Genomic DNA, 70971 nt, shown 5'->3' with positions numbered 1-70971 from the left:
TGGTGTCACCAAGAAAGACATGATTCAGACACAAGCTGGATGGAACAATGCTCTACTTACATAGAGAAGAGACAGAGCAATATCAGCTGCAATTGTGGCCCTTGGTTCCCCATGGCTTGCAGCCAACACAGGGAGATGGTCTGCATGCGCCCTTCTTGTACTGCAGAAGGACCCCACTCTCCATTCTTGTGAAAAGGAAAAGTCCCGGAGGCAGACAGACCCAGGCTTGAGCCCTGAGTGGGTAGCTGAAGAAACACGTGAGCACGGATAAGTCCTTTAACCCCTCTGAGCCTTGGTTTCTTCATTTGTAAAAGAAGTCCCTTTGGAGTCCTATTAGATTCGAATAGGACAATCAGTGTCTGACCTAAAATAGATGCTAAATAGATGGTAACACCTGTTCTCATCCTAGAGGCCTCTGAACACCTGAGAAAGAACAGTTGGAGGACACAGGCAGGGACAAATTCCTCCAGGAGTCAGGCAGCTCTTCTCTTTCCCACTGATAGGTTTTTTTCTTAGCCTTGTTTCCCCAGAGTGATCAGCAGGAACACCCTTAAAAGGAAAGGGTCCTTTTTATTTGCAAAGAAAACAATTAGGAGAGGTTTTTTTTTTTTTTTTAAGCAGGGGAGAAAATAAGGGACAGACTACAAAAAGATACTAAGAAATCAAGGCTATGGATGGCAGCTTTAAAAAGACAAGGAAGGGGGCGCTGAGACCCAGGTGCTGGGAGGCATGCAGGGAGGGGCTGCAGTCTGGGATGTGCCCTGGGGTCTAACCTGCAAGAAGGCCAAGGTCACCCCCAAATGAAGAGGACATTTTAAGGTCCTCCCAAATCAGGCCCCTCCCCCAATCTGCCCACCCTAGGCACAAACGGCTCAGTTCGGTAGCCAAAAGGGACCAGTTCAGTAGCCCAAAGAGACGGGATTGTAACGGGCTTTTTTAATTATTTTTTTTAACCCTTTTCTCTAAGGCCAGGAGGGTTTTTCTGTTTAGAGGGGATCCTTGTGTAGGGTAATGCTCTTCAGCTATATGCATCCCCTCCCTAATAGAATCAGCTTCGTTCTTCCCCGAAGCATGGTGGGGATGAATTTGGGGTGGACTTGGACTAAGGTACACGGTGGGAAGGGGCATGACTGGGCCAGTGGCCAAGGCCAAAGAATGCCTTACCAACAAAAAGGAAAACATCCGGGCCTGGACGTGAAGTCCCTGGGAACACTGACTGCCCAGGAGAAAACGATGAGCCTTGGGCCTGGCTGGAATGGTATATAAGTCTGGGTCCCTTGCTAGGTGGTTGCAGAAAATATTCCAGCCCGCCGCCCCTGGAGAGTAGCTGCTTGCCTGTGTCAGTAAGCTTCCCTGAACTTATGAATCTGGAAAGGGCTATGTGTCAGTTCTTCGGATTATTTGCCAGGACGCACAGTGAGGGTGTTTCCTTGCTGGGACTGTCCCCTGACACCTTGGAAGAAGGAAGATCTCTTCGGAGGATTACAGGCTCTGACATCCCCTGCTAGGAAGCAGAGCCTCCAGCCAGCCCTCACAAACCCTCCTTGCAACCTTGTCCCAGCTTCTGGAGATGAGTTTTTGTGCTGAGTCAGTTTGGCTGCCTTTCAGCCAAGTACAGACTCAGAAGCTGCAGTGCAGAGTCATGAAGGGAGCTATTTTTAGGCCCCATTTCGATCTTATTCAGCACAGGCAGTGAGATGAAAGGCCTGAAGGTGGCCAGACCCAGGGGTGCCAGCAGGGACAAAGTCCCAGGCAAACAGGTCAGGGAAAAGGCAAGATCTCCTTATGTGGAGACAGAAGCCCCCAGACTCTGCTTCTGCATTAGGTACAGAAGACGTGATGAAGGGGCACTGCAGGCAGAGAATCTGGCTCCTGCAGTGTCTGAGGAGTTACTGAGAAAAATGAGCCGAAAGGGAAGACAGTGCCTTCCAATTGTAGGACAAGCTGCACTTGGGGAGCTTGTTAAAACTATATCCTCGGTCCATCCCAGGTCAACTGAGAATCCTGGGAGTGGGGCTTGGGAACCTGTTTCTAATCACCTCCTAAGGTGGGTGACTCTCCCACTCAGCGAAGTCTGAATACCTCTGGGCTAGACTGTATCTGCCTCTGGAATTCAAAAGGATGGTGTAGCTGGAGGGAAGGACAGGCGCCGGCAGTGACGTCATCTAACAGCGACTGGAGAAGTCCTGGCCGGTCTAAGAGTCTCCCTTATTACTGGGAAGTTTTTTTTATCCCCGAGGTCCACGTTACTCCAGGATAATCAGCACGAGAAAACTCCACATAAAGTGAATACTCTTATAGTGGGGACCAAAGCTTCCAGGTATATCGGGGGTAAAAAATTAGTTTGGAGCTATCTTGAAAAATAAAAATTTATTTTCTCTTGTATTCAGGAGCTTTACATTATAATTGCAACTATGTAAATAACTCTTAAATCTTTTTATATCTTTATTCTTAAAATGGGAGCCCTCCTGGCCAGTGGTTACGAGCTGGGCTACTAACCAAAAAGAAGGCAATTTGAATCCACCAGCTGCTCCTTGGAAACCCTATGGGGCGGTTCTATTCTGTCCTGTAGGGTCGCTGTGAGTTGGAATTAACTCGATGGCAGTGGGCTTGGACTTCTGGCATTCTTAAGATGAGGAGTCTCCGGGTGGCGCAAATGGTTAAGCGCTTGACTGCCAGCAGAAGGGTTCGCAGTTTGAATCCACCCAAGGGAACTCAGAAGAAAGCGCTTGACTACCAGCAGAAGGGTTCGCAGTTTGAATCCACCCAAGGGAACTCAGAAGAAAGCCTGGCAATATTACTCCGAAAGATCACAATCATTGAAAACACTATGGAGCAAGTTCTACTTTGTCACTTGGGGTCCTCAATAGCAACTAACGACAACATTCTTAAGGTGTATATCTTCATATCTTAATTCTTAAAATGAACAAAGAATTGAGTACTAATTTTTTGGGAGAGTGGGGAAGACACAGTATAACTTTTCTGACAAAATTGCCCACGACCACTCTATGCCATCCTTCATTTTGTTTGACTTTTGCAGGAGGATCATCAAGGAGGTAACTGTGTAAAGATTTTAGATGGTGTCACCTATTTTCCCTAGGGCTTAAGTGAGGGAAGGCTGATCAAGGATTAATTTAATATGTGGAGAGTTCACTAGTGAGTATTTTTGTGCTAGGTTGACTTTGGCTTTGCTTGCAGCCTCTTAACAGCAGGGACTAGGGTACTAAATGCCCCAAAGCAGAAACAAATATGGTGTGTGGACAAGAGGACAGCACCCCGCTGCAGAGTCAGAGTCTTCATGCACTTGGCTTTCCCAGCCACCTAGAGAAAGCCCATCCACAAGTGCCTGTTCACACTGTGCTCTGGCTCCCACTTGCCGTTCTAGAGGGCAGAGCTGCCCCTCCTCACAAGGAGCCACAAGACAAAGGCCTTTTGGTCAGGTGACACTTTAATAGGCAGGAAACACAACACCTGTCTTCAGAGGCTATCAAGAGCCACATGTGGGCTAGAGCAGAACAGAGGTGCAGGCACCAGGGTGGGGCCTTGAGGGAACCGTGGGGTCAGCGATGGCTGAAGAATCCTTGAAGATTCTTTTAAAGAGCTTCATCCTACTGGGACCGGTAGAGAAACAGGAGAAGGGAAAGCAGTTAACAGCCCTGTTGACTGATAAAATAACTCATGATTCATCCAGACAAGGGACTATTACATGGCGGTTAAAAAAAAAAGAGGTGGAGTTACATGACACAGAACATGGTAAGAAAAGCAGGCTGTGGAACAACATGTCAGGTGTGATACCATTTTTGTAAAAACGTATTTCTGTGCTTGTAAATGCATTAACGCACATCTGGAAGGGCACTTGCTGACAGTGGGCACTTCTGGGAACAGGGCATGGACACCTTCACTTTTTACATTATTCATGCTGCTTAAATGTTTAAACATTTCTTATTTTTTGTAATAAAAACAAATACGTTTTTTTTTTTTTGTAATAAAAAAAATAAAGCCCATTTTAGAAACTCTCTCCCCGCGCCCCTGTGTAAGGAGATTCTCACACACAGAGTCTGGAAGTGAAAAGAATCTGCCCTAGGGCCTACCAGGAGCTGTGTGCTGGGTCCTTCCTACCTCCCAGGAGCTAGCTGTATCATTTTCCAGGTCTTACAGACGAAGAAACAGGCTCAGGGAGGTCACCTGACTGTCCAACATTGTGCAGCCAGGAAGTGGCAGAGCCAAAATCCAAGACCAGGTATGACGCCAAAGCCTGTCAGCCACAGACAGTTGAGGCGGCAGGGCAAGACCTGTGTCCAAAGCCTCCCCCCTGCGAAGATAAGGTTGTAATCCTGGGCCCCCAAGCAGAACTCCACAGAGGGACCTCTTCCCACAACTCCACGATGAATCCATGTCCAGCTAGAAGGGCCCCTTCCCCCCACTTTTGTCTGCCTGTGATGGTTGACAGTCCATAGCCAGAGGCAACTTCTTGGGTCTTGGTGCAAGGGGGTATGTGTGTGTGTGAGTGTGTTTCTGTGTATGTATGCATGTTTGTGTATGTGTGTATATGGTATGAGTGTGTATGTTTATGTGTATATGTATGCCTATCTGTGTAAGTGTATATGGTATGAGTATGTGTGTGTGTTTATGTGTATGTGTGCATGTGTGTGTATATGTGTACATGGTATGAGTGTGTATATGTGGTATGTGTGTGTAGGCATGCATGTGTATTGTGTGTATGTTTATATGTGTATGTATGCACATGTATGTGTGTGGTATGAGTATGTGTTAGTGTGTTCACGTGCATGTGTGTGTATATATGTATATGGTATGAGTGTGTGTGGTGGGGAGTGTAAAGAGGGGAAAATGGCAGTTATTATTCTAGCATCAGTGGTTGAGGGCTTACTCCCATGTTCAATCTTATTTAATTTCATCCTCCCAACAGCACTAGAGGCAGGTGCTGCCTTACAGGTGAGGAAACCAAAGCTCAGAGGCTCGATGTGAATAGACCCTAATTGCCAATGTAGGACATGGAGGAGCTGGAATTTGAACCCAGGTCTTTCTGGCCCCAAATCTCGTGAACATAACCAGGTGTCATATGCCTTCCAGCACCAAGAGGGCACAGAGTCATCTGCGCAAGTTAGGACTCCTGTGGAGGGAGAGACCAGAGCCCAGCAGTGACCACACAGGGGCAAAGCCAGGCAGGCCATGCTGCACCCAGCCCCTTGGCCTCACCCAGTGGTCAGCTGGACCCAAGGCTAAGAGCCTCACACCTTGCACCACGGAGTAACTGGCTCTGAGTTGCTAAAAGAGCACCTTTAGCTGGGTGACATACAAAGTACTTCAGGAAGTGGGTCATTCGGGAACCATTAGAGCGCCAAGAGCTCCCACCTGGAAATGTGCCACAGCAGGCTGGGAGGGTGGAAAGAGCTGAGGTCTCACCCAGACCCACTACAGAGAGTGAGCCCTAGAAGGGACCAGCATCCAGGCACAGCTCCACCTCCTAGCAGCCACATGGGGCCGGAGCTGGTTATTATCTGACAATGCTATGAACCAGGCCAGGTGGAGGTGCCAGACAGAGGTGGGAGGATGCTGAGTCAGCTTCTAGGAGCCAGGAACAAGGCTAGGGGAAGATGAGGCATCTTTTGGACTGATAGGGAACAAAGGGGGTGCCCCATTAGAGACAAATTATAAAACTTCAGCCTCCATAAACACTGCTCCTCCCCAACCCCTCACCCAGAAGGGAGGAGAGTCTGAGCAATGGAGTCCTAGGTTTGTGAAACTGACTCTTTAAGATCAAGACTACAGGTTAGGGGATAAAAGGGAAAGAAAGGATCCAACACCAAAAAGAAAAGAAAACTTGCTAGAATGCTGTAAGCCCTGATGCTCCACACACCAAACAGGACCTGCTGGCACTTTCTGAACATCTGTCTTATGCCAGGAACCACCCCAGAAGCTTTAGAGGAATTCTCTCTAATTCCTTGTGGGGAAAAAAAAAAAAGAGCTGGAAAGAATTAACTTCCACTTCAGTTTTGAGGAAACAAGCATGGAGCTGAGGTGAATGGCTCTCCAAGGCCACAGGACTGGTAAACAGCATAACAGAGATCTGCTGTTGTGCCTGGCTCCCTTCCAAGCTGCTTCCTCCTGTAACTCCCCACTCGTTGCCTGCAGCTGCGATTTTCCCTAGGAAGGCCACAGCTGACTCACTGGGGACTGGTGGGGATGCACATGTCTAAAAAAGCTGGATAATAAAAAGCAAACAAAACCCTATTGTTTTCCACTGAAACTATAGAAAGTAAGGTTTGGCCGTTCTTCTTGGTTCGTGGTCCAGAGCTGCTCACTTGCTGAGCCACCTTCAAGGGGTGGAGACCAGAAACACTGCCCTGAGCAGCTGATCCAGGTGGGGAGGAAGTGGGCTTCAGGGAAAGTTTCAGAAAGGAGGGAGCAAGCTCTCCTCAGGAAATCTGACAGCAGGATTTTAATTTCTACTATGAACAGACAAGTGCATCTGGAAACGTGAGTGTGTGTGTGTGTGTGGGGGGGGGGTGGCTCACCTCTGAGAGAGCGCATGTCTCCATGGTGGGCTCTGATCTCTAACCATGTTCCCGTGAGAGGCAGGACCAGAGGTCATCAGAGTTGATCTTAATGATGTGGATGGACTCAAGCTTTTGAGACCTTCACTGGCGATGTGGCATGACTCAAAATGAGGAGAAACAGCTACAAACATCCACTAATAATGAGAACATAGACTGTACAATGTATGAATCGAGGAAAATTGGAAGTCATCAAAATGAAATGGAATGCAGGAAGATCAATATCCTAGGCACTAGTGAGCAGAAATGGAGTGGTATTGGCCATTATGAATCAGACAATCATATGATCTACTGTGCCAGGAATGACAACTTGAAGAGGAACGGTGTTGCATGCATTGTCAAAAGGAACACTTAAGATCTATCCTGAAGTACAACACTGTCAGTGGTAGAATAATATTCCTATGCCCACAAGGAAGACCAGTTAATATGACTATTATTCACATTTATGCACCCATCATTAAGGTCAAAGATGAAGACTTTGAAGATTTTTACCAACTTCTGCGGTCTGAAGTTGATCAAACAAGCAATCAAGATGCACTGATAATTACTGGAGATTGGAATTCGAAAACTGGAAACAAAGAAGAAGGATCAGTAGTTGGAAAATATGGCCTTGGTGATAGAAACGATGCTGGAGATCACACGGTAGAATTTTGCAAGACCGATGACTTATTCATTGCAAATACCTTTTTCCAACAATATAAACAATTTTTTTTTATATACATACACATGGACTTCACCAGATGGAATATGCAGGGATCAAATCGACTACATCTTTGGAAAGAGATGATGGAGAAGCTCAATACCATCAGTCAGAACAAGGCCAGGGGCCGACAGCAGAACAGACCATCAATTGCTCATATGCAAGTTCAAGTTGAAGCTGAAGAAAATTAGAGCAAGTCCACGAGAGCTGAAGTATGACCTTGAATATATCCCAGCTGAATTTAGAGACCATTTCATGAATAGATTTGACACATTGAACACTAACGACCGAAGACCAGTTGTGGAATGACATCAAGGACATCATATATGAAGAAAGCAAGAGGTCATTGAAAAGACAGGAAAGAAAGAAAAGACCAAAATGAATGTCAGAAGAGACTCTGAAATTTGCTAGCGAACATTGAGTAGCTAAAGTAAAGGGAAGAAATGATGAAGTGAAAGAGCCGAACAGAAGATTTCAAAGGGCAGCTTGAGAAGACTAATTATTATAATAAAACATGCAAAGAACTGGAGTTAGAAAACCAAAAGGGAAGAACACATTCGCATTTCTCAAGCTGAAAAAGCTGAAGAAAAAATTCAAGCTTTGGGTTGCAATAGTGAAGGATTCTATGGGCAAAATACTGAGCAACACAGGAAACATCAAAAGAAGATGGAAGGAATACACAGAGTCACTGTATCAGAAAGAATTGGCTGATGTTCAGCCATTTCAGGAGGTAGCATATGATCAAGAACCAACCTTCAGCTGCAATGAAGGCGTTTGTGAAAAACAAGGCTCCAGGATTTGATGGAATGCCAATAGAGATGTTTCAATAAACGGATGCAACACTGGAGGCCCTCACTTATCTATGCCAAGAAATTTGGAAGACAGCTACCTGGCCATTCAACTGGAAGAGACTCATACTCGTGCCCATTCCAAATAAAGGTGATCCAATTGAATGCAGAAATTATCCAACGATATCATTAATATCACATGCAAGTAAAATTTTCCTGAAGATCACCCAAAAGCGATTGCAGCAGTACATCTATAGGGAACTGCCAGAAATTCAAGCCGGATTCAGCAGAGGACGTGGAATGAGGGATATCATTGCTGATGTCCAATGGATGTTGGCTGCAATCAGAGAATACTAGAAGGAGGTTTACCTGTGTTTTACTGACTATACAAAAGCATTCAACTGTGTGGATCATAACAAATTAGAGGTAACATTGCAAAGAATGAGAATTCCAGAGCACTTAATTGTGCCCATGAGGAACCTGTACATAGACCAAGAGGCAGTTGTTAGACTAGAACAAGGGGATTCTGCATGATTTAAAATCAGGAAAGGTGTGCAATCTGAATGATCAGCAAATAATCTGAGAAGCTGAACTACATGAAGAATGCAGAATCAGGATCGGAGAAAGACTCATTAACAAACAACCTGCGATGTGCAGATGACACAACCTCGCTTGCTGAAAGTGAAGAGGACTTGGCAGCACTTAATGCTACAGCCCTCAGTATGGATTGCACCTCAACATAAAGAAAACAAAAATCCTTGCAACTGGGCCAACAAGCAACATCATGATAAATGGAGAAAACATTGAAGTTGTCAAGGATTTTGTTTTACTTGGGTCCGCAATTAATGCCCATGGAAGCAGCAGTCAAGAAATCAAAGGCTGTGTTGCATTGGGCAAATCTGTCACAAAAGACCTCTTTAAAGTGTTCCAAAGCAAAGGTGTCACTTTGAAGACTAATAAGGTGCGCCTGACCCAAGCCATGGTATTTCGAGTCGCCTCATATGCATGCAAAAGCTGGACTATGAATAAGGAAGACAGAAGAAGAATTGATGCCTTTGAACTATGGTGTTGGCGAAGAATATTAAACATACCATGGACTGCCAGAAGAACCCCCAAAGCACAACCAGAATGCTCCTTAGAAGCAAGGATGGCAAGACTTCGTCTCACATATTTCGGACATGTTATCAGGAGGGACCAGTCCCTGGAGGACGGCATCATGCTTGGTACGGCAGAGGCTCAGTGAAAAAGAGGAAGACCTCCAACGAGATGGATTGATACAGTGGCTGCAACAATGGGCTCAAGCATAACAGTGATTGTGAGGATGACACAGGTCCAGGCAGTGTTTCATTCTGTTGTCCATAGTGTCGCTATGAGCTGGGACTGACTCGACAGCACCTGACAACAACAACAGCAATCCTTATGGAAGCTAAGTGCCACATCTTTGTCTCACACAGTGGCTGGTGGGTTGGAACCACTGACCTTTCGGTTAGAAGCCAGGTACTTAACCACTTTGCACCAGGGCTCTTTTTTTTTTTTTTTTGCTTGTATATATTTTCTAAAATTCCATGATTAACATGTATTATTTTTATAAAAAGAAAAACATTTCTTAAAAAGATTTATAGAGCTCCTACTGTGTGCTTGACTCAATATGAATAATAGTAATAATATCTGACAGTGGACAGCCCTCAACAGTTACAGAATACCTTCAATCTCTCATCTTACTTGGTTCTCACTGAAACCCTGGGAGGCAAAGAGGGCAGACATGAGTGTCCTCATTTTACAGGTGAGACAATCAAGGCTCAGACAGGAAAAGCCACTCAAGTCGTAGAGCATGTAAGTGGTGAAGACAGAATTTGTACTTGGTCCCCTGGCCCCAAAGCCTGTGCTCTTAACCTTGTTCCAGTGCTCCAACAGCATCCATCCTCTGTTAGACTGTGGGGTCCCCAGGCCCTGGCCTAGGAAGCAGTCAGGTTAGGGGTGAAGAGGCACATACCCCAAGACCTATGCATGCAAAGCAGTATTTCCTATAAGCCCCTTACACATACTGGGTTCCCCTGGGTCAGTCTTATTCCAGAACAGCCCACACTTCTGAGCCTTTGCTTGGGCTATTGGTCCTGCCTGAAAGGGCTTCCTGCCTTCTCCCCATGCACCCCACTCCCACCAGCCCTCCTTCTCTGGGAAGTCTGCCCTGCATTGAGGCCAAGAGCACCATGGAAAGAGCTCCTTTGGACTGTGGGCCTGGGTCTGAGGAAGGTGGCGCCGGGAGGGGGCATCCACAAGCAGGAGGCCTGTGGCACCCCAGGCACAGTGGGCCTTTATTGGGCCCTACATGTAGGACATAGGAGCCCTGGTGACTCAACGGTTAAGCACTCGGCTGCTAACAGAAAGGTTGGCAGTTCGAGCCCAGCCATTGGCCCTGTGGGAAAAAGACCTGCTGATCTGCTTCTGTAAAGTTAACAGCCTAGAAAACCCCACGGGGCAGTTGTACTCTGTCACATGGGGTCTCTATGAGTGGAAATCAACTTGACAGCACCCAACAACCACGACGTGTAGGGCATGGGGCAGTGATGGTCAGTGGTAGAATTCTCACCTTCCATGTGGGAAACCCAGGTTTGATTCCTGGCCAATGCACCCCATGTATAGCCACTGCTCGTCTGTCAGTGGGACTTGCATGTTGCTATGATGCTGAATAGGTTTCAGCAGAACCTCCAGACTGAGACAGACTAGAGGGAAAGGCCAGGCAATCTACTTCCCAAAACTAGCCAACAAAACCCTATAGATCACAAACTGATTATGGGGATGTTGCAGAATCTGGCAGCGTTTTGTTCCGTTGTGAGTGGGGTCACCATGAGCTTGGGTGACGCAACCACAGCTATCAACAACAACACATAGGACACTAAACTGGGCTAGTTGCTAATCATTTCAGAAATACAGATGTTTTCAAAAACTTTTTTTTCCCTTTTAATTACAAAAGTGGTAGGTGCTTGTGGTAATAAAGAGGATCCAGGGTGGTGGCCCTGACCCCAGTGGGCAGAGGAGAGTGGCTTGGGTGCAGGGCAGAAGCTCTGGAACAGGGAGACCAGGTTCAAATCCGCAGGGTGCCCATTGGCCTCGGGCAGGATTCTTGGCCTCTCTTAGCCAGTTTCCATCTGTGACCTGGGGAGAATAACAGGCCCTGCCCTAGGGATTGTTGGAGGCTGAAGTGCGCTTTCACATGTGTGCAGGGCTTGGCACAGGTCCTCACAGGAGTTCACTCAATGGATGGTGGTCTTCGTTGTGGGGGTTACTAGACCACCCAGGGTGACGAGAAAAAACCTTTGTAGCCCGAACTTCATAAAGCCTAACCTCAATGATAATAAGAATAATAAGAGCCACAGTAACAAGAACCTGGCCAGGCTGGACCCCGTCCCAGGGTTTGTGTTCTGACTCCGGCTGTATTTGTGGCACAGAAATCCATCAGACTTCTCTGGAGAAAGAGGTTTCTGGAAAATGTGGGTGGTGGCATAGAGGAAGGAAGAAGTTCAACTCTTTTGTGGAGGGGGTCCTGACCCCCAGAGCGCCCTCAGACCTCTGCTCCTTCCTCAGAGAGGCCAGGCAGCTGCTTCCAGCCACTCGTCCTCAAGTACTGCACCAGGATTTTCCTCTGTAACCTTTCCAAGTGGTCGTAAATCTCCCGGCAGGCACTGCAAAGGCTCCACCTGGGAGGCCCGGCAGCGCAGACACTCCCTCACCAGCCTCCAGGCTCTGCGGTCCTCTCCTGAGGCCAGGGCAGGATGTCCAGGGCCAGGTGACTGCAGCATGCTTGTCCTTGTCCTTCAAGTGCATTGTGAGGGGCTGGGCTCCCTACCACCAAGACCAGTCCCTTCCTCTCTAAAAAAAAAAAAAAAAAAAAAACTTTGAAAAACAAGGGACTTGGGTCTGAATCTTTGAAGAGTCTTTCGAGAATCATGGTCACTGTCCCTAAAAAAGGCTTGCACGCACACAAGACACAATTTTGCACAAAACTTTACCAGCTACTGTCGCCAGTGGATTGAATCTACCATGTAACATTCTATTGTTATTTACAGAAAAGCAAGTTGCAAAACAGAATGCATAGTGTAATGTCATCCTTTTAATATTCAAATATTAACAGGTACCTGCCTCTGCATAAAAAATCTGCAGGAACATAGAGAATATATGGTTACAGAGCTTGTCTCCACAGAGTAAGGTTTCAGGGAGTTTCACTGTACACCTCAGACATTTTGGTAATTAAAAAATTTTTATTGTGCTTTAAGTGAAAGTTTACAAATCAAGTCAGTCTTTCATACAAAAATTTATATACACCTGGCTATGTATTCCTAGTTGCTCTTGCCCTAATGAGACAGCACATTCCTTCCCTCCACTCTCTGTTTTTGTGTCCATTCGGCCAGCTTCTGGCCCCCTCATCCCCTCTCCAGACAGGAGATGCCAACATAGCCTCATGTGTCTACTTGATCCAAGAAGCTCACTCTTCACCAGTATCATTTTCTATCCCATAGTCCAGTCTAATCCCTGTCTAAAGAGTTGGATTTGGGAATGGTTCTTGTCTTGAGCTAACAGAAGGTCTGGGGACCATAACCTCTGGGGTCCTTCTAGTCTCAGTCAGACCATTAAGTTTGTTTTTTTTTTAATGTGAATTTGAAGTCTGCATCCCATTGCTTTCCTGCTCCCTCAGGGGTTCTCTGTCCTATTCCCTGTCAGGGGAGTCATCGGTTGTAGCCGGGCGCCACCTAGTTCTTCTGGTCTCAGGCTGATGTAGCCTCTGATTTATGTGGCCCTTTTTGTCTCTTGGGCTCATAATTACTTTGTGTCTTTGGTGTTCTTCATTCTCCTTTGCTCCAGGTGGGTTGAGACTAATTGATGCGTCTTAGATGGCCACTTGCTAGCGTTTAAGACTCCAGATGCCACTCTCCAAAGTGGGATGCAGAATGTTTTCTAAATAGATTTTATTATGCCAATTGTCTTAGATGTCTCCTGAAACCATCGTCCTCAAACCGCCGCCCCTGCTACACTGGCCTTTGAAGCATTCAGTTTATTCAGGAAACTTCTTTGCTTTTGGTTTAGTCCAGTTGTGCTGACCTCTCCTGTATTGTGTGTAGTCTTTCCCTTCACCTAAAATAGCTCTTATCTACTATCTAATTAGTGAATACCCTTCTCCCTCCCTCCCTACTCTTGTAACCATCAAAGAATATTTTCTTCTCTGTTTAAACTGTTTTTTGATTTCTTGTAATAGTGGCCCCATACAATATTTGTCCTTTTGCAACTAATTTCACTCAGCATAATGCCTTCCAGATTCCTGCATGTTATGAAATGTTTCATGGATTCATCGTTGTTCTTTATCGATGTGTAGTATCCCATTGTGTGAATACACCATAATTTATTTATCCATTGTTCTGTTGATGGATACCTTGGTTGCATCCGTCTTTTTAGTATTGTAAACAGTGCTGCAATGAACATTGGGTGTGCACATATCTATTTGTGTAAAGGCTCTTATTTCTCTAGGATATATTCCAAGGAGAATTTTTTAACAAGCATGCATTTCTTTTAGGGATCCCCCCATTTAAAATATGATCCTTTGATGTTATCAGCAACAATCTCAAATTTTCCAGATCATTAGTCCTTTTTTTTTAGTAAATTGAGATGACCAGTGACCCAGGATGGTAATAAGAATTCAAGTCTGATGGAAAATTATCAGTGCGGTTTGGGACACAACTGGACAATTACTAGTGGGTAACTACGAACCAGGTAGTTAACCTATCTAGCCCTCATTTTACCCTAAAAAACTGGGTTAGTGGTAGTTCCTACACCTTGAAGGGCATCTTACTTTGGTAAGAAAAAATAATAATAAAGGTTTTTTTTTTTTTTTTTAAGGAAAAGACTCTTGAGTGAGGCAGGCTCCCAAGGAAGGCTTCTGCCCTGGTCCCCAGTGGCAGTACCTGGTCTTAGAACTGCTTTCATTTGCCCTAGTCAACTTCTTCCCGGCTGATGGGTCTCAGAGTAGACCCCCAAAAGGTCCCTCCAGGGCCAGAAGCCCAGAGGGCAAATGTGGCTAATGGAATGCCTGGACTCTTAAGTCTGGCACCAGTTCATCAACGGGGATATAAAAAACCCAGACATCACCTCATCGCTGTCTCATCAGAAAAGGAGACTTTCTCCCTGCACATCCCCATAGAGGACAAATTCCTGCTAGGTGTGTTGCCTGGGAGGGAGCAGGAAGAATAGAGTAGGGGACCTGGGAGGTTCTTCCTCTCTCAGAGGTCAGAAGGCAGGCCGCGTCATCAGAGTAGCCCTGGGACCGCCTCTTGGTAACTATGACAACCCCAGCTCCCAGGCACTGTGTGGGCACCTGACAAGCATAACTACCCCCTCCACTCCTTACAAGCCTGGGAGGGAAGTACTAGCATATTCTAACAAGAGGAACCTAGCTCTATGAGGTGTGGGGCTTGTCTGAGGTCACTGAGCCTCAGCTGGAATTGGTTCCACTTTCTGTGCGACCCCAGAGCCACTGCTCTCAGTCTCCTAGAAGCCAGGAGGACCTGGTCTATACCCAGCTCTCCTCAAACTACGTGTTCAACCACAGACAAGTCTGAGACTCCTCCTGGGAGCTTTGTGATCCCCTTCAGGCATTTTCAGAGGGAAACTTCAGGCCACCCCAACTTCTTCCTCCAGGATAACTCTGTCATGAGGGGTAGCTCTGTCATGAGTTTACCTTTTGGGCCTTCCTGGAAGATTTTTGATCTGAAACCAGGGCCTGACAGCCTCAGAAACTTAAAAAAAACAATAACAACAACCCCCCACAGGACCAAACAGTCTCCAAGAGGTACTGTAGGAAGTTTCCCACAGTCTAATGTGCTCTTCCTAAGGGCCAATTTGGATCAGGGTCCTCGTGGCTTTTCCTCCTCTGACTCCTGCCCTGGAAGTTATGGGGTCCCCTCACACCTAGCTGAGTCCTCCAGGGCCACAGCTGTAGGCTTCTCATGACTCCTCAGCAGGGTTCCCCAAGACTAATGTCCATAGCCACAACTAGGCAGACAACTGGTTTCACGAACACACCCCACTGCAGTCCTTCCCTTTGCCCATCTTCGGGGTGACTGTTCCTCAAGGAATGGCAGATCCAAGGAAGTCAGTGCCTCTGGCATCTCAAGGGAAGATATGAATACAGATTTTTATGCTCAACCACCCAATTGTTAAATATGGACCCCTATACTGGTCATTTTTTTTTTTTTTAATACTGGTCATTTAAGGAGCCCTGGTGATGCAATGGTTAAGTGCTCAGCTGCGAAGCAAAAGGTTGGTGGTTCGAATCCACCCAGCAGCTCAGTGGGAAAAAGACCTGGCGATCTGCTTCTGTAAAGATTATAGCCAAGAAAACCCTATGGGGCAGCTCTACTCTTTCACATGGGCAGTTCTACTCTGTTGCTATGAGTCAGAATCGAATCTATGGCACCCAATGATGACAATAAACTGGTCATTTGCTGTATGGTCAGAGACCCATTCCCTGCCCTTCCTCTGCTCTGCTTGGCGCCCCTGGGTGCTGACCCCTGCAAACCATATTTCCCAAGCTCCGTTGTCAATTGGCTTTTGGTTAGGTTCTGCCAAAGGGAGGCACCAGAAAGAGATTAAAGGGTAGGAAGAGGCCAGGGTATTTCCTCCACCTGTGCAGTAACTGGGTCTCCTTTGAAGTTCCAGTTTCCCACAGATGGCTTATGGTTCTGGTAGGTTCCTCTCCTCCCTAGGGTCTTCCCAACCTCCTGTTGTCGTTAACCTCTGAGCTACCTCTCCAACTTCTGTTTGCCTTTTCAAAACTCCAGCTGTTAAGCCCTTGATATGGCAACTAATTCAGATCCTCTAAAGACCCTTCGAGGGAACCAAGCTGGTATGCAGGTCTCATCAGCCTGGAGCTGCCTGTTTGTGGCCTCTGTTTTGCAGGGAGCAAAATGCCCTCCTGTGCGTTCCCCACCTAAGCCTCCCAGGCACCCAACAGGTTCACAGGAGAGGGAAGATTACTCCCATCTCACAGCACTGGAAGATGGCGTTCAGCCAACCCCAAGGCTACCGAGTAAGCAAGTGGCCAACCAAGACTCCTGATTCCCAGCCCAGTGTTCTGTCTTGTACCCCACTCAGTTTCCCATTAGCTGGAAATGGGGCCAAAGACCTGCCCTCCTGGCTCCTTCAAACCTGTGTACACACCATTGCTGCCCTACCCCCTACCAGAGTGTAAATGCCAACTGTTGGTCTCCCTCACAGATTGTTACCCCCCGCCCCCAGGAGTGGCAGGGGTGGGGGATCCTGGATCTTATTGTCTATATACCCAAAGTGTCCCCATCACAGGTGCTGGGGACGAAATAAGAGCCATAACAACAACAACAATTACCATACCGAACCAAACTAAAACCAAATTTGTTGCTGTCCAGTCGATTCTGACTCACAGCAATCCTACAGGGCGGAGTAAAACTGCCCCATAGGGTTTCCAAAGAGTGGCTGGTGGGTTCCAACTGCCGACCTTTTGATTAGCAGCTGAGCTCTTAAGCACTAGGCCACCAGGGCTCCATACCACCTCGTGTTTATTTGTGCATCCCTGGGTAGTAAAGACAGTTAAGTGCTCAGTTACTAGCTGAAAGGTTGAGGGTACAAACCCACCCAGAGACGCCTCAGAAGACGGGCCTGGCAATCTGCTTCTGAAAGTCACAGCCTTGAAAACCCTAGGCACATTCTACTCTGCACACATGGGGTCGCCATGGATTGATTCCACTGACAGCAACCAACAACAGCATGGTGTTTATTTATGCTGAATTCCTTCCGTATGTGGGAAGGAAGGAAAGGATCTGAGCACAAGCTCCAAGAGTCTTGGCTCCTGGCTTTCCGGGATCAGATGGAAGCTTGGGGTGGTGGAAACACTTGGAGCAGGGGCCTCCATAATTAAAACAATCCACTTCTCCAAGGAGCCCTGATGGCACAACAGTTAAGCACTCAGCTGCTCCCCATAAATATTACAGCCTAGAAAACCCTATGAGGCAGTTCTACTCTGTCACAGGGGGTTGCTAAGAGTTGAAAATCAACTCTAAATCATTCCGACTGCTTACCCAGTGCTTACTATACATTCCCCAAGCGGTTTTGAGTCCTCTGTCTCTGAATTCCCCTGCTTGCCCTGGGAAAACAGAGGCTTAGGGAGAAGGACCCACCTGGTGTTCAGCTGTTCTGCAGCAGGAAGGGGTGGAGCTGGGACTCAAACTCAGATGTGTTTGGCCCCAAAGACTGCTGCATCACTGCCCTGCCCTGCATCCATGTGCCACCTACTCCATGCTGATTCCCTATGCTTGACCACCTTTGTGGTGGTTAATAAAGAGGGGCTCAGGGTGGGCTGATGGAGGCCCCCACAACCCCCCATAGCCCTTCACCATTGCTGGGCAGGGCTGTGGGCAGGAGCTTAGCCTCTGCTGCAGCCTGAGGTGGGGGCCAGGCAGGCAGCTCAGCCAACTGATGGGGGAGGCATGGTGCAGTAGGGAGGGATCCTGGGGCCAGGAAGGGGGCCCGGGGCAGGGGATAGAGACCTTCAATGGCCCCACATCTCTGCCAGGCACTCTGTGCCAAGCACTGAACTACCCTGGGTGATGGAGCCTCTCACAGGCCTGGGTTTAAACCTGGCTCTGAATAACACACAGTGGGTCTGTCTGTGAACACATAAACCTACTCGGAAGGACACCGAGAATCAGACCAACCTGTTTGCCTCTCAGGGAGGACCTGGACAGCTGGGGACAGAGGAGGTGGAGGCTGGTTTTCATTGTCTACCTCGTGGACCTTTGGACTTTTGAACCATTGTTAAATGATTAAAACATTTAAAATCTTGGTGCTACAAATCATTGCTGTGTGACCTTGGGTCCTCAGCTATAAAATAGGGTTAATCACAGCACTGACTTCAGAGGATAAGAAAACCCAAACCAAACCCACTGCCATAGAGTCAATTCTGACTCATAGCGACCCCATGGGGATTTCAAGGCTGTAAGTCTCTACAGAAGCAGACTCCCATGCCTTTTTCCCACGGAGCCACTGGTGGTTTTAAATTGTCAACCTTTTAGTTAACAATTGATCACTTTAACTGCTGTGACACCAGGGCTCCTTCGTAGGATAAGGGTGAGGCATAAATGAAAACACATCTGTAAAGTGCTTAGCATAGTGCCTGACACACAGCAAGAGCCCTTAACAAGAGCCACTCTTGTTATTAGGTACTATTTGTCTGCAGACTCCAGGCAGGGGCTACTGCCACTGTCCTCTCCACCTTCTGGGACTTGTCCTTTAAATGGAGGCCATTCCAGCAAATGTCAGCTCTGTCACCACCAATTCTGTGACGTGGGCAGAGTGTCACGTCTCTGTGCCTCGATTTTCTACTCTGTCAGATAGAGATACTAGAGCTTGCCCGCTATTCACAAGGTTATTGACAACCAGGATTAGTCACTCCATATTTCCCAGTGATCTCTGTCCAGGCACAGGGGATACCAAGGTGAGGGTGAGGGACTCACAGCCTGGTGGGGGAGGCAGACACATAACAGATGCTTGCAACAAGAGGGAAAGGTGCTGGACAGGAGAAACAGGGTCAGGGGCTGTCAGTCTGGGGTGGGAAGGACATCAAGGAAGGCTTCCTGGAGGAGGTGTTACCACAGCTGAGCCTCGAAAAGTGAGCAGAAATTGTTCAGTCAAAGGAAAAAAAGGGGGCCAGGGAAAGCAGCAAGAGCAAAGGCCCAGAGGTGTGAGACCCAATGGGTTGTTCCAGAATGAGCAGGAAGGAGGCTCAGCCTTGAGGGTAGCAGGAAGCCTTTGACACGGATCTTAGAGAACTGCCTGGGTTTAGACTCTGGCTCTACCACTTACCAGCTATGTGATCTTGGGCAAAGTGCTTAACCTCTCTGTGCCAAATGAGGCTAATGGTGCTTAAGCCATAGCGCTGTGAGAATAAAAGTAAGTTAATACATGGAAGGTGTTAGAACAGTGGCTGGTACTCAAGGGGTAGTGGCATCAAGGAGAGGATGCTGAGTAAATCTTTGTGGAGCTGATGAACAAATGAGCAAACAGATAGCCAAGCTCTTGGCCAGTACCAGGCCCAGTTTGGGCCAGTCCTGCTCTGGCCTCCCTCCTTCCTGCTCACCACTGGGCTGGGACCCCACAGATCACCAGGAGGTATAGCAATGCCCACCCCACCTGGGAACCATCTCTGCCAGCTTCTCTGTCTCCATGCTGCCTTTAGGGGCCTAGACTTAGCCCTGGGAACCAGGCTTGGCGGTCAGGCTGGGTCTCGAAGTGGAAGGAGACCCATCTTTATTATCGCCTCAGAGACACAGAAGGAGGGGGTTAGAGGAGGACTTTTGCCCCCGGACACAAGCCCAAGGGGGCACCCGACAAGGCTGGCTGGCAAATCACCCCCATACCATGTTGACAAGGCAGGGTGGGTGGGGGCAGTGCAAAGCAAATGGAGAGGTTGCCCCTGGGCGCTCATTACCCTCACTATGCCTCTGCATCACCTGCTAGTGCCGTGCCCGGTAAGTGATCCACCTCATATAACTCAGGTCTGACCAGTTTAGGGATGAGGAGACTGAGGTTCAGGGAAATAAAGGGACTGGCCGAGGGGCAGGGGGGAGTCCTCCCCAAGGCCATGGGCTCCACATAGTACCCTGTTTGTCCACTCTGACCTAGCTCTTGCCTGCTTGCTTGGCCTGGTTGCTGCCCCATTTGGATACATCAAGACTCAGTTCCAAGGTGAAAGAGTCAGACTGGGGGTGGAGTTGAAGGGAGGTTGAGGGAAGTCAGAAGCATGGCCATCAGTGACGACATCTTCAAGATCATTCACATGGTACAAGTGGGGAAACTGAGGCCCAGAGAGGTTCCATAAGCCACTCCAGGCTGCCCAGCCTCTCCATGACAAGGCTGGGATGGGATCCAGTTCTTGCTTTCAATGCACAATCTGCCCTGATGTCCCAGATGCCTGGCGGGGGGGCCCCCTAGGCACTGGCCCGAGGTAACCTGACTGCAAACAGGGACCCGGGAGAAAGACAGGGCCAGAAGGAGTGGTGTGCAGGCAGTTTTGCTGGCGAGAGCCCCAAGGGAGCCGTAAGTCAGGCACTGCGGCTGCTGGTCTGCAGTGGGGACTCATGCCTGGGCAGTGAAAGCACACCCCATCCATTCCCCCTGCCCACCACAGGACCAGGCTGCTGCGGAGGCCACTGCGGCCCTGACTGAGTCCTCAGCTTGCTCGGTCTGCAGCTCTGCGCAGGGAGTGGGAGGAGATGCTGAATCGGGTTCAGCCCACTTAGCTGCAGTGAGTGCTGACGCCAAGAACAGCCCTAGGGTGTGGCCTGGTAACTTAACCCTGCAGCTGGGCAGAAAGAGGTGGCAGGAGGAGGCCTGGAGGCCCAGGGAGTTAGAAGCCTTCAGTGCCCGGGACTGGGGAAAGGGAGGCAGGGAAGGGTCTGGGAAGAGGAAGAGGGGTCCCGTGCTGAAGAGGAGCCGAGAGCACGGTGGAAGGAGCTTCTCCAAGCCCCGGAGCTGAGTCTGAGGAGGGTGGTGACAGGATGGAGCACCCAGGCCCTGTCCAGGGGGAGCTGATGGCCTGGGATGGGGGCAGGGGAGACACAGCCCTGACATAATTCACTGTGAGACAAGGTAAGTGAGCTGAGGTGACAGAAGGCACTTGATGGGCAACCATGATAATAATAATAATAATAAAACCCTCACTCATTGCCGTCAAGTCGATTCCGACTCAATAAGGTTAGTAAAATGAGGATAATGATTCTCTTTAGTAAGTGTAGACATTGTGACAGTCACCACCAGCCTCAGCAAACCCTGTGAATGAGACACTATTCCTCCATTTTACAGATGAGAAAACTGAGGCCCAGAATGACTGCCATATAGCCAGAGGAGCTCCATCTCAGCCCCAGAAAATCTTGCTGTGCCCATTCTCCTGGGCTCTGACAGCAGGCGGGCAGGGGTGACATCCTTGTGGCCCAGCTGTGTCCCCTGCACAGTTCCTGAACACAGAGCTCAGTACACAATGATGAGTGGATGTGTGAAACCAGCCTCACTGGGGCAGACAGGAGGAACACCCAATCCCTCCCCTGCCTCCCGTCCTACTCCAGGTAAATGGGGACACATCTGATCTGGTATCTGATCTAGCCTCTCAGTGCCCTGAGAGGTGGCCAAGGCCTGGACAATCACTCCCATTTCACAGGCCAGAAAACTGAGGCTTAGGGAGCTTATATGCCTTGTGTGGCATCCCCAGCCAGTCTGCGGTAGAGCCAGGCCCCTTCCCTCACCTCACCCCCCATCAGCACTCTCCAAGGGAGGCCTGGACTTGCTGTCGGGAATAAATAATGCCAGGGAAAGCTAACATTTAGTGAGCAGTTACGATGTACCAGGCACACAGCATCTCATCTACTTCAACAACCTTTTATTTTTTTTTAACAGTTTTATTGAGATATAATTCACATAACATACAATTCGGTGTACAATTTAGTGGCTTTTAGTATATTCGCAGAGTTGTACAATCATCACTACAATCAATTTTCATCACACCAAAAAGAAACCCTGAACCCCTTAAAGCCTGTCCCCCAAGACTTAGGCAACCACTGCTCTACTTTCTGTCTCCCTAAAAAAACAAAAAAACAAACCTGTTGCCATCAAGTTGATTCTGACTCATGGCAACCCCATGTGTTACAGAGTAGAACCACTTCATAGGGTTTTCTTGGCTGTCATCTTTACAGAAGCAGATTGCCAGGCCTTTCTTCCACGGTGCTGCTGGGTCAGTTCAAACCATCAACCTTTAGGTTAACAGCTGGGTGCAAACTATAGTTTTGCCTTTTTTGGGTATTTCACATAAACGGAATCATATGATAGCCTACAGCCTTTTGAATATGGTGCTATTGTTACCCCGTTTCCCAGATGAAAGTAAACGAGACTTGGAGAGGTGAAATTCTTACCTAGGGCCCTCAACGAGGCAATGACGGGTGGGATTCAAACCCAGAGCAGCCTGACTTCAGAGATCCTGCCCTTCACAACTCCACCAGCAGAGGCTTTTGGGGTAATGGGAGGGCAGCTCTTCCCTCCTCCTTTCTTCCCAAACCTGGGGCCCCACACCCGAATTCCTCCATCGTGCCCAGGGGTACTGCCAGGGAAAGCTCAAGCCCAGGGACCCCATCCAGGCCTCTCATGACCCCATTCTCAATCCTACTGGCCTCAGCTTACGTCACCTCCTTTGGGAAGCTCTCCCTGACTGCACACTTTTCTTGGCACTCCTGCTGCCCACCGACCAGGCAGCCTGGCCCCTCTCTGGGTGGGTGGGAAACTGAGGCCCCAGGGAGGTGTCTGTGGTCACCAATGAGGCCAGATCCCCACATTCCACAACAGTGCTTTTGGCCTGGCCTATTCTAAATGGGAAGCCCCTCTGGCCCCAAGGAAGAAGACAGAGCACTGTGCTGCAAGTCTGGATGCCTGCAAGTCCCGGCTCCCCAGCAGACTCATCTCCTTCACCCTCACTCCATCCTGAGAAGTGATGCCTGACATGCCAAGGCCCATGTGAAGGGGTGTGGGGAAACTGAGGCTTAGTAAGGCTAGTGATCTGCCAAGGCCACAGGCACTGAGCCAGGACTCAAGGGCAGACCTACGGACTCTCTGACTTGCCCCTCATACACACTGCGGGACAGGGACCCCTACTTGGGGCTCCCATGGCCCCCAGACTTGCTCCTCTTTCAGTACTTATAAAACTAGATCTCTTCCTGTTGGTGTACCTGATGAGGGGAGCTGGGAGCCTGTCTTCTTTGTGGCTGTATTGCCAGTGCACGGCCAGGCTGGAACAGGTCTCAGGAAATGTTTGTTGAATCATTGACAGAAGGATGGAAGGAAGGGAGAGGTGGGGTCTGGGTGGGTCCAACCGCCTGCCCAGAATCATGTACTACTATTACAGGCTCCACCAGTTCTTCTGACTGACAAATCTACAACTCTTGACATTTTGGGGTCCTATACCTCTTGGAGAATTACCCACACAACCCTACAAATAGTTTTGGGGGTTCCTGGCCCCCTGCAGTCACCCACAGACCCCTGAACTCCAAGCTGAAAACCTGGTGCCAGGCCACAACGCCATACTGAGCCTTATCCCCTGGCACTCCCTGCGGCAGTCCTGACACCATTTCTCTGCTGCCTCCATCCTCACATGGCTGCCGCTGCCACCAGCCAGAGATGTGCTAGAATGCTCATTAATGCCACCTCGGCCACTGTCAGGCCTGGCAGCCAGCAGCCTCAGGGGCCATGGCTGCCCACATCCCACAGTTGGGTCCCCCACTGCCTCTGCAGGACCCTGCCTCGCTTCCCTCCCTGATAACTCCATCTTGGTTGGGAGTTGTGCAGGGGGAAGACAGCGGGTGGGCAGGAACTCCCTCAATGCCCAGAATGGCGCTACAGACACAGCTGATAGGTACAGCTGGCACTTATTGAGGGTTTTCCAGGGCAGCAATGGCATTAGGTTTTATGCATGAACAGCTGATACTATTAGCACCCCATTTTACAAATGCAGAAACTAAGGTGGAGAAAGAAGTCACTTGCCTGAGATGCCCAGCTGGGAGGTGGAAGAAGCAATGGCATTCAGCCCTGGGTTGGTCTGACCTCAGAGGCAGGTGCTGAACCATTAGGGGAACCAGCCTCCCCTGCAGGCACTCCTGGGTGTTTTATTATTTTTTTTAATTAATTTTTATTGTGCTTTAAGTTTACAAATCAGGTCAGTCTCTCATACAAAAATTTATATACACCTTGCTATACACTCCTAATTGCTCTCTCTCTGATGAGATAGCACAGTACTTCCCTCCACTCTCTCTCCTCGTGTCCGTTCGGCCAGCTTCTGACCCCCTCTGCCCTCTCATCTCCCCCCAGACAGGGAGATAGTCTCATGTGTCTACTCGATCCAAGAAGCTCAGTCTTCACCAGTAACATTTTCCATCCCATATTCCAGTTCCTGGGTGTTTTTTATTGAAAGATCTATTGAGGGAATGAAGAAGGATCTTTTGGGAGGCGGCCAAGGCTGCAGGATGCCTGTTATTGGAAGCTCTGTGCACAGGGGACATGCTGAATGATGTGGCAGAGCCAGGGTCACTAGAAATACTCTGGGGACACATAGCTGAACTTCGGGTAGTTTCTTCAACTGCAGTCATAAAATATTAAAGCCAGAAGGCACCTGATGGTTGGGATTGTCTAATCTCTACTTTCTACTAATGGGACATTCAGGCCCAGAGACTCAAGGGACTTAGTCAAATTAAAAAGAGATGTAGGTCCCCTGAAGTAGTCTTAAAATCAAACAATAGTTTAGCTTAACTAGTAAAAAAAGGTCTGCCTTGAGCATTATGCTCTTTTAAGAACTATCTGTACGAGAACCTGGTGGCGGGGGAGCAGTGAGTTTATGTTAGTGACAGAGAACAACTCAGAAAAGGAGGGTGAGAATGGTCACACAACTCAAAGAATGTAATCAATGTTACTGAAAAGTGCATGTAGAAACTGCAGAATTGGTTTGTTTTGCTGTGTAGCTTCTCAAAAAACAAAAAACAGATGTAGGTCTTCAACCTCCCTAAGATTAAAGAACATCAGCTCCGGAAAGAACGTCCTGGGACTTCCTGTCTAAGCCCGTCATTTTACAGAAAGGGAAACTGAGGTTCAGAGACAATGATATATCAAGTCAGACAGCATGTACCATTGATATCCCCGTTAAGTTCCAACTTTTTATCAGTGGAGTATCCTGAGGCCTATGAGGTGATTTCCTTGAGCCTCAACTGTGAAATGGAAGCAACAAAACCTCCGGTCACTGTCACGTATACGTATGTACCTAGCACATGGTGGGTGCTCAGTTCTTCCTTTGTTTTATTAATACTGGGAGTCCCTGGGTGATGCAAAGGGTTAAAGTGAGCTCAGCTGCTAACCGAAAGGTTGAAGGTTCAAACCCCCCACAGGGTGTCCTCGCTAGCGGAACTGTCCCCAGGGCAAGACCTTTTCCTCCAGCAGCCTTCTCCGGGCAGGTTCCGACCCGGGAAGAACAAAATGAACCGGCCCAGGCCCTGGCCTCGCCCCCTCCTCCCGAGGTTGTGCGTTCAACGCTGCCCCCCCGTCGCAGTAGATGTTACTCACAAAGAAGGAAGCAATGGCAGGTCAGAGCTGCCACCCCTTTCCCACCGTCTCCTTGGACGCCGCGGAGACCAAAGCCTCCCGGGAGGTCCGGTCCGGGATGAAAGCAGCGCGCCCGGGCCTTCAGAGGGGCGCTCGACAATCCTCGGAGGCTGGACAGCGCGTTCGGGCGTTTCCACCGTGGAGGAGCTGGGCTGACGTGACACGCTAGGGTGCCCGCCGCCGCCCGCAGGGGGCGCTGTTGCCGGCGCCACTCTGTCAAGGGGGGAAAGCTGGCCTAGCCAGATAACCCCGTTCTGTAGTCCCGGAACCTCGGTTTTTTCCTCTGGAAAATGGGTTTAATGACAAATACCCACTTGTGAGGCTCCAGTGGGACCCGGATAAGTTTGCAAAAGGAACCAGGAGACACAGATTGACGAATAAGCAAGTTACTTCTCTATGCATCGGTTTATTATCTGTAAATATTGTAATATTGTATCTTCCGTCCCTGTGGGTATTGTGAAGACGGAAAAATGTCTAGGGCTTGGCACAAGGTCTGGCGCTTGGTAAAAGGCAATGATTGTGACAATGAGCAAAGTGCCTGGCCAGGCCAGGAAATAATGTTCAAGTCTTGGTTCCTGCCCTAGAGAACACCAGACACAGAACCAGAAACTTCTAGCAAACTTTGGCAGAAGCACTGGCTGGGAGTCAAGAGGCCTGCCACTGACCACTTGGCCTCCGTTTCCCTACCTGTATAAATGATGACCTCTAGGGCCCTCTCAGCCTAGACTCCGGCTTGTGAAGTGTGGCCAAAGATGGCTTAAATGAGATGTATAACATGGAGTAGTCTATGGGAAGTCACTGCCGATTGGCATTTATTCATTCAACAAACTTTACTGAGCATCTACTCTGATTCCAGGCCCTGGGGACAGAACACTGAGTAGGAGATGGCTCTTGCCCTTATGGAGCTCACAGTCGAGTTAGGAGATAAATGAATAACTGTTTAGAATACAGTGTGAGGACTAGAAAGAGGGAAAGACATTCTGTGTCGGCACTTGGGAGCCCAAAGGAAGCAGAGTGAAACGCTGGGGATTGGGAAAGCTCCCTGGAAAAGGAGGTATCATCGAATTTTTGAAGGAAAATGAGTTATGTGAAGGGTGGGGTGACTGGATCTTGGGGTGGGGCAAAGGGTTCCAGACAGAGGATGCCCAAGGGTATGAAAGAATGTGGCAGAATCAATGTCGTGGAGATGGGCCTGGAAATAGAAGGGATTTGGGCAGAGATGGATATGGGCGGGGGTAGCGACCAGTCCTCTCCTAAACCACCACCAGGGAACATTCTTGTGTCCTTCTGTCTGTGCCTCAAGTGTTTGTGTCCCCACCATTTGTTCAACCAGTGCACACATCCTGAGCCCCCAGGTGCGGGGCCTACTCCCTGCCCCCGAAAGCCCATGGTGTAGGAGGCACCGGGACTAGCCATCCCCAAGGTCCCAGGACATACCTTATGTAATAAGCAGGGCACAGGCACCAGGGAGGAGGAAGATGGGATCCCAGGGAAAGGGCCAGTCATGAGCAAAGGCAGGAGACTGGGGCCGGGCGGGGGGTGGGAGGAAGGGGGTTTGTTCTAGAACCAGACTGTCAAGTTTTGAATCCTGGTTCTGTACATGGCAAGTGATTTAACCTCCTGCCCTCAGTTTGCTGACCTGTAAAGCTCCTTTAAGAGTTGATGTGGCGCTTAAGGAAACAGCATATGTACAAATTCAACAGCAGGAGCTCAATTAGTGAGACCAGACTATTGGTTGAGGCCAGATCTGGATGGAGTTCTGCTGCTCAGGGACACTGGTTCTGAATGCACATTCTTCCCTCCCCACCTGGGAGATTTTGGCTCAGGCGATACGGGAAGGCCCAGGAATCTGCACTGGTGACCAGCACCCCAGGAGCTTCTGAAACAGAATTATATATATTTTTTTTTAACCGAAGAGCACGTTGCCTACAGTCACTCTGCTGTTGGGTGACGTCGCGTCAATTCCAATTCACAGTGGCTCTATATGACAGAGCAGAACTGCCCCATAGGGTTTTCATGGCTGGAGCCGCTGGGTGGGTTCAAACTGCCAACTTTTCGGTTAGCAGCCAAGTGCTTAACCATTGCGCTTCCAGGGCTCCGAACTCCTCGCAGCAGACAGCAAAGACCTTAAGGTCAGCTCTGCCTCCTCCCTCCTCCGCCACGAACCTCCTCAGATGCCAAAAGGTTGTCCAGGCATCCAGCAGAGCCTTCCCCGGTGTCGAGTTCCCATTCCAAGTTGGCCCTGGGCTGATACAGTCTCCCGTCCACTGCGGACGCCTGGCTCGGGGCTGAGCAAGAGGGTTCAGAAACTTTACTGATACGTCTCCCCCATGCTGGCATCTGTTGTCTTTGGGGGGTGCCACCAGGCTGCCACCGGGTGCTGTATGTCATCAAGCAGCCTGACTGCAGAGGGATAGGCAGGGTGCAGCTGCCCTGGAGCAGGGCGAGCTTCATGTTCCCACTCCCAGGGGCCTCTTCGTTTTTCACTGTTGTAAAAAATATATAGACATCACACATTTACCGACTTAACATTTTTCAAGTGTACAACTCAGTGATATCAATTAAATTAATCACTTTGTACCACCGCCACCCATAATCTTAGCCAAACGCAGCGGCCTCTTCTAAAACCCAGTACAGCCTCATTTACCTGCCAACACTGAACATCAGGAATGACCTTTTATGCAGCCGGTATGCTCCTCTCAAGCCCCAACATCCAAATTTAATCTCTTTGGCCTGAAATCTTCCTAAAACATACTACGGACTTCCTTCTTCTCCAGCATAAAGAGATGACTCATCACTGAAACTTTTTTTTTTTCTTTAATTCTGAGAGCCAATGTGGATATTGGGCAGCGCAGGGGACCTGAGCACCCCAAGCCTAGGTGTGAGCTGCAGCCCCTCTACTGCCTTGCTCTGTGACCTTGGCAAGTCACTTCCTCCCTGACCTCACTCCTCCTCTGTAGAAGGGGTTACATCCCCCTGCTGAGTTGTCTTAGACGTCAAGCATATACACGGTCAGCACAGGGCAGGCAGACGGTCACCACACACAGATCACTAAAACCATTTTCTCGATGACTCAAGAGTTAAACTGTCAGTATCAGCCATCGTTCCATGACTGCCTTCTATTTATCTGCCTCTTCTATTTCTATTTACCTGGCCGGGTTGTCCAGAAAGCTGAGTCAGCAGTCATTTCTAGTTTCGGACTCCACTTCCTGGGAAGACCCCTTCCTCCCCAGACAACCTAGAGAAACATTAACCAAAACCAAACCCGTTGCCCTCGAGTCAGTTCTGACTCATAGCGACCCTATAGAGAAACATATGAGCCTGGGAAAAACCCAGAGCTAATTCTCCAAGGTGCCAGAAGGAACTCCCAGAGAAAAGTCCCACAACGGTGAAGGGACAGGGACAATGCTGTGTCCTGTTCAATGCCACGGTCCTATGGGAATCCACTGTGAACCTGAGAGGTGGCAGCACAGTGTTGTAGTTGAGTGTACCCACTGCAGAGCTCATTAGACCTGGGTTCGAACCCCAGCTCCATCACTTACTAGCTGTGAAACCTACAGCAAGTTACCCAATCTCTCTGAACCTCCATTTCCCAAATCATGCACTGGGGATAGTAACAACATCTACTTCACAGGGTTGCAAGGATGAGACAGCATAAATGCAGAGGCATCTCCTCCCCCTGTAGATGAGAGCTTTCATTCTTTTTGCTACTTAGTCTTTTGCTCTAGGTAATGCTAGTAGTGAAAGCCCTACAGCCCTAGAGCACTTCTACCTAGCAAGGCCCACCCAATCACTAGCAGAAGGTCACTTACATACGACCAATGAGCCATCTTGCTCCCACGTCTCCAGAACCACAGCCCGAGAACCATTCATCCAGAATTTCTGCAACCGGAACGGGGCGGGGAGGGGGGGGAATGGATCCGCCCACCAATTCCTGGCCTTTGCGACAGAACCTAGCCTCCCACCAGTGCCACCTCAGGGCAACTGCCCTGCCACAGGCTCTCATCAGCTGCAGGCAGGTCCTCTGGTGGTTAAGACTGTGGGTGGATATCAGGAAGGGAGGCTGATGCAAACCTGTACATTGTTCAGTTTTTGCTGTTTCCTGCGTAAAGCAAGTAGGGATAGGAAGGCTTCCCCTCTTTAGTTTAAATCTGATTTGAGCCCTGCAAAAAACAGGGCACCTCCAAGGAAGGGGAGGAGGGAAGGGAAAGGACAGAAGAAAATGGAGGAAAAGGAGGGACATAACAGAGGGAGAAGGGAAAGGAGGGACATAATAGAGTGAGAAGGAAAAGGAGGGGAGGAAGGAGCATGGGAACGGGAGAGGAGAGTGTGGGACAGAAAGAACACTAAAGGGGAGCACAAGAAAGGCATGGAGACAGAAATGATCAGGGCTTTATATACACATAAAAATAACTGCTAAATGTAAACAGAATACTAGGAGCGGGGTAAGCTTGCAGGCAATGGATTGGGCAGGGTTTGAGCTGTGGCAAACGTGACCACACAGCTGCAGCAGGGAGGCTTCTGGCCTGGGGTGTGGGGCCATACATTCATTCGATCCCACGTTCCCCAGTCACTGTGCAGGTGGACTCCCTCCAAGCGCTCCTCAGACCCTGGAACTGTCCAGATAGCAAGTGCTGAAATGTCTAGTAGTCACTAGCCCTCAGACGGGGCCCTGCAGTCATTCAACTACTTGCTAAGCATCTACTGTATGCCAGCCACTGGTCCAAGCGCTGGAGAAACTGGCAGTGAATAAAAGAGAAAAATCCCTGCCCTTCTGGAGCGTGCATTCTAGTGGGAGGAGACAAGAGAAGATACACAATAGAATATTAAAAAAGGTCAAGTTCTATGGTGAAAAATAAAGCAGGAAAAGGGAATGGAGTTTAGCAAGTGCTCCCAAACAGCAGTCACATGCTGTTCCCTGTACAGGGGACACAGTGATATGGGATGTCCGGGCCAGGAGGTGGGCCCCCACGTACAGGATGCACTGATCCTGGGTCCTGGGTCACAGGGAATCTCAGCTGGGCGACCTGTCAGAGTCCAGACCCCAAACTCTGCCCCAGGAAGCTGCCTATTCCGTCTCTGTGGGCTCCCATACCTCCACCTTCAGGCCATCTGGACCTTTACTACACAAGAGAAATGGAGTTTTTGCCCCATGTGTTCTCACCTGCTTGGGCCTGGATGGTCTGAAACACTGGCTCCCCTCTGCTCTGTGACTGAGTCAATGCAGACAACTCACTGCTTCAGTCCACCCGTCTATAAAAGAGAGACAATGATCTTTGCCTACTGAACAAGGCTTGGGGGGTACCAAGAACAAAGCGATGGCTGAGTCCTCTCTGCTGGACATATGGGAGGGCCTCTCCCTCACTAACCAAAACCAAACCCGTTGCCATTGAGTTGATTCTGATTCATAGTGACCCTATAGGACCCCCATAGGGTTTCCAAGGAGTGCCTGGGTGGATTCGAACTGCTGACCTTTCAGTTAGCAGCCATAGCTCTTTACCACTACGCCACCAGTTTCCCTCCCTCAGTACAGCCTCCTTCTTCTGAGTCTCCAGTGCTCACACAGGGTCTGATCCAGTAGACACTGACAGAATGAAGTTAGAAACAGCAATGCTTGGCTGACATTCACAGGGAACTTTACTGCTTTACTCTTTACCCTGTAGACATGTTCCTAAAGAGTGCCAGCCTCGGGACCCACTGGACCCTGGAGGGCAGCTCAGGGACGGCGGAGGCTGAGTTCCAAAGCTGAGTGGCCCAGTATGGCCAGGGCAATAGGTCTTCCAGCGTGGATCACTGGACCCTCATTCTGGGAGACATTCAGGGGCAAGAAAGGCCTGTAGTCAAGTAAGTTTAGGACTTAGCACACTCTGTTTGTTTCTGGATATTCCCAATGCTTACGACCAACTCCAAGCTCTGGGAAGATCTGATCAAAAAACCTGTTTCACTCTACGGCCATGAAACTCCCTCTTGTGGTTTTTGGAGAAACACCTATTATCAATCCTGAGGAAGGTGCTTTGGGAAATGCTGGACTGGGATTTGGGAAGGATTTGAAAATCCTTGTCCCAGAGAGACAATTGGGGGGTTTACGGAGTTCTGTAATTTCAGTGTCTAGTATGTGTCTCTGTGCTTACATTTGATGGATGGATGAATGAATGAATAAATGATGGATGAATTGAATGAATGAATGAGTATGTTGTTCTACTCATTTTCCAAATGAAAAGAATGTGGAGAGAAAAGGGTGAAAGTAATTTGAGCCCCAAGGTATCAGGGCAGAATAATTCTTAGTCCTTTCTAGATCACAAGTTTGGCTGGAGAACTGATGAGATTTTTTTTTATCCACTCATTCATTCATTCACCCAATGACAACAGAGCGGTAATGTGATGCTAGGTGTTAGCACTGGGGACCATGGCAACAGGCAGGAGAGAATGACTGACTAAATATGGAGGTAAAGGAGGCCAGGGATGGCTTCCTGGAGGTGAGCCTGAAGGGCCCTTTGGAGACTGACCCCAGGGATCCCACCCCCATGCCATTTTTCCAGTCAAAGGAGTCATACTTGGGGCTCTTGGAATCCACAGACAACCAAGATCCGATGATTGTGGCCCTGGTCTCAACAGAATCCATTTCGCCCCTCTCCTGTGTTACCCAGGCTGCTCCCACCTTTCCCCCTTGCAGTCAGCTGCTCATCAGCCTCCCTACACCCAGCAGATGTATCTGCATTCTGTAAAGACCCAAAAGAACATAGCTCTAATGGCAAAATTCCAAGTAGAATGACAAGTAAATGGGGAGATATGTGAAACCAAGGAGACCCTGCTCAAGGCCCCCCCCACATGCCACTCTCAGAAGTCTCAGGCTGGTCACTCACCTCCAATCTCCCAGCACCACTTGCAAACCAGCCCCTCTGCCCCCTGCAAAATGGAGCCTAACTGGATCTTTAAATGGGAAGAAAAACTGCTTCATCATGTTCTGCTCCTCCATGCAAAACCAGAAACTCCCTTCCCCCTCTTCTCTCCTCCCCGGCGCACTCTCCTTCCGGTAAAACGTGGTTAAAGGGACAGCACCACACTGCCCCAGCTTGGAGGGTCTGCTTAGACCCAGGGTGGGGTGGGGGGATGAGGCAAAGGGCAAAAGAGACTGGAACTGGTGGAGGTCTTTCCTGGAGGGTTCTGTCTGTCCCCGTCCTGGGGATCCCACAGAAAGAAAATCAGAGTAAACTGGGGGTGCAGTGCAGCTTGAGACAACTGCCTGGGGGAAGACTCTGATCTGGAGGGGTTCTACGTTGGCCCCAAGGGGTCTCAGCGCTCTGGCATCGCCAGGGGTCCTTTCAGCTCCCAGTGGAGAAGCGGGAACAGTTCAGGAGTGTGTGTAGGAGAACTTCACAGGGAATGAGACTGGACCCCTATAGCAGAAAGTTGAGGGGCTGGGCCGGGGCCCTGGCACACCCTCGAGGTTCTCCATTTGCATATCACAGGGGTCTGGAAAGCTGGAGCTGTCCTGCCGTTCCCTCCACCCCCAAGGCAAAGGCAGAGGTTAACCCCTTCCTCCCCAACAAGTGGCAGGCGCTGTCCCCAGTGCTGAAGCATCACTGCAGTGCCGCCCCCACTCCCAAGGCATTTAACATGAGCCCAAACCCAGAAGGAGCAAAATATTACCGGTGGTATCAGCTCCTGCTCCAAATCCTGAGGACAGACCCCATTAGGGCTGATGGGGGTGAGGGACTTTGGTATCCCAAAAGCATCCCACCAATTACAGGGGGTGGAGCAGAACAGATGCCTATCTAGGCACCAACTTGTCTATGGTGGGGTGGAAGGTGAGCAGATGATGAGGGGGAGGGAGATGAACTTCCTGTCCATGGGACAATGCCTGGGCTCCCCCCCAACACTTCAGCCAGGCACCCCCAAGCTGAAGCTCTTGGAGGAACCGGAGATCTAGAGTTGCAACCTGTCCTCCAGGGCAAGATTCTCTCCTTGTACAGATAGAAAAACCAAGGTGTGGGGGCGGGGGGCACAACTTGTCCAAGGTCACACAGCCAGCAAACTGCAACGCTTAGCCTTGTGTGTAGACCCCTGCCCTGAGTGACTTCTTGCACACCAGTCACCTCTCCCCGCACCATACGTGCGCCAGGGCTCAGCAAGGACCTTCCAAGTGCAAGTCTCCCAACTTTTTGCCCAGTCCCCTGCAACACCCCACTCTGGGTTCTCTGCCCTTCACATTCAGCCCAGGGTCCTCTGCCTACCCAAAAGACCCTCAGCTCCTTCACTGTGCCTTGCTGGGGCCAGCTGTAGGGTCTCTCCGCCCCCTCTCCTGGGGGCCACTGTAGGCCACATGGATAACACTGTGCCGGGGTTCCTCTCCATCCTCTGCAGTGTCACCCAAACCCCCATTCAGGGTGGCCTTGTGGCTCTCCCCAGGCCCAGGTCCCCCTCCTCTATTCCCTAGCCGGATGCAAAGTTTCTCATGTGCTCTCCTGGGGGTCCATTAATAATTAGGGGAACCCTGTACGTCAATCCAGGGGTCCCCATCTCTATCCTCTGTACCGTCCACCATCCCCCATTCAGGGTTGCCTTGCTCCCTCCTCGATTCCGGGCCGGCTGCACAGTGTCTGCACTCCCTATCCTGGAGACCCCTCTAACTGTGAGGGAAACCCTGAATCCCTCCCAGGCAGGGGTCCCCTTCTTCAACTGACTGCAGGGTCTTCCATCGCTCATACCGAGGGCATCCTTGCTCTTATTCCCATTCTGGTCACCCTGTACTCTCCCCACTTCGGGTCCCCTCCGCTATTCGGACACAGCTGCAGGGTCTGTCGAATCACACCCGGGGGTCCATGCCGGTCCACTTCCAGGAGTCTTGTGACTCCTGACCCGACCTCAGGTAGAAGCTCCTCTGACACTCCCTTAGCTCTCTTTCACTCTGGGGTCCCCCTGCCCCGCCCCTCTCACTGCGGCGAACTAAGCCTGCCCTGGCGGAGGGGGGAGGAGGCGAAGAGGGCGGGGCCCGCCCCCCCCCCCCCCCATGCCTAGGGGCCGGGCCGAGCCGGCCCGGGCGGCTATAAAAGGGCCGGCGTCCGGGGTGCTGCCGCAGTGCGGTCCGCCCCGGTCCCGTTCACCCGCCCGCTCCGCTCGCGGCCCGCACCTGCTCCGGCCACGATGAGCTTCGGCAGCGCCGACGCGCTGCTGGGCGCCCCGTTCGGGCCGCTGCCGGGAAGCGGCGGCTTGTACTATGCCCTGGGCCGCAAGGGCGGCGCGCGCTCAGCGGCCGGCTCCTCCAGCGGCTTCCACTCATGGGCTAGGACATCCGCAAGCTCCGTGTCGGCTTCTCCCGGCCGGTTCCGCGCCGCGGCCGCCGCCTCAAGCACCGACTCGCTGGACACCCTAAGCAACGGGCCGGAGGGCTGCGTGGTGGTGGCGCGCAGCGAGAAAGAGCAGCTGCAGGTGCTGAACGACCGCTTCGCGGGCTACATCGACAAGGTGCGGCAGCTCGAAGCACACAACCGCAGTCTGGAGGGCGAGGCGGCGACGCTGCGGCAGCAGCAGGCCGGTCGCTCCGCCATGGGCGAGCTGTACGAGCGCGAGGTCCGCGAGATGCGCGGTGCCGTGCTGCGCTTGGGCGCGGCGCGTGGCCAGCTGCGTCTGGAGCAGGATCATCTGCTTGAGGACATCGCACACGTGCGCCAGCGCCTAGACGACGAGGCCCGGCAGCGCGAAGAGGCAGAAGCGGCGGCGCGTGCACTGGCGCGCTTCGCGCAGGAAGCCGAGGCGGCGCGCGTTGAGCTGCAGAAAAAGGCGCAGGCGCTGCAAGAGGAATGCGGCTACCTGCGGCGCCACCACCAGGAAGAGGTGGGCGAGCTCCTCCGCCAGATCCAAGGCTGCGGCGCCGTGCAGGCGCAGGCGCAGGCCGAGGCGCGCGACGCCCTCAAGTGCGACGTGACGTCGGCCCTTCGCGAGATCCGCGCGCAACTCGAGGGCCATGCGGTGCAGAGCGCGCTGCAGTCCGAGGAGTGGTTCCGAGGTGCGCAGGCGTGAGGGATGGGGCACGGCCAGAGGGGGCGCTCGTAGGCTTCGCGGGGAGGGCGCGCTGCTCAGTTTTCCCTTGAAAAGTGCATGCCCACTTGGGGAGAGGCCAGAAGTGGGGAAAGGACAAAATATTTAAGCCCAATACTTAAATATTGGGCTTCACTCTGGGTGTTTTGTGAGCACCCCCCAGCTCTGGGTTCTCCTTTGCCTGTGCTCCCCTAGGGTCCTTACGTCTGTCCTCCGACTCTGGGCACACTCTGCTCCTCCCATCAAGATCCGCCCCCCCCCCCCCCCCCGCGCCCCGCAGTTCCAAAGTGGGCTTCTGGTCCGCAGACGCTAGGGACTCTACACCCTTCAAAGTAGTTTGCCTTCCCTGCCCAACGCTGCCCATCCCCCTTTCCTGCACACTGCAGGGGACCCCATTTTCCTGGCCCCCTACCAAGCGCATCCCAAAGCTCAGCATCCCCGCCCCGCCCCTAAGTCGCTTTTGGGATGGAAATGGCGGGGTATTCGCACATCATTTCTGGGGGCAAAGGGCATCATCACAGCCAGTTGCAGTAAGATGGCTGAGGTGCCCTTTAACGTCCCCTCCCCTTCAGGGAAAGTGGGAGCTTCTCAAGCCGGCCCCTTCTCCTAGCTCCCCACTGTCTGAGTCCTCTAGGCACGGAAGCTTTGCCTAGCAGCTGCAGTGTGGCCTTAACCAACACTTGTCCTCTCTGGCCTTCATTTCTTTGAGGGTCAGAAGAGGGCGAGTACATCAACCGGGTTTCTTAATCCAGAGAGGTCCATGATCCCTCTAGAAACTTTGCGCATTTGTCTGGGGGTAGGGTACAGAGAGTGCAACAATTTTCAAATGGGTCCGTGTCCCAAAATCGATAAGAATCCTCACCCCGCAGGATGGTGTCTCAGTCTTTGTGGGCACTAGCAGGGGAATCCAGGAAAGCTGGGGTTTGAGTGCATGCCTTTTCCCATTCCTTTTCCACCCCACCGCAGTGGCATCCCTCCGCCTTCTCTGCAGCAAGGCTCCACCAGGAGCAAACCTCTGCTCTCCTGGGCTTTGCCCTTCACACAGGACTCCTGGCCATCTGGCTGGCCCCCTCCCCTGCCCCTGAAGACTCAGGCCCTTACCACTGTCAGGTGATTCAGGAGTTGGAGACCAATCTCCAGAGTTCTACTGGTCCTGGAGGGTCTTCTGGGGACCAGAATCCCTTTGGTGGCAGGGGCCATGGTGTGACCTCTATTGGGGGGGGGTGGATCCTGTACTAAAGAATGGGCAGCCAGGCATAGGATGGGACAGAGGGACTGGACACATAGGCTACTGGCTATGCAGTGACCTGGAGCCCTGCACAGAAACCTGCAGGGAAGGGGCTGTGACGACATGGTGGCCTGATTGCTTGAGGCACCCTTATGCCTGCAGAAGTCACAGGCTCATTGACCTGTTCAGTCACAATCCTCAAATTCAGAGTTAAGCCCCATGGGCCAGGTATCACATCTGGACCCAGACACTGCCAGCCCTTGCTGGGGAGCTGGACAAGGCAGAAGCAGGGGCATCCTCTGCCCTGCAGGGCTTGTAGGTCCTGAGCTGGGGGAGGCAGCATGTCATCTTTAGAGCCAGACACTGGTTTTGAATCCAGCTCTGCCACTTACTAGCTGGGTGGTTTGGGCAGCAGCCACTTGGCTGTCACATAGGAAGTGGTGAGTTAAGCATGCAGGCTAGTGCCTGGCATGCAGTGGGCCCTCAACCCATGTATGTCTCTTTCTGCATCTGGGCACTGGAACCTAAATCCAGGTGTGTCTGACCCTGTGCCCTGCTCCCTTCTTCCCTCAGTGAGGCTGGACCGACTGTCAGAGGCTGCCAAGGTGAACACAGATGCCATGCGCTCAGCACAGGAGGAGATAACTGAGTACCGGCGTCAACTGCAGTCCAGGACCACAGAGCTGGAGGCGCTCAAAAGCACCAAGGACTCGCTGGAGAGGCAGCGTTCTGAGCTGGAGGACCGGCATCAGGCTGACATCGCATCCTACCAAGTGAGCAAGGGTGGGGCAGAGAGCATGGGCGGGGCAGAGAGCATGGGCCTTGGAATCAGATTTACCAAGGTACCAGTACTTTCTGGTGCTGTGACCTCAGGAAGGTTATTTGCCTCTCTGAATCAGTTTCCTTCTCTGCAATGAAAAAAATAAAAAAGACTACTTGCTTTGTACAACTATGAAGTTTAAATGAGATACCCAAAATTTAAACGAGATGAAGAGTGTGAAAGTGCTCAGCCATATCTTGGTCACTATAGGCATTCAGTAAATGGTGACTGTAGCATCTGGCGCCCTCGTGGCGCAGTGGTTAGGAGACTAGCTGCAGTTCGAATCCACCAGCCGCTCCTTGGAAACCCTATGGGGCAGTTCTACTCCGTCCTGTGGGATCACTATGAGTCAGAATCAACTTGACAGCAACGGGCTTGGTTTTTTGTGGGTAGCACCTGTGAGTCTGCATAGCTTGAGGAAGGCATTGGCAGAGCTCTCCATTAAAGGCAACTGGTGAAAGAAAGTGTCACTTTCAAAGAATTTCTGCAAGTAATACTCAGTGATTGTAGGAAAATTAAGAAAAAGAGAAAATAAAAAGTCACCAATAATGGTTCACTTTAAGCAGTGGCTACAGTGGGATTAGTGGGGTGGTGGGGGAAGAAGTTTTAATTTGTGTTTAATGTACTTTTGTGTGTGGTCACAGTCATCAACAACAGATGCTTACTGCACCCTTAACCATGTAGCAGGCACTTCGGGGCATTGGGGAGCAAAGGAAAACAAGCTCTTGCTCCCAAAGAGCTTGAATTTGTTACTGAAGATTTAAGAGATCTGTAAAAAAATCACCTGTCATCCCCCCAACCAGTGACAACCACTGTCAACATCTGGTGTGTTTTATTCCAGTCCTTTCCCCAGGCTGAGATTATATATGTGAGAACTTTTGCTCTAGCTGATCTCTTTGTCCACAAATGAGAACCCTGCATCTTTGACAGGGTGGGAGTTAGCTCCAGCGAGCCTCGCTGGGCAGAGCTGCCCTGGGTTTGCCCCACCAGTGCCATTTTCCCTGGTGCTGAGGGCCAGGCTCTGGCTGGTGCATGACGTGTGTGACATCTGCTCCCCCAGGAAGCTATTCAGCAGCTGGATACTGAGCTGAGGAACACCAAGTGGGAGATGGCAGCCCAACTCCGAGAGTACCAGGACCTGCTCAATGTCAAGATGGCTCTGGATATCGAGATTGCTGCTTACAGGTGAGGTGGGCCAGAGGGCCTTCAGGGTGGTGGCGACCAGCCCCTGAGCTCTTATAAGGAACTAAGCCTTGGGTTTCAAGCCCCAGCTAGGCAGCTACTTGTCTTAGAGAAAAAAAATTTGTCACTTATTTTCATTTTGACAGTGACTTAAAGGGTGAAAACTGCCCACTGTCTCCCCAAATTCAGTCAGCCAGAGGTCTACTTTGGAGGGAAAAGAGGTGCTTGAGTATTCGGGGCCCTTTATAATCCTGTCCCTTAGCGTTTCTTAGCTCTCTGAGCATTTATTTTTCAGGGAAATAAAATGGGGATGATAATAACAGTACCCATGTCGTGGGAAGTTTTCATGAGTTAGTTCAGGTAACATGGATAGCACTGGGCTGCCACTGTACGTGGTAGCCAGGAGAGAGCCAGTTCCAAGGAATGAGAACTCCCAGCTTAAGCTTAACTTAGCCACTTCTTGCTAAGGACCTGCCCGAGTTGCTCAGCAGTGACCCTTCATCTCACCCCTTGGCTCTAGTTTTGCTCCTCAAAGCGTGATCTGTTAACCAGCAGTATCAGCATCATCTGAGAGTTTGTTAGAAAGGCAGAATCTCAGGCTCCTCCCCAGACCTACTGAATCAGAATCTGCATTTTAACAAGATCCCTGGCCACTAAATTTGGGAAGCACTGGTCTATGGGGTAACCCCTGCACTTACTCTCAGGCAGGCACTCTGCTAAGCCTCTTTTATTCATGATCACATTTAAACAACCCTATTTTTTTTTTTTTTATGAGATAGGGCTCTTATGACCCCTTTTCACCAATGAGGAACCTGAGGCTTAAAGAATTTGAGTGGCTTGGCCAAGGCCTCCCATCCCATCTAGTGAGTAACAAAGCCAAGAGTAGAAACTGCTGCCACCATCGTATTCCTAAAACCCAAACGATGAGAATATAAGATAATGGGAGACCCTTGAAATTCAAATGGAAGCATTCTAAAACCTCTTATATCTATATTTATAAAAGTTGAATTGTTTGCTCAGGCTCCTAGCGTTCTCTTGAATCACATTTAAGTGATGAAAAACAAGTGTAACTTTTGTTAATGTAGGAGCTCTCTCTCGAGGGCCCTTTTTCAGTTGAAAAAAGTCGTTTTATTTCATGAGTTGTAACGTTAAAAAAAAATTTTTTTTTTTTTTTTTTTACGTTAGCTGCATTAAACAAGAGTAACCCCTTTGGGGTACAGATTCTAGGTGGTTGCTGGGATTGTTTGCTAATTGATGTTCTCCAGTCTCAAAGTGTCTATCATTTGCATTCATTTCTTGGCCCACGTCCATATCATTGGACGCCATGGACCTTCATCGTAACCGAGGAAGACCCCCAAAATGATGAATCTGCAAAGAGTTAATAGTAATGGCTTTTGTTGTCCTTTCTGCAGAAAACTCTTGGAGGGAGAAGAGTATCGAATTGGCTTTGGCCCAAGTCCTTTCTCCCTTCCTGAAGTATTCCCTAAAGTTCCCTCTATATCCACCCACATAAAGGTCAAAAGCGAAGAGAAGATCAAGCTGGTAGAAAAGTCAGAGAAGGAAACTGTGATTGTAGAGGAACAGATGGAGGAGATCCAGGTGACTGAAGAAGTGACCGAAGAAGAGGAAAAAGAGGCCAAAGAGGAGGAAGTCAAGAAGGAAGAAGAGGGAGAAGAGGAGGAAGCAGAAGGGGGAGAAGCAGCAAAATCTCCAGCAAAAGAATCTATATCCCCAGAGAAGGAGGTCAAGTCCCCTGCAAAGGAAGAAGCAAAATCACCAGCTGAGGCCAAGTCCCCAGAGAAGGAAGAGGCCAAGTCACCAGCTGAGGTCAAGTCTCCAGAGAAGGCCAAGTCCCCTGTGAAGGAAGAGGCAGCATCTCCAGCTGAAGTCAAATCCCCAGAGAAGCCCAAGTCCCCTGTGAAAGAAGAAGCAAAATCGCCAGCTGAAGTCAAGTCTCCTGAGAAGGCCAAGACACCTTTGAAGGAAGAAGCAAAGCCTGTAGCCGAGGAGAAGTCCCCAGAGAAACCCAAGTCCCCAGTGAAGGAAGAAGCAAAGTCCCCAGTGAAAGAAGAAGCAAAATCTCCAGCTGAGGTCAAGTCCCCAGAGAAGGCCAGGACCCCAGTGAAGGAAGAAGCCAAATCTCCAACAGAGGTCAAATCCCCAGAGAAGGCCAAGACCCCAGTGAAGGAAGAGGCCAAGTCTCCAGCTGAGGTCAAGTCCCCAGAGAAGGCCAAGACCCCAGTGAAGGAAGAGGCCAAATCTCCAACAGAGATCAAATCCCCAGAGAAGGCCAAGACCCCAGTGAAGGAAGAGGCTAAATCTCCAACAGAGGTCAAATCCCCAGAGAAGGCCAAGACCCCAGTGAAGGAAGAGGCCAAATCTCCAACAGAGGTCAAATCCCCAGAGAAGGCCAAGACCCCAGTGAAGGAAGAGGCCAAATCTCCAGTGGAGGTCAAATCCCCAGAGAAGGCCAAGACCCCAGTTAAGGAGGAAGCCAAGTCCCCAGTGGAGGTGAAGTCCCCAGAGAAGCCAAAGTCCCCAGTGAAGGAAGAAGCAAAGTCCCCTGAGAAGGCCAAGACTCTTGATATGAAATCCCCAGAAGCCAAGACGCCAGTGAAGGAGGAAATAAGGTCCCCTGCAGGCATCAAGTCCCCTGAAAAGGCCAAAACTCCTGTCAAGGAAGAGATTAAATCCCCAGAGAAGGCCAAATCTCCCGTGAAGGACGATGCCAAGGCTTCTGAGAAGGAGGCCCCAAAGAAGGAAGAGGTGAAGTCCCCCGTTAAAGAGGGGGAGAAACCCCAGGAGGGTAAAGTCAAAGAGCCCCCAAAGAAAGTGGAAGAAGAGAAAGCTCCAGCCACACCAAAAACTGAGGAGGAGAAGAAGGACAGCAAGAAAGATGAGGTGCCCAAGAAGGAGGTTCCAAAGCCTGAGGTCGAGGAGAAGAAGGGACCTACTGTAGAGAAGCCAAAAGAATCCAAAGTCGAAGCCAAGAAGGAAGAGACTGAAGATAAGAAAACAGCAGCGACCCCGGAGAAGGAGGCTCCTGCCAAGGTGGAGGTGAAGGAAGAGGCTAAACCCAAAGAGAAGACCGAGGTGGCCAAGAAGGAGCCAGATGATGCTAAGGCCAAAGAACCCAGCAAAGTGGCAGAGAAGGAACCAGAAAAGCCCAAAAAGGAAGAGGCACCAGCAGCACTGGAGAAAAAAGATACCAAGGAGGAGAGGACCACAGAGGCCAAGAAGCCTGAGGAGAAACCCAAAACAGAGACCAAAGCTAAGGAGGAGGAAAAGCCTGTTGCAAAAGAGCCCACCAAGGAGGCCCCCAAGCCCAGCAAACCCCAGATGGAAAAGGCTGAAAAATCCTCCAGCACAGACCAAAAAGACAGCAGGCCTCCAGAGAAGGCTCCAGAGGACAAGGCCCCCAAGGGGGAGAAGTAAGTCAGGGAAAAAGGAACATCTGGAGCAGCCAAAGAAACTCAGGAGGGGCAGGAGCTTGTGGGTCGGTATAACGAATTTTCGTTTTTTTCTCTTTTCTTTATGTAAGAAGAAACTCTGCTTAGATGATGGAGCTCTCCTTCACCAAACAGGAATTTCTGTTAGCAATATATTCGCAAGAAAGGGGACTCCCAACCCCCTGGCCCTCACGCCCCAAACTCTCCCCAAGCGATGGACAATTATGATAGCTTATGTAGCTGAATGTGATACCTGCTGAATGCCACACGTAAACACTTGACTATAAAAACTGCCCCCTCCTTTCCAAATAAGTGCATTTATTTCCTGTATGTGCAACTGACAGATGACCGCAATAATGAATGAGCAGTTAGGAATACATTATGCTTGAGATGTCTTAACCTATTCCTGAATGCCTTCTGTTTTTCCAAAGGAGTGGTCAAGCCCTTGCCCAGAGCATTTTATCCTGGAAGAGCTCAAGAGGGTGGGGCTGGGCACTGGCCACTGAATCATGCCAGGGCGCACTTTTCCACTGAAGTCTACTTTCAATTGCTTCTGTGCAATAAAACCAAGTGCTTATAAAATGAAAATGCTGCAGCTGTTATTTATTCTCTTCTCCTGGGAAGGCCGGGGAACGGGTTGGGGGAGGCCTAGGTGTCATATCCAATACTGCACAGGACTGAGAGAACATCAGAGTTCTCTGCCACCAGATAATTGTGGGCCTGAAACCAGTCTCCTCACCGCTCTGGTGCTGTTTTCTGGGTGCAAATCACGGGCCTGGTAATGTGCTAGGTGCTTTGATTTTATGATCTTATAGGCTGCGACCTGGTACATAGTTTCCCAGTAGGTTCCACCAGCCTCAAATCGCCTAGGAGACTCATGAAGAAGCAAATTGTGTCTTTCATAACATGGAGGAATCTGGAAGGCATTATGCTGAGTGAAGTTAGTCAGTTGCAAAAGGACAAATATTGTGTAAGACCACTATTTTAAGAACTCGAGAAATAAACAGAAGAAAATATTCTTTGATGGTTACGAGAGGACAGAGGGAGGGAGGGTGGGAGAGGGGTATTCACTAATTAGGTAAGAACTACTTTAGGTGATGGGAAAGACAACACAATGCAGACGAGGTCAGCACAACTGGACTAAACCAAAAACAAGTTTCCTGAATAAACTGAATGAAGGCCAGCGTAGCATGGGCGGGGGTTTGCGGACCATGATTTCAGGGGGCATCTAAGTTAATTGGCATAATCTATTAAGAAAACATTCTGCATCCCACTTTGGAGAGTGGTGTCTGGGGTCTTAAACGCTAGCAAGCGGCCACCTAGGATGCATCCATTGGTCTCGACCCACCTGGACCAAAGGAGAATGAAGAACACCAAGGACACAAGGTAATTATGACCCCAAGAGACAGAAAGGGCCACAGAAACCAGAGACTACATCAGCCTGAGACCAGACAAACTGGATGGTGCCTGGCTAAAACCGATGACTGCCCTGACAGGGAACACAATAGAGAACCCCTGAGGGAGCAGGAGAGCGGTGGGATGCAGACCCCCAATTCTTGTAAAAAGACCAGACTTAATGGTCTGACTGAGACTAGAAGGACCCCGGTGGTCATGGCCCCCAGACCTTCTGTTGGCCCACGACAGGAACCATTCCCAAAGCCAACTCTTCAGACAGGGATTGGACTGGACAGTGGCATGGAAAGGGATGCTGGTAAGGAGTGAGCTTCTTGGATCAGGTGGACACTTGAGACTGTGTTGGCTTCTCCTGCCTGGAGGGGAGATGAGAGGGTAGAGGGGGTTAGAAGCTGGCGAAATGGACACAAAAAGAGAGTGGAGGGAGGGAGCAGACTGTCTCATTAGGGGGAGAGCAATTGGGAGTATGCAGCAAGGTGTATATAAGTTTTGTGTGAGAGACTGACTTGATTTGTAAACTTTCACTTAAAACACAATTAAAGAATTGAGAACCCAGACATAGATCCATCCACGTATGAGCAGCTGATATTTGACAAAGGACCAGTGTCAATTAACTGGGGAAAAGGTAGCCTTTTTAACAAATGGTGCTGGCATAACTGGATATCCATTTGCAAAAAAATGAAACAGGACCCATACCTCACACCATGCACAAAAACTAACTCCAAGTGGATCAAAGACCTAAACATAAAGACTAAAACGATAAAGAACATGGAAGAAAAAATTGGGACAACCCTAGGAGCCCTAATACAAGGTATAAACAGAATACAAAACATTACCAAAAATGATGAAGAGAAACCCGATAACTGGGAGCTCCTAAAAATCAAACACCTATGCTCATCTAAAGACTTCTCCAAAAGAGTAAAAAGAGCACCTAGAGACTGGGAAAGAATTTTCAGCTATGACATCTCCGACCAGCGCCTGATCTCTAAAATCTACATGATTCTGTCAAAACTCAACCACAAAAAGACAAACAACCCAATCAAGAAGTGGGCAAAGGATACGAACACACATTTCACTAAAGATGATATTCAGGCAGCCAACAGATACATGAGAAAATGCTCTCGATCATTAGCCATTAGAGAAATGCAAATTAAAACTACCATGAGATTCCATCTCACACCAGCAAGGCTGGCATTAATCCAAAAAACACAAAATAATAAATGTTGGAGAGGCTGTGGAGAGATTGGAACTCTCATACACTGCTGGTGGGAATGTAAAATGGTACAGCCACTTTGGAAATCTATCTGGCGTTATCTTAAACAGTTAGAAATAGAACTACCATACAACCCAGAAATCCCACTCCTAGGAATATACCCTAGAGATACAAGAGCCTTCATACAAACAGATACATGCACACCCATGTTTATTGCAGCTCTGTTTACAATAGCAAAAAGTTGGAAGCAACCAAGGTGTCCATCAACGGATGAATGGGTAAATAAATTGTGGTATATTCACACAATGGAATACTACGCATCGATAAAGAACAGTGATGAATCTCTGAAACATTTCATAACATGGAGGAACCTGGAAGGCATTAAGCTGAGCGAAATTAGTCAGAGGCAAAAGGACAAACATTGTATAAGACCACTATTATAAGATCTTGAGAAATAGTAAACCTGAGAAGAACACATACTTTTGTGGTTAAGAGGGGGGGAGGGAGGGAGGGTGGGAGAGGGTTTTTTATTGATTAATCAGTAGATAAGAACTACTTTAGGTGAAGGGAAAGACAACACTCAATACATGGAAGGTCAGCTCAACTGGACTGGACCAAAAGCAAAGAAGTTTCCGGGATAAAATGAATGCTTCAAAGGTCAGCGGAGCAAGTGCGGGGGTCTGGGGAACATGGTTTGCGGGGACTTCTAAGTCAATTGGCAAAATAATTCTATTATGAAATCATTCTGCATCCCACTTTGAAATGTGGCGTCCGGGGTCTTAAATGCTAACAAGCGGCCATCTAAGATGCAGCAGTTGGTCTCAACCCACCTGGAGCAAAGGAAAATGAAGAACACCAAGGCCACACGACAACTAAGAGCCCAAGAGACAGAAAGGGCCACATGAACCAGAGACCTACATCATCCTGAGACCAGAAGAACTAGTTGGTGCCCAGCCACAATCGATGACTGCCCTGACAGGGAGCACAGCAGAGGACCCCTGAGGGAGCAGGAGATCAGTGGGATACAGACCCCAAATTCTCATAAAAAGACCAAACTTAATGGTCTGACTGAGACTGGAGGAATCCCGGCGGCCATGCTCCCCAGACCTTCAGTTGGCCCAGGACAGGAACCATCCCCGAAGACAACTCATCAGACATGAAAGGGACTGGTCAGCGGGTGGGAGAGAGACGCTGATGAAGAGTGAGCTAATTATATCAGGTGGACACTTGAGATTGTGTTGGCAACTCTTGTCTGGAGGGGGGATGGGAGGATAGAGAGAGAGGGAAGCCGGCAAAATTGTCAAGAAAGGAGAGACTGAAAGGGCTGACTCAAAAGGAGGAGAGCAAGTGGGAGTAGGGAGTGAGATGTATGTAAACTTATATGTGACAGACTGATTGGATTTGTAAACGTTCACTTGAAGCTTAATAAAAGTTATTAAAAAAAAAAAAAAAAAACTGTCTCCACTACAGCAACAAGGGAAGCCTAGGAAAGTGAATGTTTCACCAACTGTCAGGTGATTCTAACTCACAAGTAAAGTCTAGGGGACTTTGAACAGTCTATTTTGAGCTCTGCATACATCCTCTTGCAAAAGAGGAATGAGCCTTCTGAATGAGAACCCACACGTAGCTACTCACCTGTAGTGAACAGGTACCACTATATTAGGAAAAATTTGTCAGTAGTCACTTAATGACAATGTGCTTCTCTGGATATGGTTTTGAAAACTGTGGTGCTCTTATGGATTTAAGTGGGGTCTTTGCTATAAAATTCTTGTGCCATTTCTAACTTTAGGTTGTTCATAACAGCTCTTGTTTGCTGAGTACCTTCCTTTTCTTGGAATTTCTTCTTCTCCTCCCCCAACCAGGTGGGTCTCAGGGAGCTACCGTGTTTTTTAATTGCTCTCCACCACTGGTCCCTAAGTGATTAGTTGAAGAATGGCCACTTGACTCCAGCTGAGCCAATCAGAGCCCTTTCCTGGGATTTTAAACATGGGAGCTCCTCTGATTATGGAAGGTGGGAGAATGGAAGAATCAGGAACTATGGACTGCCATGTTTCTAGTCGTACCGAAAAAGAGGGTGAGATAAATGTTCAGAGGCAAGATACCTAGAGTTGATGGATTTCATATTCCTGATTACCGTGTTCCTGGAACTATTTACATGATTTGGCCATTCCTTGAGCCAATAAATCCCCTTCTCTGCCAAAACTCATTTGGGTTATGGCTCTGTCATTTGCAACCAGAATAGGTCTGAATATAGTGACAGAGGGGAACAGTTTCTATGGTAGAAACTAATTGGTGCTCTCTCAGGGAAAGAACAAGTGTCTCCTCAAAGTTCTGCCCAGGGTAAACTTTTTGGGCCAGGGCCCACATCTTACCTTTGACAACCATTTCCTATTTGTCATAAACTGAATTTTTACAAGAGAGAGTGCCAGTATAGGCTAGGGTGGTCACATTTAAGCAAAGGGGTCTTTAAATGCCATTTTAGAAATGGTTTTGGTTGGCTCTACAGCCAGGTTATTGAACCTGCCCAATGACTCTATGACGACATAAGCGTTATATTCTGAGCAGCTTTGCCCTAGGAAATCAGACATCCCCGAGCCTTGGCACATGGCTACAGCATCTGAAGATCAGGATGAGAAGATCTGGGACCTAGGAAATGCCCATGAGTCTGGTCTGAAAAAAGCAATCATTGGCTGAGTTCTCCAAATGGCTCATAACTGTAACTGTTATTGTTTGTTGAGATAACCATGTTTTTACATAAATTCTCTCCAATCCACATGGGAATTTTCCAAGGTAGGGATTCTGATGCCTATTTCATTCATTAAAAAAAATTTTTTTATTGTGCTTTAGGTGAAAGTTTACAGAGTTTCTCGTTCAACAAATTGTACACAAAGTATTCCATGACATTGGTTGCATTTCCCACAATGTGTCAGCATTCTTGCCATTTCTGCCCTGGCCTCCTCGTTTCCTTTCATCCTGATTTTCTACCCCTTCCTGCCTTCTCATCTTTGCTTTTGGGCAAATGTTGCCCTTTTGATCTTGTATAATTGATCTGAGGATCACATTCCTCTTGGATGTTATTGTTATTTTATGGGCCTGTCTATTGTTTGGCTGAAAGGTGGTCTCTGGGAATGGCTTCAGTTCCAGGTCAGAATGGTGTCTTAGGATCATAGTCTCGGAGATTCCTCCAGTCTCTATCAGACCAGTAAGTCTGGTCTTTTTGTGTTCTACATTTTTCTCCTGCTCTGCCCTGGACCCTCTGTTGCGATCCCAGTCAGAGCAGTCGGTAGTGGTAGCCAGCATCATCTAGTTCTTCTAATCTCAGGGTTGTGTAGGGTGTGGTTCATGTGGCCCGTTAGTCCTTTGGACTAATTTCTCCCTCAAGACTTTGGTTTTCTTTGCTCTCCTTTGCTCCAGACAGGAAGAGACCAATAGTTGTATCTTAGACGGCTGTTGATGCCTGTTTTAAAGGTGAGAAAACAGGTTCAGAGGTAAGGTAAATTATGTAGAGTCACACAGCTAGAAAGTAGTAGTATTTGAACCCAGAGCACCTGCAGCCATCACACGCTGGGAGAGACAATGAATAGGTGCTCCTTTAGAGTCTCTGAAGGAAGCATGGCTCTGCCTATATCTTTATTTCAGACTCCTGGCCTCTAGAATGGTGAGAGACTAAATGTCTGTTGTCTTAAGCCACCAAGTTTGTGGTTGTTTGTTACAGCAGCTACAGGAAACTAATACACTCAGAAATAGCACAAATTTAGGCCAGGCTAGACTAAGGGGCTGAAATGAAGTCACTGGGACTCAATTCTGCCTCTCCACTGTGTTTTCCTTGTTGGCCTCTCCACAATGGCTCCCAATGAGCTCCACCTCCAGATATTCATACTCTTGTGTAGTTCAGTCCCCTGACCCTCTTGACTGTGAACCTAGTGACTTGCTTCTAGTGAATAGGATATGACAAAATAATGGGATGCCATTTCCAGGATTAGGTTACAAAAGGATTCTGGCTTCTGTCTTGCTCGCTGTCTCTTGCTCTCTCACCTGTTTACTCTGCTGAAGCCAGCTGCCATGTTGTGAACTGCTGTATGGAGGAGCTTACATGGCAAGGAACTGAAGCTGGCCAATAGCCAGTAGAGAACTGAGGCCCTTTCGTGGTTGAATTGTGTCCGCCCAAAATATGTGTTAGGCCATGATTCCCAGTATTGTGTGGTTGTCCTCCATTTTGTGATTGTAATTCTATGTTAAAGAGAATGAGAGTGGGATTGTAACACGCTTACTAAGGTCACATCCCTGATCCAACGTAAAGGGAGTTTCCCTGGGATGTGGCCTGCACCACTTTTTACCTTACAAGAGAAAAAGGAAAGGGAAGCAAGCAGAGAGTGAGGAACCTCATACCACCAAGAAAGATGTGGCAGAAGCAGAGTGTGTCCTTTGGACCCAGGGTTCCTGCACGGAGAAGTTCCTAGTCCTGGGGAAGATTGATGAGAAGGACTTTCCTCCAGAGCCAACAGAGAGGAAAAGCCTTCCCCTGGAGCTGATGCCTTGAATTTGAACTTCTAGTCTACTAGACTGTGAGAAAATAAATTTCTCTTTGTTAAAGCCATCCATGTGTGGTATTTCTGTTATAGCAGCGCTAGATGACTAAGACAGGCCTTTAGTCCAACAAGGAACTAAATCTGCCAACAACCATATGAGTGAGTCTGGGTGTGGATCCTCCCCAGTTGAGGCTTCAGATGAGATGACAGCCCCAGATGACACTGATTGCAGCTTTGTGAGAGATCTTAAGAAAGAGGCACTCAGTGAAACTACATCTGGATGATAAATGTTGTTTTAAGATACTGAGCTTTGGGATAATTTGTTACACAGTAATAGATAATTAATACAGCTTCCCTCTCAAGAAGGCGTCTTCCAGGTTCAAATCAGGACAGACAGATTCTGTCTCCATCAGTTCAAACAAAGTCCGAGAATTGAGTCTCATTAGATGATTGGATTATGTGCCTATGCCAAAATTAGTCACTGTGGCCAGGAAGGATTGCATACACTCGGACCTCTGGACTCAGAGGTGGGGTCAGTCCACCTGAATCACCTAATCTGGACCTGACATTTCAGAAACAAAGGATAGGGAGAATCCTAAATGCTTCCAGAGAGAAAAAGCAGGATCAGGAAAAAACACGGCCCTCAAATTTCTCAACAGTAATGATGAACTGCCTAGATGTCTGTATTGAAAACTCAAGTGTGAGGGTAGAAAATGGACAATTTCAGACATACAAAGTCTTAAAAAAATTCCTCCTCATGACCCCTTTCCCTGAAAGTTATTAGAGGACATGCTCCAACAGAAGGAGGATAAAAACCAAGATATAGAAAATCTAGGAATACAGAAAACAGAGACTCCAGAAAAGGAAAGATGAGGCATTTATCAGAAGGTTGACAAAGGGGAGTTGAAGGACAACAGCTGTGTAGCCTCTACCCAAGTGGAGTGGTGTGGGGGTGGGAGGTGCTCCAAGAGAAAAAAAATTGAAGTGAAACATTATTTGACGTGATTTTATAGGGTAGCTATGAGTCGGAATCGAGTTGATGGCAGTGGGTTTGGTTTTGTGGGTTTGGCCCATGGGCAAAACTGGATTAAAGGCCTTTATATTGAACTATTGGAGAGTACGGAAACATTTCAAAAAAATGAAACAAATAATAAAATGGGAGGCAATTATTAACTCCAGACAAACAAAAAGTTACATACAAAAGCAAATGTAATTATGATACACTACTGAGTTCAGTAGAGAATGATATTTACCTAATAGTAATAATAAAAGCAATGAATATGGGTTACACCAAAAATTAAGATAAATATATGGGAAGAATGGTGTCTTAGTTATCTAGTGCTGTCATAACAGAAATACCACAAATGGATGGCCTTAACAGAGAGAAATTTATTATCTCACAGTCTAGCAGGCTAGAAGTCCAAACTCAGGGCATCAGCTCCAGGCGAAGGCCTTCTCTCTCTGTCAGTTCTGGAGGAACATCCTTGTCATCAATCTTTCCCTGGTCTAGGAGCTACTGGGGGACTCCATGAAGAGCAGGCCTTCTTGAGAGGGAAGCTGTATTAATTATCTATTACTGTGTAACAAATTATCCCAAAACTCAGTATCTTAAAACAACAAACATTTATTATCCAGATGTAGCTTCACTGAGTGCCTCTTTCTTAAGATCTCTCACAAAGCTGCAATCAGTGTCATCTGGGGTTGTAGTCTCATCTGAAGACTCAACTGGGGAGGATCCACTCCCACACTCACTCATTTGGTTGTTGGCAGATTTAGTTTCTTGTTGGGCCAAGGGCCTGTCTTAGTCATGTGGTGCTGCTATAACAGAAATAACACAAGTGGATGGCTTTGACAAAGAAAAGTTTATTTTCTCACAGTCTAGTAGGCTAGAAGTCCAAATTCAGGGTATCGGCTCCAAAGGAAGGCTTTCCCTCTCTATCGACTCTGGAGGAAAGTCCTTGTCATCAACTTTCCTCTGGTCAAGGAGCCTCTCAGTGCAGGAACCCAGGGTCCAAAGGATGGGCTGTGCTCCCGGTGCTGCTTTTTTGGTGGTATGAGTTTCCCAAGTCTCTCTGTTTGCTTCTCTCTTTTATATTTCAAAGAGACTGGTTTAAGACACAACCTAATCTTGTAGATTGAGTCTTGCCTCATTAACATAACGACCTCTAATCCTGCCTCATTAACGTCATAGAGGTAGGATTTACAACACAAAGGATAATCACATCAGATGACAAAATGGTGAACAATCACTGTCTTAGGCTGGCTTCTCTATAGAAGCAAAGCTAATAAAGCATGTAAAACATATGTAAAGAGGTTTATATCCAGAAAACAGCTCACACGATTGTAGAAGCTGGAACGTCCCAAGTCCATGAATCAAGGTAGAGGCTTCTTCTGATTCTTGTAGCCACAGGGGCTGGCGAACCCAAGATCAGCAGGTCAGAGAGCAGGGCTCTTGCTCACAGACTATGAGGATTGACCAATCCTGAGACTGGCATATAAGCTGATAGCTCAAGTCCCAAGAACCAAAGACCAGATGAACAGGAGGTAGCCGCAGGATGCAAGGTGAGCAAAAAGCCAGAACCGCTGCTTGTATTTGAATGCAGGCCACACGCCCAAGAAAATTCCCTTTCAAATGATTGGCTACTCACAGGAGATCCCATCATGGGAGTGATCACATATAAACTCTGAGAATCGTGACCCAGCCAAGATGACACACAATCTTAACCAACACAATCACGCAATATTGGGAATCATGGCCTAGCCAAGTTGACACATATTTTGGGGGGACACAATTCAATCCATGACAGATAGGGAAAGGGGAAGTGAAGTATGTAATTAATCAAAAACATTTATCTCTCATAATACAAAGTCTGGAGATAATGCTTAAAATTGAAAATCAAAGGAAAGACTGAGAAATTATCACAGACTGGAGTGACTTGTTGTTAGGTGCCGTCGAGTTGGGTCCGACTCATAGCAACCCTATGTACAACAGAACGAAACACAGCCTGGTCCTGCATCATCCTCACAATCATTGTTATGGTTGAGCCCATTGTTTGTTTGTTTGTTTTGGAGGAGACTAAAGATGGCTAAATACAATGTGGTATCAAGGTCCTTGGGTGGTACGGTTTGTGCTCAGCTGGTAACCAAAAGGTTGGTGGTTCAAACTCACTCAGTGGCACTGTGGAAGAAACAGTCTTGGTGATCTGCTTCCACCAAGAAAACTCTATGGAGCAGTTCTACTCTGTAACACACGAGGTCTCCTAAGTCACAAATCAACCGCAAAAACAAAACCAACAACAATAAATGCAATGTGACATTAGGGGGAAAATCAATGAACTCCAAAAAAAGTCTGCAATTTAGTTCATAGTAACATATCAAGTTAACCTACTAGTTTTCACAAATGTACTAAGATCATGTGAAATGTTAACACTGTGGGATGGTGGATGAAGGGTATTCAGGAACACTCTGTATTATCTTTGCAACTCTTCTGTAAAACTGAAATTATTCCAAAATGAAGTTTTTAAAAATTATATATCAAGAAATTACATTTTATTAAAAATATGGAGGTAAATAAATCTGGAGCCCTGGTGGCACAGTGGTTAAGGGCTTGGGTGCTAACCAATAGGTTGACAGTTCAAATCCACCGGCTACTCTTGAAAACCCAGTGGCAATTGTTTTTTGTTTTTTTTTTTTTAACCCATTTCCGTCTAGTCAATTCTAACTCACAGCAACCCTATAGGACAGATTAAAACTGCTCCATAGGGTTTCCAAGACTGTAATGTTCACAGAACCAGACTGCCCCATCTTCTTCCAGCAGAGTTGCTGGCGGGTCAAATTGCTGACATTTCTATCAGTAGCCGAGCACTTAACCACCTTGCCACCAGGACTACTTGTGGACTTAAATACCAGAAGAAAAACCTAAGAGTTGAAGATAGGAGTGAGAGGCTGTGGGAAGAGGAGGCAAAGGCCCCTGTGCATCATTATAAGCAGATTGCAGCCATTCAAAGCAAACAGGCACCAAAACAGTGTTTAGTCCAATCTCCTCATTGTACAAATGAGGAAAATTAGGCCAGGGAGGCAGAAGCTTACTTGAGACCAAACAGCCAGTTGGTAGCAGAGCTATACTTTCCTATCTGTTTTAGAAAGAAAACATCCATTACATTGTGTTTTAGGTTGGGTTCTCTAGAGAAGCAAAACCAGTAAAGCACATAAGTATCTAGGTAAAGAGATTTATATTCAGGAAATGGCTCAAGTGGTTGTATAGGCCGGAATGCCCCAAATTCATAGGTCAGGCTGGAGGCTTCATGTAGCCACAGGGGCTGGCAAACCCAAGATTCTGACAGCAGAGCACTTGCTCACAGGCTTCGAAGACTGATGAATCCTGAGATTGGCAGACAAGACCACAGGCAAGCTGTTAGCTCAAGTCCCAAGAACCGGAGGTCAGACGAAAAGGAAGCAGCTGTAGGACCCAGAGTCGGCAAAAGCCCTTGAGCCTTGCCAGACAGTCCACTTATATTTGATATAGTCTGCACCCCCAAGGAAATTCTCTTTCAACTGATTGGCTACTCACAGCAGATCCCATAATGAAGGTGATAACATTATATCTGACCTGGAGTCAGAAAACCAAAATGGAAGAACACGCTTGGCATTTCTCAAGCTGAAAGAACAGAAGAAAAAAATCAAGCCTCGAGTTGTAATATTGAAGGATTATGTGTGAAAATTATTCAATGGTACAGGAAGCACCAAAAGAAGATGGACGGAAACTTCCTGAGGGACCGAATCACTGGGCTGAGGGCTGGGGTGATCACGTCTCGGGGAACATCTAGCTCAATTGGCATAACATAGTTTATAAAGAAAATGTTCTACGTCCTACTTTGGTGAGTAGCATCTGGGATCTTAAAAGCTTGTGAGTGGCCATCTAAGATACTCTGCTGGTCCCACTCCTTCTGGAGCAATGGAGAAGAAAACCAAAGACACAAGGGAAAGACTAGTCCAAAGGATTAATGGACCACATTTACCATGGCCTCCACCAGACTGAGTCCAGCACAAGTAGAAGTTGCCCAGCTACCGGCACCGACTGCTGTTACAGGGATCACAATAGAGGGTCCCAGACAGCTCGAGAAAAATATAGAGCAAAATTCTAACTCATGAAAAAAAGATCAGACTTATTGGTCTGACAGAGACTGGAGAAACACCAAGAGTATGGCCCCTGGGCACCCTTTTAAATCAGTATTGAACTCACTCCTGAGGTTCACACTTCAGCCAAACATTAGACAGGCCCCCAAAACAAAATGAGACTAAATGGGCACACCAGTTTAGGGACAAGGATGAGAATGCAGGAGGGGACAGGAAAGCTGGTAATAGGGAACCCAAGGTCTAGAAGGGGAGAGAATTGACATGTCGTGAGATTGGCAACAAACATCACACAAAAAAATGTGTATTAATTTTTTAATGAGAAACTAATTTGCTCTGTAAACCTTGACCTAAAATATGATAAAAAATGCAAAAAAAAAAAAAAGTTGGAATGAATTCACAGTCACCGTATCAACCATTTCAGGAGGTAGCATATGATCAAGAACCGGTGATACTGAAGAAATCCAAGCTGCACTGAAGGCATTGAGAAAAACAAGGTTGGACTATGAGTAAGGAAGACAGAAAACGGTGTGACACCTTTGAGCTATGGTGTTGGTGAAGAATGTCAAATATATCATGGACTGCCAGAAGAACAAACAATCTGTCTTGGAAGAGGTACAACCAAAATGCTCCTTAGAAGTAAGGATGGCAAAATTTTGTCTCACATACGTTGGACATATTATCAGGAGGAATCAGTCCCTGGAGAAGGGCATCAAGCTTGATAAAGTAGAGGGTGACTGAAAAAGAGGAAGACCCTCAACAAGATAGGTTGCCACAGTGGCTGCAACAATAGGCTCAAACATAGCAATGATTGTGAGAACGGCACAGTCCCATGCAGTTCCCTTCTGTTGTGCATGGAGTCATTATGAGTCAGAACTGACTGGATGGCACCTAACAACAACAGTTCAATGTCCTTCATACCATTTATGTGTGTGTAAGTATGGCGAAAGGATACGACCATGGTGCACACCTTTCCTGACTTTAAACCACGCAGTATCCCCTTTTTCTGTGCGAACGACTGTCTCTTGGTCTACGTACAGGTTCCTCATGAGCACAATTAAGTGTTCTGGAATTCCCATTCTTTGCAATGATGTCTGTAATTTGTTATGATCCACACAGTCAAATGCCTTTGCATAGTCAGTAAAACACAGGTAAACATCTTTCTGGTATTCTCTGCTCTCAGCCAGGATCCTTCTGACATCAGCAATAGTATCCCTCATTCTGTGTCCTCTTCTGAAATCCACCTCGAATTCCTGGTAGTTCTCTGTAGATATACTGCTTCAACCACTTTTGAATGATCTTCAGCAAAATTTTACTTGTGTGTGATATTAATGATAACATTCGGTATTTTCTGCATTTGGTTGGACCGCCTTTCCTTGGAATAGGCATAAATATGGATCTTTCCCAGTCGGTTGGTCAGGTACCTGTCTTCCAAATTTCTAGGCAAGCCCGCACAGTATGACAAACTGGCGGACACGTGGGGGTCATTAAATTTAGACACACTTTATCTTAATCTGTTTCCAGCTGCTTTAATTCATTCAAGAAATATTTACTGGTCTCTTATTATGCACCCTGGTGATGCAGTGGTTAAGACCCTGGCTGTTAACCAAAAGGTTGGTGTTTGGAATCTTCCAGCCACTTCTTGGAAATTCTATGGGGAAGTTCTACTCTCTCCTATAAGGTCATTATCGGTCCGAATCGACTCGATGGCCATGGGTTTCGTTTTTATTATTCACCCACTTTTGAACAGCTCTGGGGATCTAGAGGTGAGCAAAACAGACATGTGTTCTGCCTTTCCCTACACTTGTAGCCTAGTGGGAAAGGAATATTACAGATTAACACACAAATCGTTACATAATCAAATTGTCATGGGCTCCATTCTACTGTCCCTCTACTGGCTTTTGTTTGCCATGTGCTTCTCCAGCTTTCATCGCCTCTTTTTCTTTCTTTTTTTTTAATTGTTCTTTAGATGAAGGATTACAGAGCAAACACATTTTTCATTAATCAATTAATAAAGATATTCTTTTGTGACATTGGTTGCCAACCCATGACATGTCAACGCTCTCTCTTCTCAACTTGGGTTTCCTATTACCAGCTTTCCTATCCCTTCCTGCCTGCCTTCTAGGCTTTGCCCCTGGGCTGTTGTGCCCCTTTAGTCTTGTTTTGTTTTATGGGCCTTGTAATCTTTAGCTGAAGTGTGAACCTCAGGAGTGACTTCATTACTGAGCTATATATAAGGGTGTCTGGGGTCCATACTCTCAGGGTTTCTCCAGTCTCTGTCTGACCAGTAAGTCTGGTCTATCTTTTTTTTTTAATGTTGTGCATAGATATTTTATTACTTCTAAATTTCCCACTTCACTGCTTTTAACTTTTTAAAAATCTATTTTTTTATTGTTGTTGAGAATATACATAGCAAAATATATACCAATTCAACAGTTTCTATACGTGCAATTCAGTGACATCGATTCCATTCTTCGACTTCTGCAACCATTCTCACCGTTCTTTTCTGAGTCGTTCTCCCCCATGAACATAAACTCGCTGCTCCCTAAGGTTCCTATCTAATCTTTCCAGTTGCTGTTATGACTTTGATCCCATATAGATAGTTCTTAAAAAAACATAATGCTCAAGGCCGACTGTTTTTTACTAATTAAGCTACACTTTTCTTTGGTCTTAAGAAGACTTCAGGGGGTATTTTTGGTTTAAGCTTTAAAGATTATCTCAGGGCAATAGTTTCGAGGGTTCTGCTGGCTTCCATGGCTTTCTGCAGTTCGTGAGGATTTGAAATTTTGTTCTACCCTGTCACATGGGCTTGCTCTGAAACTGAATTGACTCGATGGCGCCTAACAACAACAACAACAGAGGTTGGACCCCATGCAGGACCATTAAATCAGAACCTCTGTGCCTTTCGAAAGGAAATGACTCTCTCAATTTCAGGGCTCTAGCCCCACATGCTATGTCTACTGTGGAGGGCCAGCCAAGCAGGGCTGGACTGCATCTGTCAGGGGAGAAATGCCCCAGTTGAAGCCAAGGGAGACGAGGGGAAGGAAGCAGAAGGAGGAGACACAAACAACCAAGCAATAATTTCTTGCTATTTTTTTTTAATATATGAGTGGAAAATGACTGTCCTCCCCCCTCGTCTGCTGAGGGCCACCCTCCTTAAAATGATCTCTGGTCCAAACACATGACCGAGGATGCCAGGAGTGGGTCAATGCCAGCAGAAGACAATGAGAAAAGAACAGTTTTTCACACAAAAGCTCAATAATTCAGAATGCTGTGTGCAGGGGATCCTGATCTGCTAGGCTGGTTCTAGAAAGAGCGCTGTGGACAGGGACTGAGGGGCAGAATCCGTGCTGGCATGGAAGGGGGTTGGGCAGTGAGAGAGTTGATGGCCCAGGGACAGGTTGGGGAGGAAGGCCACCCAGGTGTGCCCAGCACAGAGGTTTCCACAAGGTGATGAGATGATGGGAGACTCAGCAGGCCCAGGGCTCTCGTCACCAATTTTGGCTTTCAGATGAGATTGGCTTTCTTGTAGCTGTACACAGAGCAGAGAGATGGGAAGGGCAGCAGGTCGAGATCTGGGACAAAGGCGAATGTGACCCATGAGCTCAGAGCTGAGTCTCCATATCCTAGTCTTGCCATGGAGACAGATGACTCCTGGCCTGGGCCCCAGCCTCAGGGCTTTCCTGCTGCCTGTCCACCAGCATGTTAGTTTAGATGAAGTGCTCAGAGAAGGAGAGAGAAGGGGGCAAATTGAGTGCAAAGTGTCCTATACTAGTTGGCTGAACTGCTAGGACCACTGCTGCCTGCACAGGGTTTTAGAAGATACCAAATCACTCCTTTCAGCAGCTGCCCCAATCCCAGACTGGAGGCCGTTTCTAGACTTGCCTGGCCCTCAACTCAAACGAAGGGATTGGGTTCCCTGCCTCAGAGCTCAGAACCAGGTGGGGGAGTTTGGGAGCCAGGACAGTAGGTGCCCATAGATTCCTGCTCTGAGTGGGGGTCGGTAGGCTAACGCTCCCTACTCCAGAGCAGGGGGCAGTACCCAGTCGCCTCCCACAGCTCCAGCTTCTTAAGTTCTCCTCACCAAGGTACTCAAGTTCTCAGTGGGGTTTGGGACCCCCCAAGAAACTTTCCACTATGCAGGAGCATCTTTGAGGATAGGGCACTGGGTAAGGACAGCTCCAGGGCCCCTTAACTGCTCTCTTGGTCTTGTTTGCTCAGGGTCTAAAGCCATGCCTGAGGATCAGGTGTGGGCACAAGTCCAGTCACACGCCACTGGGCTGCCTGACACTTGGTGTCATTTTCCACAGGAAGGGGCACCACCTTCTCATTGGTGCACTATCGAAGCATTGTCAGTGGAAGTTTTGACCTTGTTCGACTTCCTTCCAGCCCACGCCTCAGTGGAGTGGACTGGCAGGGTGCCCCTCAGCTTCTGACAGCAGCCCCACTTGGTCTTAGTGACGACTCCCTGCCACACTGAGAATACCCTACCTCTAGACCCCACTCCCAAGATCCATAGCACACTTCAAGATCCTGTGCCTAGAAGTCCCAGGCGAGATAGGGGATGAGCTGTGTGTACTTCAACAGGAGCTCACAGCCCAGCTTCTTCTTGTGGAAGACATTCTCCTGTGAGATGTTGAGGCCATAGATTGTGTCCGTCAGCCTCATGTTGTTCTTGCTACACAGGCGGCAGAGCACGTTGCTGAGGAGCCCCGGTAGGATGTCCATCGTGGACTTGAGCTTGCTGTGGAGGTTCTGATCATTGGGGTAGAGGGTCTTCTGGAACTTGAGGGTGTCATCCAGGGAGAAGTCAAAGTAGACCATGATGCGGTAGAGTTCCACCAGCTTCTCTCTCTTGATGCCATTGGCGTGGAAGGGTGGGAAGCTCATCAAGCCATGGCCGCACATGTGGTCCACATCGCTGGAGAAAGGCTGGCCCTGGCCCATCTACTGAGAAGCAGAGGGTGCAGGGGAGGTGAGCAAGGAGGCAGGGATCGGTGTTTCAGCCCTGGCACCTACTCTTGTGGCAAGCTATTGGGCCTCAGTTTCCCTACCTATGGCATGGAGACCCAACTCTGTGCCCTATACACAAATCAGGATCCTCATGAGAGGCAGGTGGAGATCTGGGTGTGAACCCACTTGGTAAAGAATCAAGTTCCTGTCCAGAGGAGAGATAAGAAGGTAGACAGGGCTAAGAGCTGGTTGAATGGACAGGGACAATCTGGGGTGGAAAGGAGGAGTATGCCGTCACATTACACAGATAGCAGCTAGGCTTACATAACAATGTGTGTATAAAGTTTTGTATGAGAAACTAACTTGAGCTATAAACTTTCACCTAAAGCACAATAAAAAGTAAATAAATGAGTGAGAAGAATCAAGGCCTGTGGCATTCAAGGACAGTTATTACCACTTAGTATTAGGAGTCCCTTGGTGGTGGAAAAGGTTAAGGCACTCGGCTTCTAATTAAAAGTTCTGAAGTTTGAGTCCACCCGGAGGCACCTCCAAAGAAAGTTTGGTGATCTACTTCCAGAAACTCAGCCACTGCAAAATCTATGGGGTACAGTTCCCCTCTGACACACATCGGGTTGCCGTGAGTCAGAATTGACTGGTGGCAACTAGTTTTGATTTATTTTTAATTATCGTGATCATATGGAGAAAGAAAGAAAACCAGGGTGCTTCACCTTCAGAGGTGTGTCACACATTGGCCTTTCACCTACCTGGATATCTCTTGTACCCAGATACCCACAGCCCACCATCTCCCTCAAAGTTACCTCTCTGACCACCTCCCTGACTTTTCCCTCCTTTGTGCATCTCCATCTGCCTCTCACTCCACTGTGACGGGGAACACCCAAACCTGAAGTGCCAGGCCATTTACATTCTCACCAGAGCTCTACACTGACCTAACCCTGGGAAAGTCAATTCCCATCTGTGCAGATGGTAAGATGTTGGGAAAGCCGGGTGTGGTCTAACTAGCCCCCTTTCTTTCCTTCCAGCTACAAAAGGTGTCCTCCCTGGCCAGCACCCCCAGCTCAGGTCAGTGCGGCCTCTAGTGATACCTGCAGTGATTCTGCCCACTTCTCCCACCTCAGGCCCACACCCTCCTTCCTCGGTCCCCAAGGTTTAGAGGGGTAACTTACATAGGCAATAAAGACGTCGTTGGCACTACTGTTGAGCTGGCCCATTTGACTCCTGATCTGGGTCATGATGTTGCTGTCACATGGGTGGTCCAAGACACAGGGGGCATTGTCAGGAGTGTTGCAAAGAGGGCTCCCTGTCCCATGTTCCCAATGTAGAATAAGCAGCGGTGACAGGATTCCTAGGAGTCTGCCAAAAGACGTCATGATCAGAATTGTAGGGTAGGCAGCTCGAGGCTCAGGTCACACTGGATGCACTGCATCTCCTCCTACAGCTCTCTGGCCGCCGTCTCTGTCTCACTCTATCTCTATCCCACTACCCCTGCTTCTCTCACCTGCTTATATCTCACTGCAGGGTACGAGCCGTTCCCACCGATTGGAATCTGGCTTTAGGGTGACACCCAACCATCTAGTCCTTACTCTCAATAAGGCAAAAGCTCCCTGGCCTCCTGGCTCTCTGACTTGAGGGTACCACTCCCCACCCTATTGGAATAGGAGATGCCTATCTCTCCATCTCCTGAGATGGCTCAGATTCCTAAGCATTTCTTCATGTGCACCTGCCTAGAGCAACTCAAATCTCTCAATCTGGGCTCTCATTGGGACCATGGAGGGTCCTTCGCTGACCTTCTTCACCCTCCCAAACATGCCACCTGTTTGGCTCCCCAGTTTAATTTCCCCCAATTTCCCATCTCCTTCATTGATGTCCTTCCCTAAATATGGCCAGCCTCCCTACCTTTCCTTCTGTTGTTGTTGCTAGCTGCCACTGAGTCAATTTTGAATCATGGTGACCCATGTGTGTCAGAGTAGAATTCTGCTCATAGGGTTTGCAGTAACTGATTTTTCAGAAGTAGATCACTAAACGCTGTATTCCGAAGAGCCCCTTGGTGGGCTCAAACCTCCAACCTTTTGATTAGCAGTTGAGCACATTAACCGTTTGCATCACCCAGGATCTCCCCTTCTGCATAGTATTTGTCATTAGAGCACAGGTGACATGGAAGCTTGCCTTTCTTCCACCAGAAACACTGAGCTTATTGGGCAGAAAGCCTGGCACATGGGAGGTCTTACCAGGCTTGACCGGGTGAGTGGAAGAATGAGGGAAGGAACATGAAGACGAGTGATCGTAAGCAGCCTCTCTCGGGAGCTGAGTGATGTCAGGATGGTCCCTTAGCCTCCCAGGGCCTCAGTTGCCTCATCTGTAAATGGAGACAGTAACTCTTCCCCACCTTCACGGAGTGGTTGGGAGGAGCCAAGGATGGGTGAGAAAATGCCTTGTGAACTGTAAAGTGCAGGGCCCACAGAGACCGTGGGCTTGTGTATCTGGTGGGGTAGCTGTTGGTGTTGGGAGTCCCCCTGTCCTGTTGAGCCCTCCCAAGAGCCCAGATGGGAGAAGGTCCAGCTGGAGACCTGGGCTATCCTGCTACCACCACATGGACAGGAGGCCTCTCTATCAGGTCTCCTGATGGCTGGGATTAGGACACCTGAGGCAGAGGGGTATCAGCTGGGAGGGTGGTCCTTCCTGTTCCCCTTCGCCATCAGCGTTGCTTCTGACCTTGGATCAGAGCTGTCAGAATCCTGCACGCACAGAGAAGAGTCGCTCCTTCCTCTACAAGGTGACACAGGTGCCTGAGATTCACTTGGCTTTGTCCATCTTCCTGTGGTGGGTGGGCCGGGTCCCACTCTTGGGAGCATTCCTCTCTTTCTGTCCCTGGGATCCTTCCAGCAACCTTGTGTAAGGAGATAGTCCAGCATTCATCATCATTATTCTCAAAATGCACAGATAAGAGAGAGCTGAGCTCACCCAAGAGAGTCAGCTACTCATGGTCACAGGAGAGGACAAGGCAGAGCCAGGGCGGGGACCCGAGCACCCGAGCAATGCCCCTTCCTTCTGCTGAGTGAGCATTCTTGCCTCCTGTTTGGAGGGCGACCCTGCTACCTATTCCTAGTCCTTTGTTCTGTCTGGCCAAGGGAGGGCAGACAACAGAACTCCTGCCCTCTCCTCAGGACCAGAGAATTCCTCAGACATGAGCAAGTTCAAGAGCCCAGGGCAGAGCGCTGGGCAGGTCTTCTGCCCTGCACGCCAGCATTTGGGGTCTGTCGTTATCCTCCCTTTCTGGCCGAGGTGTTTGTTTTGTTCTCTCTAGTTTCTGAGTAAAAGTTTTCTTTTGTTTTAAATATTCAACCCTGTCTCAGATGAGAAGGGACACCAAGGTCGACTGGGTGTGGCTGGCCCTCCTGTGATAGGTAAATAAGTATGGCAGCTATGGCTGGTGCCTAAGGTGTCTGATGGCTGTGGGGGTGTGGGGACAATGAGCAGTTTCTGGTCAGCTGTGAAGAACCATTCCATAATTTAAAACTAATTTTCATAGATGCTGTTTTCTGTAGATAAGAGGCTGGCTGTGGGTTTAGCCCTCCAGGCGGGGAAAAGCCCAGACACTAGAACTGAGCTTGGGGAAAAGGAGTCAGAAACAGCTGGGGTAGGGCTCCCGTCCCTGCCCAGTGGCCTCTACCTCCCACGCTGCTGCCTGTGCTGCTGTGGCAATTAGCATTTGGGGAAAGTCCTAGACTCATGGGCAGTGAGAGATGGAGGGCTGCAGGGCAGCATTTCTCAGACTTCATGTGCACAGAGAGCCCTGAGACCTTACTACAAGGCTGACTCCTGTTCAAAAGGTCTGGGGGTGGGGCAGAATCTCTAGGGGTACAAAAAGTTAAAGTGCTTGGCTGCGGAAGGAAAGGTTGGAGATTTGTGTCCACCTAGAGTTACTTGGAAACCCTGGTGGCGTAGTGGTTAAGTGCTACGGCTGCTAACCAAAGGGTCGGCAGTTCGAATCCACCAGGTGCTCCTTGGAACCTCTGTGGGGGCAGTTCTACTCTGTCCTATAGGGTCACTATGAGTCGGAATCCACTCGACGGCACTGGGTCTGGTTTGGTTTTGGTAGAGTTACTTGGAAAGAAAATCCTGGTGATCTACTTCTGAAAAACCAGCCATTGAAAACCCTATGGAGCACAATTTTACTCTGATACACGCGGAGTCGCCATGAGCCTCAGCCGACTGCATGGAAAGTGGTTTTATGCAGAAGGGGAATTCAATTTTACACTAAATAACCACATTTTCAGAAATAAATATTAATGTCATAATGGAAACGAGATGCATTTGTTTCCTTTTAAACAGCATATAAATCTCTAGCAACTGAGAGTGCACGATAAAAAATACTGATAAAATAGATAAAGGGAATCAGGATCAGAGAAAATATAAGCAGACTGATAAAACCAAGATTACAGAAATAAAGTAAATAAACGCTTCAGCTCACAAGGGACCGCATAATTACTGTGGCCCAACTTCAGGTTTGGCTCTGAGACTCCCGGCAGCAAAAAGAAAAAGGGAAATATGATGTTACGTGATTCTTATGATCACAAAGGAGGAGGCTTTCCCAAAACTCAGGGGAAGCAGAGTCTACCCTGAGCCTGGGTTCTAAAAGAAATTTCTTTTGAGACCCCTCGGTGGGGGAGTGTGAGGAGTGAGAGGTACTTGGTGTCCCACCCAAGGTGGCATCCTTCATTAGGATTCCAGGCTGGCCTTACTGCGGTCTTTACAAAAGCTGCCCAAAGTCAAATGCAGCCCAATGAAGGGGATTCTACCAGAGACCACTGTGACCTGGCACAAACTAGGGCTTCACCCCAATCCAAGGGGGAATGTTGAGTCCTGGGGAGGAGCAAGGGCTAACTTTGGTCCAGAAGCTTTTCCCTGCCCTGGTGTCATTTTTTTGCTTTAAAAAAAAAATTACGTTAAAAGTTGTTGTTGTTGTTAGGTGCCGTTGAATCGGTTCCGACTCATAGCAACCCTGTGCACATTTGCCATTTCAACATTTTTATGTGCGTAATTCAGTGACGTTAATTATCATGCTGTGCAACCGTTGCCACTATCCATTTGCAAATTTTTCCATCACCCTTAAACTCAGTGCCCCCTAAACAATGACTCCCCTTTTCCTTCTCTGTCCCACTCCTAGCAACCACTAATAAGTTTTGGTGGTTATTTGCCAATTCTAGATATTTCATATAAGTGCACTCATACAATACTTGTCCTTTTGTGGCTGACTTTTTCACTCAGCATAGTATTTTCAACGTTCATACATGTTGCAGCATTTATCAGAACTTGTTGTTGTTGTTAGGTGCTGTCATATCAGTTCCTACTCACAGTGACCGTATGTACAACAGAACAAAACACTGCCCAGTCCTGGGCTAACCTCACAATAGTTGTTTTGCCTGAGCCCATCGTTGCAGTCACTGTGTCAGTCCATCTTGTTGAGGGTCTTTCTGTTTCTCACTGATCCTCTACTTTACCAAGTACGATGTCCTTCTCCAGGGACTTATCCCTCCTGATAATATGTTCAAAGTATGTGAGATGAAATCTTACCTCCCTTGCTTCCAAGGAATATTCTGGCTGTACTTATTCCAAGACAAATTTGTTCCTTCTTTTGGCAGTTCATGGTATTTTCAATATTATTCTCCAACACCATAACTCAAAGGCATCGATTCTTCTTGGATCTTCCATATTCGCTGTCTAGCTTTTGCATGCATATGAGGCTGTTGAAAACACCATGGCTTGGAACAGGCACATCTTATTCTTCAAGGTGACATCTTTGCTTTTTAACACTTTAAAGAGATCTTTTGCAGCAGATTTGCCCAATGCAGATGATTTCTTGACTGCTGCTTTCATGGATAGATGTTAATTTTAGATTCAAGTGAGATGAAATCCTTGACAACGTCCATCGTTTCTCCATTCATCATGATGTTCCTTATTGGTCCAGTTGTGAGGATTTTTGTTTTCTTTATGTTGAGGTGTAACCTGTAGAGAAGGCTGTGTGTAGCCTTTGATCTTCAACGTTAAGTGCTTCAACGCTTCTTCACTTTCAGCAAGCACGGTTGTGTCATCCGTATAATGCAGATTGTTAATGAGCCTTTCACCAAACCTGATTCCCCATTCTATCAGACGGTGTTCTGCTGCCATTCATAAGGCTTTCACTGGCTAATTCTTTTCAGAAGTAGACCAACAGGTCCTTCTTCCTTCCTATCAGTCTTAGTCTGGAAGCTCAGCTGAAACCTGTCCATATGGGTGACCCTGCTGGTATTTGAATACCACGGGCATAGCTCGCAGCAACACAGCAACAAGCAAGCCCCGACAGTAAACAAACTGACAGACATGTGGGGATATCAGAACTTCATTTCTCTTTATGGCTGGATAATATTCCGTTGTGTGTATATGCCACATGTTCTTTATCCATTCATCTGTTGATGGATGTTTAAGTTGTTCCTCCCTTTTGACTACTGTGAATACTATTGCAATGAACATTGGTTTACGACTTACCTCTGGGGTTTTACAACCTTTTTACTGATGTGTAATATACATACAAAATGTACATCAGATGACTCCCTCCCTCCTGGAAGATTCTGTGAGGGTTGGAGAAATGTCAGGGAACACATGAAGGATGGCTTGGGGGCAGGGGGATTGGGGAGTCAGTGGGCTTTGAATCTTTGTGCCCGTCTCATTCCAGGGCCACTTGTCTGGGCCGAAAAGAAAACATTTATGGGCCACTGGCTTCCTCATCAGCAGAGCCCTGGTTATGCGGTGGTTAAGCGCTCAGCTTCTAACTGAGCTGCTTGGTGGGAGAAAGATGTGGCAGTCTACTTCCATAAAATCGCTGCCTTAGAAACTCTACGGGGCAGTTCTAGTCTGTCATGAATAGGGTTGCTATGAGTTGGAATCAACTCAACGGCAACGAGTTTTGGTTTTTGGCTTTGGTGTCAAGGACATTTCCTGCGCTGCCACCCGCCCTACTGGAGGAGCCAGCCTGCCCAGTCTGTTTCCTTCCCTTTGGCTTGGGGGAGCAGCACCTTACTCTGGCCTCACTTAAAAGTCTAAATATATCAGTTATGAGGACCTGGTCATGACCTGCCCACTCCATCTGAGCTTCAATGACGGGGAACAGGCCTGAAGAAAATGTCTATTTCCTGCCCAGATGGTGAATGAATCAAAGCCAGAAAAGGCTCTACCTGTCAGCAGGCTTCCTTCCTGGCCATGCTCACCAAGCCCCCATCTTCCACCCCGACAGGCGGCAGGCAGCTGTCCCAGTTCCCTAGAAGGATCTTTCTCCAGAGAGGAGGGTGCTGTGTGGGGCCCCCGTGGTAGCTGTGGGTGTAGGACTCTTGTCTTTCTCAGCTTGTTCTTCTTGTCTGTCTTGGGAAGGGGCATCACATACATCGCCCACTGAAGTGGGTTGGATAGACGCCCCCAAAAAACGTGTCCAGAATATACAAGGCTTGAAGGCTGAAGACCATAGCTTTGGGGGACATATATGTCAATTGGCATAACATAGTGCATAAAAACAATGTTCTACGTCCTACTTTGGTGAACAGCGTCTGGCGTCTTAAAAGCTTTTGAGGAGCTGTCTAAGATATAACTAGTGGTCTCTTCACATCCGGAGTAAAGGAGAGTGAAGAAAATCAAAGACACAAGGGAGGAATTATTCCAAAGGACTAAAGGACTACATGCACCCCAGTCTGCATGGCCCCGAGACCAGAAGAAATAGATGGGGCCCAGCTACCACTACTGACTACTCTGACCAGGATCACAATAGAGGGCACTGGACAGAGCAGGAGAAAAATGTGGAATAAAAAAATAAATTCATAAAACAAAGATCAGACTTAACAATCTGATACAGGCTGGAGGAACCCCTGAGACTATTGCCCTAAGACAATCCCCTGAGTTGGAACTGGAGCCATTCCCAGAAAACCCCTTCCAGCCAAACAATGGACAGATCTATAAAATAAATGACCCCTGAAAGAACTTGCTCTGTAGAACAAACAATTATACGAAACCAAAAGGGCAACATTTGCCCAAAAGTAAAGATGAGAAGGCAGGCTTGGTAGGAAAAGCAGATGTAGGGAAACAGAGAGCCAGAGCAGAAATGGGGAGAGTGCATACATGGGGTGGGGAATGTAACCAGTGTCATGGAACACTGTGTGTACAAGTTGTTGAATGAGAAACTGATTTGCTCTGTCAACTTTCACCTAAAACACAATAGCATACATATATATATACATATATTGCCAGGCCGAGTCCAGTACAACTAGATAGTGCCTGGCTACCATCACTGACTGCTCTGACAGAGATCACAATAGAGGGTCCAGGACAGAGCTGGAGAAACACGTAGAACAAAATTCTAGCTCACACCAAAAAAGACCCGACTTACTGGCCTGACAGAAACTGGAGAAACCCTGAGAGCATGCCCCTTGGACACCCTTTTAACTCAACACTGAAGTCACTCCTGAGGTTCACCCATCACCCAAAGTCTAGGCAGGCACATAAAACACAAGAAGATTAAATGGGCACACCAGCCCAGCAGCAAGGACAAGAAGGCAGGAGGAGACAGGAAAGCCAGAAGTGGGGATCCCAAGTTCGAAAAGCGGAAAATGTTGACATGTCATGGGGTTGGCAATCAATGTCAGAAAACAATAACCCTTAACCCATTGCCTTACAGTCGATTTTGACTCTTAGCCACGCTACAGGAACTGCCCTATAGGGTTTCCAAGGAGCAGATGGTTGATTCCAACTGCCGATCTTTTGGTTAGCAGCCAAGCTCTTAACCACTACACCACCAGGGCTTCCACTAAACAATATGTGTATTAATTGTTTAATGAGAAACTAATTTGCTCTGTAAACCTTCATGTACAGTACAATAAAAAGAAAAAGAATTTTTGCAGATGTAGTTAAGGATCTCAAGATGAGATTATCCTAGATTATCCATTGAGGCCTAAATGCAGTGGCTATTGTCCTTATAAGAGATGCCCAGAGGAGAGACATAGGGAGAAGAGGAGAAGGCCATGTGAAGACAGGCAGAGATTGGAATGATGTGGCCACAGCCAAGGAACTCCTGGAGCCACCAGAAGGTGGAAGAGGCAAGAAAAGAATTCTCCCCTGGAGCCTTCCAGGGGAGTGTGTCCTTACTGTCCTCTTGATTTCAGACTTCTGGCCTCCAGAACTGTGAGAAGATAAGCCTTTGTTGTTTTAAGCCATGCAGTTTACGGTTATTTGCTAGGTGGCCCTAGGACACTATCTGTCACCTGTCTCAGGTGTGTTCAAGTCAACCTTTACATGACCTGAATCCATCCCCTCTTGTCTACTTCCCCACCCCAGGCTGTTATTATTCTCTCCTGGACTACTGCCACAGCCTGCAGCCTGTCTCCCTGCCTTCAGCTCATCCCCTCCCATCTGACCAAAAAAAAAAAAAAACCTCCCCCTTATTCCAGAAGTTTTCCAAAGTCCTGCTCAAACTACTGAGAGGGTAAGACCAAGACCACCCCCTTTCTGTGAACCACAATCTGGTTTCCAAATTCAAGCCCAACTTCATAGACCCTCATTAAGAGGGACCCCAAACTTGGTTTAATGCTCTGCTCTTGCCAGTTTGAAATTCGGAATTGTTTTTGGAAAAGGGGTCTTCATTTTCATTTTGCACCCATTGAAACCAGGTGCCATTCAGTCAACTCCAACTTGTGGTGACACCATGTGTGCCAGAATAGAACTGTGCTCCATAGGGTTTTCAATGTCTGGTTTCTCAGAAGTAGATCTGCAATCCTTTCTTCGGAGGTTCCTCAGGGGAGACTTGAACCTCCAATGTTAGCTGCTGAGTGTGTTAACTGCAACATCCAGGAACGGATATTGCACCAAAAGAAAAACCAACCAAACTCGTTGCTGTCCAGTTCAACTGATTCTGACTCACGGTGACCACATGCATGATAGAGTAGAACTGCTCCACAGGGTTTTCTTTGCTGTCATCTTTACAGAAGCAGATCACCAGGCCTTTCTTCTGCAACTCCGCTGGGTACATTTGAACCTCCAACCTTTAGATTAGTCATCAAGCATAAACCGCTTGTGGCACACACGGGCCTTCATTATGTAGAAGGTCCTGCAAGTCATGTAGCCAGCCCTGCCCAGCTCGACCTTCTCAACTGGCCATGTCCACACCCCGGGGAACTCACCATGCCCCACGCTGGACTGGATCTGCATTTCAATGCTGTCCTCAGGGTTCCCCGTTCATTGGAGGCTGAGAAGCCCAGCAGTGCAGCACCCCACGCACAGGGCCAGGGCTTCCACACGGCTGGATATGGACCCTGGCTCTGCCCTTTGCAGCTGTAGGAGCTTAGGCAAGGTTCTTAACTTTCTGTGCCTCAGTTTCCTCATTTGTCACATGATCCTCATATGGCCATTGAGAGGCTTGAGGAGAGAATGCTTGGCAGACAGAAAGCAGGTGGGTTAGTGTGACAGGTCTCATCTGAATACCCACACCCCACCTGCCTCCCCTCCATCCCCCACCCCCCTGAAATATCTGCTCTGCTCTTAAGTTATTTTTAGAGCCCTCACAAGCCCCCACCATGGTGAGCCTCCTCAGAGAAACCTCAGCTCTCCTGTAGGCAGCAGAGGAGGTACTGGGGTGCAAGGGGGCCTTTCAGTCTTCCCACACATGGCCCTGACTTTGACTGGTGACCCAGCCCTCAGTGTCCCCCACTCAGTTCAGCCTGTCCCATTCTCTACTTCCTGCAGGAAGGCCGGAGTCACCTCCCCTCCCCCCAGCAACTCCCTGTAGGCCCTGCTTCCCAGAAGCAGTGAACCCCAAGGGAGGCGCTGGAGAAGGGGAGCTGAGTGTGAGGTCAGCCCCACTTCAGCCTCTCTCCATTTCCCATCATGGCTGGAAAAGGCCGCTGAGTGGGTGCCAGCCATGGGAGAGGTCTGGTCCTCTGCTCCCGGCCAGACCACAGTCCAGGGGGGAGATGATCTCAGTTTCCAAGTTCCTCTCTCTATCTGGCCCTCGGGACCCCTCCCCAAGCCCAGAGCATGCAGCCATCAGGGGCTCTTCTAAGCAGGTGAGGTCATTGTCTCCACCAGACCAGTCTGAGGCAAAGCAGTTCAGCCACCCACATGGCAGGAATCACACTTCCTGGCTCCTGGCCAAATGCTCTCCTGCTATAGCCCTGGACCCCAATTCCTCCACTTCATTCCCCAGAGGGGTCTTCAGGAGCTGGCCCCAAACACCTGTTGGGAGGACTGAACTACACTGGATGAAAGAGAATTATGGGGCAGGGTGGGCGGCTTGTTGAAAAGACAGATTCCTGGACCGCCCTCCAGAGTCTGCTTTGGTCCGCGAGGAGAGGTCCCAAAGGCAGCCTTTGACAGTTCTGGGGGATTCAGTGCACAGACAGGTTCCGAAAGCTTTGGCTTCAAGCCTCCTTTGCTACCTACAGAACACAGAGCTGCATCACTGGTGTTTATCCTCCGCTTGAAGCGATTTTTTTATCATGGCTCGGGCAACGCGAACCCCTTCTTCTGCTCTTAAGGGCTTCCCAATTGTGCCTGGTCCCAGGATGTTTTTGCTAAAGGCTTGAGGGCTTGGCTCATGGCTCTGGAGGGGTGACAAGTGGGGGTTCCGCAGTTACTTCCTCAATGAGGTTCATACCTCTGTGTTAGTCAAGATCAGCACTTCTCAACCGAGTGATTGTGCCTCCCAGGGGACAC

At 48.5% G+C, this 70971-nt stretch overlaps 2 protein-coding genes across 2 annotated transcripts; one reads left to right on the top strand and one right to left on the bottom strand.

Moving 5' to 3' along the window:
- Positions 1-34412: 34412 nt before the first annotated feature.
- On the top strand, positions 34413-42034 carry NEFH (neurofilament heavy chain). Its single transcript, XM_049865970.1, has 4 exons — positions 34413-35274; positions 37108-37307; positions 38415-38539; positions 39949-42034. Exons 1-4 carry the CDS (start codon positions 34413-34415, stop codon positions 41969-41971), a joined length of 3210 nt encoding a protein of 1069 aa, XP_049721927.1. The 3' UTR covers positions 41972-42034.
- A 16778-nt stretch (positions 42035-58812) lies between these two features.
- Positions 58813-60476, bottom strand: LOC126065441 (leukemia inhibitory factor-like). The gene is made up of 2 exons (XM_049865470.1): positions 60411-60476; positions 58813-59220 (listed from the first exon to the last, which is right to left on the bottom strand). The coding sequence occupies exons 1-2, from the start codon at positions 60474-60476 to the stop codon at positions 58813-58815; spliced, it is 474 nt and encodes a 157-aa protein (XP_049721427.1).
- Positions 60477-70971: the final 10495 nt, after the last annotated feature.

The sequence above is a fragment of the Elephas maximus genome, chromosome 22 (genome assembly GCF_024166365.1).
Source record: "Elephas maximus indicus isolate mEleMax1 chromosome 22, mEleMax1 primary haplotype, whole genome shotgun sequence".
NCBI classification, from domain to species: Eukaryota; Metazoa; Chordata; class Mammalia; order Proboscidea; family Elephantidae; genus Elephas; species Elephas maximus.
The sequence above is the reverse complement of the archived record's forward strand: the minus strand, read 5'-3'. Positions and strand labels throughout refer to the sequence as shown.

Bases quoted from the DNA above. Each gene is read 5' to 3' on its own strand.
- NEFH (XM_049865970.1), top strand. From the start codon at position 34,413: ATGAGCTTCGGCAGCGCCGACGCGCTGCTGGGCGCCCCGTTCGGGCCG. The intron at 35,275-37,107 runs GTGCGCAGGCGT...TTCTTCCCTCAG, and splicing joins GTCCGAGGAGTGGTTCCGAG to TGAGGCTGGACCGACTGTCA. The intron at 37,308-38,414 runs GTGAGCAAGGGT...CTGCTCCCCCAG, and splicing joins CTGACATCGCATCCTACCAA to GAAGCTATTCAGCAGCTGGA.
- LOC126065441 (XM_049865470.1), bottom strand. From the start codon at position 60,476: ATGACCCAGATCAGGAGTCAAATGGGCCAGCTCAACAGTAGTGCCAAC. The intron at 59,221-60,410 runs GTAAGTTACCCC...GCTTCTCAGTAG, and splicing joins ACGACGTCTTTATTGCCTAT to ATGGGCCAGGGCCAGCCTTT.